Source organism: Myotis nattereri (assembly GCF_964212035.1).
Source record: "Myotis nattereri genome assembly, chromosome: 9".
Taxonomy (NCBI): Eukaryota; Metazoa; Chordata; class Mammalia; order Chiroptera; family Vespertilionidae; genus Myotis; species Myotis nattereri.
Genome location: NC_138084.1, coordinates 42,918,321 through 42,981,962, shown reverse-complemented (window position 1 = coordinate 42,981,962; position 63,642 = coordinate 42,918,321). Strand labels below are relative to the sequence as shown.

At 52.7% G+C, this 63,642-nt stretch overlaps 1 protein-coding gene across 1 annotated transcript; it reads left to right on the top strand.

The window, feature by feature from the left end:
- Positions 1 to 23,970: 23,970 nt before the first annotated feature.
- Positions 23,971 to 63,183, top strand: ARAP1 (ArfGAP with RhoGAP domain, ankyrin repeat and PH domain 1). Its single transcript, XM_081098642.1, has 33 exons — positions 23,971 to 24,515; positions 35,897 to 36,060; positions 36,655 to 36,722; positions 37,332 to 37,459; positions 37,573 to 37,728; positions 38,106 to 38,175; positions 38,463 to 38,583; positions 38,988 to 39,190; positions 39,679 to 39,785; positions 41,825 to 42,024; positions 43,741 to 43,826; positions 45,084 to 45,266; positions 46,380 to 46,554; positions 47,755 to 47,889; positions 50,026 to 50,161; positions 50,413 to 50,515; positions 51,325 to 51,520; positions 51,735 to 51,786; positions 51,881 to 52,044; positions 52,178 to 52,390; positions 52,725 to 52,830; positions 53,215 to 53,362; positions 53,451 to 53,537; positions 53,620 to 53,688; positions 53,996 to 54,113; positions 55,481 to 55,594; positions 55,827 to 55,972; positions 56,459 to 56,491; positions 59,950 to 60,032; positions 60,770 to 60,820; positions 61,006 to 61,069; positions 62,187 to 62,336; positions 62,576 to 63,183. Exons 1-33 carry the CDS (start codon positions 23,995 to 23,997, stop codon positions 62,591 to 62,593), a joined length of 4,368 nt encoding a protein of 1,455 aa, XP_080954768.1. The 5' UTR covers positions 23,971 to 23,994; the 3' UTR covers positions 62,594 to 63,183.
- The last annotated feature ends 459 nt before the right edge of the window (positions 63,184 to 63,642 follow it).

The window sequence follows — 63,642 nt, the reverse complement described above, 5'->3', positions numbered from 1 at the left end:
TAAGAATTAATTTTGTTTTGCCCTTCCTCAGAGGCCAAAACCTTCATAACATATAAAATATAGGTATGTAAGTAAAATATATTTATTAATTTTTATTTGATAAAGCTTTCCACGTAATTTCAAGTATACTAAATTGGCTTAATTTAAAAATATTTCTTTTAAGAGAGAACAAACCTTTGAAAACATTTCAGGGCCCATGAAATGTCCGAAAGTTATTCTTGGTTAAAGTCTTAAAATTTAACTTGGAAAGATCATCAAATATATATATATATATATATATATATATATATATATATGTGTGTGTGTGCATATATATGTATATATATGTGTGTGTGTGTAATTTAAAGATTATATATTTTTATAATTATCTTAAAAGATATCAATTATATTTAAGCTGGTTTTTGTATTAAAAATTTGGTTCACGCCGAAACCGGTTTGTCTCAGTGGATGGAGCGTCGGCCTGCAGACTGAAGGGTCCCGGGTTCGATTCCGGTCAAGGGCATGTACCTGGGTTGCGGGCACGTCCCCAGTGGGAGAGATGTGCAGGAGGCAGCTGATCGATGTTTCTAACTCTCTATCCCTCTACCTTCCTCTCTGTAAAAAATCAATAAAATATATTAAAAAAAAAATTTGGTTCAGATCACAGAATTAATCCTCTTTTTTTTTAAACTAGATTAGGTTGAAATTTTACCACAACTATATGATTTCTCCCAATTTAAGTTGAATTTTAAATTTTTAGAAGTCTTAAATTTTATGGTGGCAAGTTAAATGTTCAGATTAATAATAACTTCATGTATTTTTTAAAAATACAAGACATACTTAATTAACAAATTCAATTCTATCCTCTACATTTTTTATGAGTCAAATTTAGATTAACATTTTAGTATTTTGTCATTTGAAAATACCTAAATATTAAAAAATTTTATTATTTAATTAATTTAGTAAACTCCCAAAGTTTTTTTTTTTTTAATTAAATCTTTATTGTTCAGATTATTACAGTTGTTCCTCTTTTTTCCCCCCATATCTCCCCTCCACCTGGTTCCCACCCCACCCTCCGCACTCACCACCCCACCACTGTCCTCATCCATAGGTGCACGATTTTTGTTCAGTCTCTTCCCGCATCCCCCTCACCCCTTTCCCCCCCAAGAATAGTCAGTCCATTCCCTTTCTATGCCCCTGATTCTATTATAATCACCAGTTCATTCTGTTCATCAGATTATTTATTCACTTGATTTTTAGATTCACTTGTTGATAGATGTGTATTTGTTGTTCATAATTTGTATCTTTACCTTTTTCTTCTTCTTCCTCTTCTTAAAAGATACCTTTCAGCATTTCATATAATACTGGTTTGGTGGTGATGAACTCCTTTAGCTTTTTCTTATCTGTGAAGCTCTTTACCTGACCTTCAATTCTGAATGATAGCTTTGCTGGGTAAAGTAATCTTGGTTGTAGGTTCTTGGTATTCATCACTTTGAATATTTCTTGCCACTCCCTTCTGGCCTGCAAAGTTTCTGTTGAGAAATCAGCTGACAGTTGTATGGGTACTCCCTTCTAGGTAGTTGACTGTCTTTCTCTTGCTGCTTTTAGGATTCTCTCTTTGCCTTTTGCTCTTGGCATTTTATTTTATTTTATTTTTATTTTTTATTTTTTTAAAAATATATTTTATTGATTTTTTACAGAGAGGAAGGGAGAGAGATAGAGAGTTAGAAACATCGATGAGAGAGAAACATCAATCAGCTGCCTCCTGCACATCTCCTACTGGGGATATGCCCGCAAACCAGGTACATGCCCTTTACCGGAATCAAACCTGGGACCTTTCAGTCCGCAGGCCGACGCTCTATCCACTGAGCCAAACCGGTTTTGGCGCTCTTGGCATTTTAATTATGATGTGTCTTGATGTGGTCCTCTTTGGATTGCTTTTGTTTGGGGTTCTTTGCGCTTCCTGGACTTGTAAGTCTATTTCTTTCACCAGGTAGGGGAAGTTTTCTGTCATTATTTCTTCAAATAGGTTTTCAGTATCTTGTCCTCTCTCTTCTTCTGGCACCCCTATAATTCGGATGTTGGTACGCTTGAAGCTGTCCCAGAGGCTCCTTACACTATCTTCGTATTTTTGGATTCTTTTTTCATTTTGCTTTTCTGGTTGGGTGTTTTTTGCTTCTTCGTATTTCAAATCTTTGACTTGATTCTTGCGATACTCTAGTCTGCTGTTGGAACTCTGCATAATATCCTTTATTTCAGTCAGTGTATGCTTAATTTCTAGTTGGTCCTTTTTCGTAACCTCGAGGGTCTCACTAGATTTCTTGAGGGTCTCACTACATTTATCGGCGGTCTCACCAGACTTTTTGAGGGTCTTACTAAATTTATTGGCGGTTTCTAGAAAGTTCTTGAAAAACCTTAAAAGTGTGGTTTTGAACTCTATATCCAGTCGTTTGCTTTCCTCCATTTCTGTCATTTGTGACCTGTTTCTTTGTCTCCGGATTTTTTATGCTTCTCTGTGTTGGTAGAGTGGCTTTGTGTGCTAGGTGTCCTATAGGGCCCAGTGTCTCAGCCTCCCCAATTACCTGAGGTGGACACTCTTGGTGCACCCCTTTGTGGGCTTTGTGCACAGTCTTGTTGTAGTTAAGCCTTGATTGTTGTAGGTATCACTAAGAGGAATTGACCTCCAGTCCAATTGGCTTGAGAATCAGCTGTGTCTATTGTGGGAGAACTTCTGTGCTGGAGACACCCTTATGAGCCAAGACTTCCTTCAGTGGAGCTTTGGTGCTCACTGACTCTGCCCCCTGAGTGTGTCCCTTGTGGATCTGAGGAGTTGTAATTGGATGGTCCCACTCTGACCACTGTGTACACTGGCTCTTGGATCTAAGGAGGTGCTAATTTAGCCTCTGCCTGAGGCTACCCAGCAGGAGCTACGAGGAGATCTGCAGATTCCTCTTCCTTGTTTTGGGTTTGGAGGTGCCCAAATGAGGCCCAGCTGTGAAGCAGTGCAAGCTGCTGTGGGGCCTTGGGCCTTCTGTTGGAAGTTCTGGGTCTGTCTGGCCCAGCTGCAGTTTGTTAGGTAATTTTCAGATTGCAAAAAGCCAGGGCATTCATATGCAAAAGCCTCTGCAGCAGCTTGGGTGGGGCGGGGACTCAGGGAATCAGGAGGGCGGAGCAAGCAGCTATGGCTGATTCACAGCCCTGCCCTAAGGGGCCCCACGTCTCAGTGTCCTGGTAATCGCTGCATGCACCTTTGAGAGAAAGCCGCCCGCAATTTCCGAGTTCTGCCCGCTGCCAGACAGTCCAGTTTCTCCCCTTATGAGTCTGGGTCCCCAGAGACTCACCCGGAACTGGAGTTCAGAGCAGTCAGGGGCTTGAGACTCCCTCCCGATTCAAACAGACAACTGTGTCCTCAGTTGTCACCCCTTGCCGTGTGCGCCTCCGTACCTCTGCACTTCGGCATCTCCTCTGAGTCTCAGTGTGCTTTTCTCTTTCCTTCTAGTTGTAGAATTTCCACTCATCCAGCCTTCCTGTGGTGCTGGATGATGTCCGTTTTGTCTTTTAGTTGTATTTTTGAATTTGTTGTGGGAGGCAGCAATTTCCGGTGTTTACCTATGCCGCCATCTTGGTTTCTCCCAACTCCCAAAGTTTTAAGCTGCCAAACAAGTTTGGAGGAAGTCTATAGTCATTCAAATGCAAATTAGCTATATTCTTTCTGCTGGTTACTGCTGTGGGGAAACTAGTGCAATTTAAAATGACCACATTTTTTCTTTAAGAGGTTTCCACGGGGTGGGGGGTGGGGGGGCGGGCAGAAAGCTTTGTCCTTGGCTGGAGAAACAGGTTTGACCTAGCCTGGTCTATTTATTTATTTATTTATTTTTTAAAATATATTTTATTGATTTTTTTACAGAGAGGAAGGGAGAGGGATAGAGAGTTAGAAACATCTATGAGAGAGAAACATTGATCAGCTGCCTTTTGCACGCCCCCTACTGGGGATGTGCCCGCAATCAAGGTATATGCCCTTGACCAGAATTGAACCTGGGACCCTTCAGTCCACAGGCCGACACTCTATCCACTGAGCCAACTGGTTAGGGCTAGCCTGGTCTATTTAAATGTCAAAGAGCGAAGCTAGTTTCCCCTGGGCTATTGGACCTTCATATTTATCTGTGTTTTAACAATTTTGAGTTCTAGAGCCAATTATAATTATTTAAGGCATTTTCTTTAGCAAGTTTTATAACAGATGATTTATTGATTTTTAGCAGTTTTAATGTTAACTTTTGAATGCGGTCCATTATTATTTAAATAAACTACTTTTTATTATGGAAATACCAATCTTGTTGCTAGAACCAGTTGGTATCTTTCTTTTGTGTCCTTTCCGCCATCTTTCTCTTGAGAAAAAACATTTTGGGTTTGATTCTGTACTATTGCAAAGAGAGTTAAGTTTACCTCAAAAATCTATCCAATATCTGAAATTGGACGGTTGTGCACATTTGTTTTTAAGCTAACCTCTCTCCTTACGAGCACAGAAATCCCAGACGCATTTCTAAATTTTGTAAAACTTTTCATGGCGAGAAGGAGACTTTTCCTAGCACACTCAGGAGTTTATGTTACAGGATCACCACGTGTTTCCCTTTCCCCACCTCTTGCTTGCTTTGGGGGAAAATTCAATAAGTGGTTCTGCCCCGTTTCTCTTTCCAGTTAAACTAAAGGCATGTTTAATCAATAAGCACATTAAAACAAATAAAATGACAGACTCTGAAATTTTTTTCTATTTTGCTTTCCAAAGTAATGACTAGCTCTTAGAATGATTTTTGCCAACATTTGCTTATCCCAACGCATTCTTCAGTAATTTTTAAACAAAGCATTAGAGAATTTTTTTGTGGGGAGAGCTGATAGCTCTGCCCTCTCCAGCCGCCTTTTAAATCAGAAGTGGAGGATCCAGCGGCTTTTTAGAAATTATAGATTTTCGATTCTCAAAACAAATTAGGTATTTTATGATTTGAACAAGAAACCACATTTTTAAATATGATAATGGTACTTTTTCCTGAGCCTGATTTTGCACATCAATATACTGTCCCAGTCCTGCCAGCATTTCATAAGTTATTTGAGCATTCAGCCTGCAGTTTGCATGGGCTTGCTCCTGACATTTCTCCAAAAATTCTCCCTTCCATAGTAAATAATCTTCTCCATCCAGAGTTGCACGAGCCAGAGAATACCAATCATAAGGAGCTAATAATGCTTCAGAAATGTTATTCATAATTTGTCCTGTAAAAGGAGCTGTCGGACCGTTCTGAAGTATGCTTTCCCGTAAGGCCTTTATCATTTTAAAGTCAAGTTTTTCATGGTGTTTTATTATCTGATTTGGAAGCTGTGGGTCAACTACCTGTATAATAGGAAAAGCAAGTCTTTCTTCCACTGACATGTCCTTCAATCCTTCTCTGATGGCTCTTTGCATAGGTGATTCTATTAACGGCGAATTAAATGTTTCAGGATTAGGACAATGGAGGAGGAGGGGGCCATGAAGGCCATTCCTCCAATTTTTCTTTTTGCTCTTCTTTAGGAGCAGAGTGTGCAAGGGGAGGAGGTTTATCCTCCTTAGCCTCTTTAAAAGGCTCTAGCAAATGCAATACCATGTTTCACAAGGAGAAACAGTTTGGAGGCAAATTTTTCCCTTGCTGCTGAGCTTTTTTCAAATTTTGACCCAGTCTTTGCCAACATTCAAGATCTAATGTACCTTCTTCAGAAAACGAAGGGTTATGTTCTATAACATCAAGCAAAAACTGTAAGAGAATACCTTCTGAAACTTTAATTCCTTAAGCATGCAAACCAAAAGTCTACAATAAAGTTTCTTACTTTTTAACCAAATTCTGCCCCATTAACCTGGCTCAAAAAAAGACATTCCAAAAAAAAAAAAAAAAAAAAAGACGTTCCCACCCTACTTACAGATCGCGACTTCTGCAGCTGACTGTGGGCTTTACATGCGGCAAATTTCCCCACCTATACGGTGAATTCTTCCCCACTTGTCTGGTGAAATCTTCCCCACCTTGCCGGTGAAACTTCATTCTTTGCTCTAGGCAAAAATCTTCTTCTCCAGAGGCCCCATGTTTGGTGCCAGATGTGATGACCATGTCCCGCATGGTTCAGGGTTTGGGCTCTGGAGAAGGGCTGCATGCAAATGACAGAGACAAGACAAGAAATAATAATTTGGAAATTGGGGGGCCAGGCAGGAGCCCAGTGTAAGAAGAAGGACTCCACTAGTGCTCAGGTCTTGCCATCCTTTTATTCAGTTTGGGATACACCTATACCCCTTAAGCAGGCAATTCCAATAAGGATTTACATGACTATCTGGTCGGGAAATTGCTTCAGCTACCATTGTCTCAATTAAACAGTTGGTGCATAGCTCTGACCTTTGCCAGGGCTCAAGGTTCACCAGCATTCTGGGCTCCTTGTCCACACCTCTCTGCTAGTGAAGACAACGGGCAGCTTCCAACAAAGCTTACTTTGTGCCTAAATGTTTAGGCACTGTGCTAAACATTTTATATAATTATTTCATTTAACCCTCAACAATAGTCTTATGGGGTAGACTATTTTACAGATGAAGAAATTGAGGCCCAGAGAGGTTAACTGATTTGCCCAAGATTATCCATTCTGTAGTAGAGCTACGGTCTGAATTTCTATTTGTTCACAGTAAGAACCCTGAACACTCCTCCGCCAGAGGAGATCCAAACCCTGTCCTACCTCGGGAACTCCCAGTTGGGGTGACAGGCAGGGACGGGAGGGCCACCTGGTCAGGTGTCATTGCTGGGGCCAACTGTGGGGATGGGATGCCTGCAAGGGCATCCTGCTTGCAGACTGGACTGGTTGCTGTCAAGAAATGAACTCGCAAGGGCTCAGCTCTGGGATGAGCACCTCCTGAGGTCTACTCCCTGTTCTCATCCTGTCTGCTCGGCTTTGCTGAATACAGTAGTTCTCCCAGACCCCCTTTTGCTGATGAGGAAACTATCGTCAGTAGAAGTGACTTGCCTGTAGTCTTTTAGCCAAGGAAAGGGAGAGCTGGGACTGCACCTAGTCAAGGCCTCTGAGGTCTGCGTTCCACCTCCATGCCTCCTGGGACTTTGATACCCTAAGGTTCCTTCACACACTGCCCACCTACCTTGTCATAGGGCCCAAGTCTTTCTCCCGGATTCCTTGCAAGGTGACTGAGATCAGCTATAGCTGGGTGTCAGTGACTAATTGAACAAACCTGGAAACAATGGTTCCAGAGCTAAGAGGGCAAGAAGCATAGACCAGCTCTGATCAAGAGTGTGGTGCTCAAGGTGAGAGGGATCCAGGGGAGGATTCAGGGTCAGAGAGCCCAACCCAGGCGGGAGGGATGTGGCCAAATCTTCCACCTTCTCATTATCTTCACTGTTGTGAGGGTAAAGATTGTGAGCCAAAGGTGGGGAGGGAGAGGAGGATTGGGACCCCTCAGCCACTTCTTGTTTCCATTCTCAGGGGCAGGGAGCCGGAGGACACCTGGAATCTCACCTGCCCAAGCCCCTGGGGGAGCCTGACCTACCCACTTCTGGCCATGCAGTGCTGGGGTGAATCAGTCCCCAGGACAGGGAGCTATAGCATATTTTCCGCACAGGTGCCAGGGTCTCCTCTGGCACCTTCCCTACCACTCCAGAGGACATTGCCCTGCGCCTGGGTGTCCCCCCCACCCCCTTCCTTCCTACCATAATTTGGAGCCAGGGCTCAGTCAGGCCTGGAGTCAGGAGCCCCTGGTATGTCAGTGAGAGGCCTTGGGCTGTCACTTACTTTCAGTGGACTCAGCTTCCCCAGAGCTTCAGGGAGGGAGCAGGAAGCAGCAGCTCCTGGGACCTCCCAGGTTTGGGTTTACCAGCCCCAGGTGTGAACAGCAACCAACCAACAGGGCAGGTGAGAGGTGAGGCAGGCTGAGGTGGGGGGCTTCTCTATCCCTCTCCACTTCTGCCCTCCCTCTCCCCACGCTGAGCAGCTGCAGTTTTAGGATTCTGAATCTGAGGTCCTAGGCATTAAGGATTCAACCAATTCCCAGCTTCCAAATTTCCAAAAGTGAATCCTGAGTTCAGAGAAACAGAGACTCTGTGCCACATCTTGGCTGCTGGTGCCAGACAGTGACTGGAGAGTTCCTCAGGGCTGCTTGGGGGTGAGTGGCCCAGGTGCTGCCAGGCTCCGTGGGCTCTCTGCACCCACCACCCCAGCATGCACACCCAACTGCCCCTTTCAAGAATTCTGAGAACCAGGCCCCGCAACGGACTAGGAAGTAGCAGAAGAGACAGCCCCCTTGGTGGGGAGTGGGGAGAGGACAGACAGGGGCCAGGCCTCCTTTTCATTTGATGGTGGTGGGGCTGCCCTGGTTCCCAGGACAGGGTTGATGGGAGGCCCCAGGAGGGCTGGTGGTTGGCTGGGTCACAGAGCAAGGTCTGGGCCACATTGCTGGGCAAAACAGGTACTCCAGGGACAGGATGTGGTTCAGCAGGCCCAGGGCCAGCCTTGGAGGGTTAGTGTAGATAACAGACCTGAGCCCGGGAGCCTGAAGGGGAAACATTGCCCCTCCTCGAGGGGCAGGGAAGCTGGGCCTTGGCTGGAGCCTTGGAGTGTTTCACAATGCCTCCCCCCACCTCCTTCTGGTACCCACCTGGGCCTGTGGGCACAACAGCTGCCCTGAAAGAGCCCTGGGCATAGAGCAGGACCTGCCCATGGGAATTTCCTTCCCATGAAGGAATCTGCCCCCTCCTGGAAGACTTCCTGGCTGGGTGAGCCCCTTCCAGCTCCGCATTCCTCTGGGGTGCTATGAGTGTGCTTGCGTGTGTGCCTGTGTGCACTTGGACCCAGATGCATCCTTGAAGGTCCTGTGCTTTTGCCTGTGTGTGGTGTGATCAGCATTCCATGTCGCACTGAGTTGGGGTAGGAGGTGCTTGGCTCTGCACCCCTTGATATGTAAGCTGGGTGAGGCTTTCCCCCACTTGAGTGGGTCCTTCTTCCAGATAGGCCGCTTTGTGGGTCTGCAGCTGAAATTTGACAGTTTGTTCCCAAAAGCTTCCCTAGCCTGGTGGGGGAAAGGGGGCCTCCGTGAGGGCAAGGTTGGGGACTGAGCTTTACCAGATGACAACAGAACAGCTCTGGAGTAGGGTCTCTTGCTTGGTGAAGGGGTGCCAGAGCCCCAGCTAAAGGCCTACCTCTCCCCTCAAATAGGCCTGTTCCTGCTCCTTCTGTCTTCTTAGAAGGCAGGCCTGCTAAGCCTAGGGAGGCTGAAGATCCAGGGAGTGTCTAGTGGTTCTGTTCCAGGACATGAACTAGGACACTCATCTGCCTCTACCGCTTGTGGCCTGAAAACCCACATTTCTCAGTGCAGGGCTGCCCTAGCCGGCTCACCTGGAGGAGGGGAGTTGCTCCAGCACCTCTGAGGTCACCTGAGAGGAACTCCTCCTCCCCGGGGTGGGGGCTCAGGCTGAGGGTTCCTGGGCCCTGGTCTTGACTTGTTGTGTGACCCTGCTTAGGTTCTTGAATCTCTCTGGGGCTCACTTTCCCCTTCTGGAAGTAGGAATGGTTGGTTGAGGTGATTCCTATATGCCTAAGGAGCAAGAGGTTGGGGGGTTCCAGGCAGAGGGCACAGAATAATAAGTGAAGTCCTGGAGGTAAAGTGTCAGACAGTGGGGTTGGGGGGAATGAGACTGGAGAGGAGGAGTAAGCTTCAGGAACCAGAGGGTGGAGGCCTTTGAACCCCATTGGATAATGGGGAGCCATGGAAGGGGCAGACAAGCAGGGGAGAGGCATCTGCCTCGAATCAGGGTGGGGGTGTTGGTCTCAGAGACTCCTGAAAGTCTGGGTGGTTCTGAACTCTGGGGAACAGTTGAGGGGTGGGCAGCTGGAGGGGGCCTGAGGGTCAGCACTTTCCTGTGTGGGTGAGGCCCCCCCTCACCCCCCCAGCAGTGTTTATCGGCCAGCACAGCAGGAAGTGGCTGGGGCGGCCACAGAGGTGAAAAGAACTGTCAGGCCCAGCCGTGGAGGGTGCCAAGGAGTCTCCGAGTTGAATCTTTGAGTCCTATTGCCTCAGCCAACCGTTTCTCTCCCTACCCATGTCACAGGCCCCTGTCCCAAGCTCCTGACGTGGGTGAGCCAGGCCTTTGTAGATGTCCATCCATCCATTCCACCAGTGGCCGGACACGTCTAGTCACTGGGGATAGAGCCGTGAATGAGACAATATCCCGGTCCTCCCGTTGAGACGGACAGTGAACAGTGTTCAGGAGTGATACATGGGATGCTGGAAAATGATACAGGGTCAGGAGACTGATGGGGGTACTTTTTAGGTAGAATGGTCATGGAAGGAAGGCCTTGTATTTGAGCAGGTGCTGGGAAAGTATGGCAGTGAGTCCTGTAGATGTCTGGAAGAGCTTCCAGGCAGAGGGAGCTCCAGTGCGCAGCCCTGAGGCGGAGCACAAGGAGAGGGTGGAGGAACAGCAGGGAGCTGGGAGGTGGCAGGGAGAGAGCTAGTGGGCTGTGCATGCACTGTCTTTGACTTTCTGTCTGAGGGAGGTGGGAAGTCACCGGGGAGTGAGAACTGGTCAGACTTGGAATCTGTGTTGAAGGCATACATCTATTCCTCCCAAGCTTGCAAGGTGGAGCTGTTGTAACACCCATTGTACAGATGATGAAACTGAGACTCAGAAAAGTTGTATGAATTTCCAATCTCACAGCAGTAGGAACCCCTGCCTGCCTACCTGTCTGCCTGTCTGCTGCCCTATACTTGGTCCCCAGAGGACCCTGCTGCCCTTCATGCCTTCCTGTTGTCTGAACAGTAAGGGCGAGTGTCTTAGCATGGCCTTCAAGGCCCTTCTCAGCCGGCACTCATCCTCCCTCTCTTGCTCCCTGCCTGTTTCTACACTGTCCGCTCTGAGGACATAGAGTGGAAGGAGGGGCCCAGGCAGCTCCTGGTTCAGATTCTGGCTCCTGTGTCATTTTGGGCAAGTTACTTCACCTCTCTGAGGCTCTGTTTCTTCCTCAACTGTAAAGTGGGCCAAAGCTATCCACTTTCTAGATTGTCTAGAGAATTATATGAAATAGTCCATGTGACATGTTTAGCACAATGGCTGGTGAGCCCTCCATATTCATGACCTTTAAGCAGGGATGGCTGGATCCGATAAGTGGGTTAGAATGTTCCCTGTGAGCTGGAGAGGAGAGGCCAGGAAGGAACCTGTCCTATCTGTCATCTGATAATACAGTGGAGGACGCAGAGGTCACACAATTGCAGGCCTGACTGTGGGGCTGGCCTCTCATCTCCTTCTCCCTTCTGGCCCCTGCCCCGCCCATCTGGTCACCTTCACCCCAGCAGCAAAGGCAGCTTCCCCTTTCAGATGCCAGCAGCATTGGGCCGCTTATCTTCTGGTTTCTCCATTTCAGGGGGCACTAGTGAGGGGGCAGGTTTGGGTCCCTGTTCTCTTAGGCTGCTAGTTCTGGGGTGCAGAGGAACCCTCCAAATCTCTCCTCCTGGGTGAGCACATGTCAGGTTCCTGGTTAACTCAGAAAGGATGGAGTCCAGCAGCCTTCTCTTCCCCTCCTCTGTCAGGGCTCAGGGCCAGGAGTGGCCCTCAACTCCTCTGGTGTGTGGTGAGGGTCCCAGCATGTGACTGGTTCTGTCCATTCCTGCTGCCTGGGAGTCTGTTGTCAGCCCTGTGTACTCCCACCCCCCTTGTGGTTAGCCTGTTTCTTCCTGTTTTTGCCTCATTTACAGTGTTAAGAGCCCCCCACCCATCTTCCCAAGGCGGTCAGTGGTCATAGAAGATCTTCCTGCAGTTACCTCTAGCATCTCAGGCCCCCCCTTGGCCAACACCTTACAATTTTTATTTTATTTTATTTTATTGATTTTTAGAAAGAGAGGAAGGGAGGGGGTCAGAGAGACAGAAACATTGATGAGAGAGAAACATCATCGATTGGCTGCTTCCTGCTTGCCCCTTATTGGGGATCGAGCCTGAAACCTGGGCATGTGCCCTGACCAGGAATCAAACTGTGACCTCCTGGTTCCTGGGTTGATGTTCAACCACTGAGCCGCGCCAGCTGGGCTTGGCCAGCACTTTCAATGGGGGAGACACTCGCTGCTCTGCCTGGGAAGTCCCCGGCCCGGTAGGATGTGTCTGTGACTGACGGGCAGGGGACCAGTCCTGAGACCCAGCGGGAATGCCCCAGGTCTCCACGGGTGCTGTGGGGCTGGTGGGTCACACATTAAAATGGGAGGGCCTGCATGAGGCCTGAAGAGTGGATGGGGGAGTAGGGAAGGTGGATGTGGGTCAGGGCTGTGGGTTTACGGTTCCGGCTAGGAGCTCTGCCTTGTGGCAGGTTAGAGGTATAGGCAAGAGGGTGCCCTGGCCACAGGTGAGGGAGGGGCAGGAGGCAGGGAGGAAAGCCCAGGGGTTCAGGCAGGCTGGGGAGGCCTGGGGTGGATGGGGGTAATGAGGTTGGAGAGGAGGGTGATGTGTCAAAAACATGATAATGAGGAGGCAGTTCGGGGGAAGGGGAGGGCGCGGTCCAGTGTGATCCATTTGGAGGTGGGGATGCGTAATAGAGCGGAGGGGGATTCTTATGTCATGTTTGCTAATGGATCTCAGTCTATTTCCCATTTGAAAACCCATGGGCTGCTCTCTGTGGCTGCCCTCTGGGTCCCTGGTGAGGGGACCTCATTTGATAAGCTGTGTCTTAGATCTGTGGGAGGATAAGCCAGAGGGGGGAGGGAGCGAGCTTTGGGTCTCGGTTTCTCATTCTCTAGTCCAGATGGCCCAGGAAACGAGCAGTTTTGTACAGTCGTTCTCTTAGTAGTCTATCCGTGTTATATTTTAAATCATAAAGCTACCTTATAATTGACAGTTTGAGGAACAAGCTGGAACAAACTCAATTCTAATAGACTTAAATACTTTTATATATTTTTTTCCCTTCTAATTATACAAGTGATACACAACTGTAAAAACTTTAAAAAGTATAGACATGAAGGTTGTAGAAAGTGACAGTCTTTCAGGATTGGGGTGGGAGTTAAGGCTAGGCTGAAATTGAGGTCAGGGAGGTCCAGGGCCACTTAGTCTTTAAGGTCCCTTGGTCATTAATAAAACGGATTTACTGCTCCAAGGAGGTTGTTAAAATATTCCACCTGTCACCAGTCCGCTGTGTGTGGGTGTGCACACTGAGTACTGCCTAAGGGCCCCTGGAGGGTGGGGACCAGTGGAGAGCTGGGAGAGGACTGAAACCCAGCTGTCCTCTTTGCTTAGCTGCAAGCCCTGACGTGGGGCTCCTGAGGGAGGAGGCATTTAAGTGTCATTTAAATTAGCCAGGGTGGGAAGAGGCATTTTTTATTTGCTCACAGTCCCCGTGTAAGTTGGAGGCAGCCTTACTTTATCCAAGAGAGGAGGTGGTGGGTTCATTGTGGGATGGGGAACGTGTGGTGCCCAGGGCCACCCCAGAGAAGTCCAGGGGCTAGTGGGGTGTCTAGTCTAGAGCCCTGCAGAGGGACATGGCTGGGGGCTGGGGGTGGTAGTCATTGGTATCAGAACTCCAAGGTGCAGGTTAGAGCCTGGCTACAAGACCATCACCAAGGGCCCCTTTTATCAGGAGCAGCAAGGCCTTGGTGCTAAGGACTGGAAGTGTCTCTCTTCATAGCCCAGGAGTGAGCAGATGACCCATGTGGCCTCTAGTATGCACATGGTGACATGTCACAGTCTGGATGACAGCCATGCTTTGTGGAGGGAGAAACTGAGGCTCAGAATGTGGCATGACTTGTCCAGGGCTTTAGGCAAGAAGTGGTGGAGCCAGGAACCTGGACTTGCCTTGTGTCCTGTAGGGAGGGGCTCTGGCCTGTGGCACCAGCTCCCCACCAGGTGGCTGAAGTGACTCTTTAGGCACCTAGGCCCTGGACCCCCCTACTCAGTCCTCACTGGCCTGAGGGCTGCTCCTTGGCAGCCCCCACCACTCCTGGGACACCAGAGCACAGACCACACCGCAGATGGGATGGGGCAGAAAATTGGTGGTAGGGTGAGTGACAGGGCAGAGATTCAGGGCTGGAGACTCCAGGGTGCCTCCTTGGTACCAGTATGCAGTGGCCACCAGTCCCTGAGAGACAGAAAATAGGCCCCTGGGCCCAGGGCGAGTGAGCTGTGCACCTGCTGCCTTGTCTGAGCTGGAGGGAGCTGGCTTCTGCAGAGGGGCGGGGGCCACTTCTGCACCCTCTGAGCTGGGAACCCAACCACCGCCCAGTTCCTCATATCTAAGGGAAGTGTCTCCAAGGCCTCTTGCCTCCATTAGTGGAGTCCTGAGAACGCCCTGCAGACCGAGGGTGGCCCTGCCCATAGGTATCCCCTGGTGACTGGGCTGGGGGGTGGAGGTGGGCTTAGAGGGTGAGGGGTATTGGGCATTGGGGGGCTCTGAGGCACTTGTACATAGCCGAGTTATTGGTGGGGAGTGTGGAGACTGAAGGCTGTGTGTGTGGTGGGGCAGATCTGTGTGTGGCTGCTAGGTCCAGAGGGAGGTATGTGTCCCTGGAGGTAGTGTGAGGTGTGCCTTTGTGGTATGGGTGGGGTGGTTTGTAGACCGGGCCTGTCCAAAGCTGGATGGGTGGGGTTCTTGGTTCCTGTGTCGGGAACTCTGAGGTGTTTCCTGGGGTCTGGACACAGGGGTCCCTGCCCAACCTGCCTTGTGTGGGGGGCTGTGCAGGGGAAGAGGAGGTAGGGTGGGTAAGCTCAGACCTGAGGTCTGGACACTGGGGTCCCTGCCCAACCTGCCTGGTGTGTGTGTGTGGTGGGGGGGAGGGCTATGCAGGAGGTGGGGAGGGGTAGGTAAGCTCAGGCCTCGAGTCTGGACCCCTGGGCCTGCCTTTTCCCTCTTCTGCTCCCCCACACCATTGGGCCTCCCTCTGCAGCTCTGTGTAGAGGGGGATCTGAAGATGCAATCGAGGAAGGGTCTTGGCTGAGGGGTAGGACCTTCAAAGGCTGCCCTGCCCTACGCCTGACTAACTCATGCAAATGAGAGTGCAGTGGATGCTGACATCCGCATGGTCAGCATCTCTGTGGCCACCCAAGGGAGGGTCCCCAAACCTCTCTGGGTGTCACTACTATCTTTTCACATTTCCTGTTCCTGCTCCACTGAAATCTCCCGTCTCTGCATCTGTCAGGTCCAGTCCCATCCCTTGGCCTTGCACACTCAGTTTCCTTTGCTTGGAAGGGCAACCTCCTATGTATCCTGCAAGGCCCAGTTCAGGAGTGCCCTCTGGAAGCCTTGCCGAATCCACCAGATAGAAGTGGTCCCATCTCCTGAAGGCCCTGTTGGCCCTAGCAAGTGACCTGGGCAAGTTTCCACCTCACACAGCCTCCATGAAATGGGGTAAAAATACCAGGCTTTGAGATTGTTTGAGGAGACTGAGATGAAGGTGGGAAACTGGCAGGGGCTGGGCATGAAGTGGGCACTTAGAAAATGAAGGAGGCAGGAGTGTACCTGTCCTTGAGCTCTGGGCCACTTTCCTGCTAGATTGTCGGAATTGGTGCCCCTCGTCAGTAGTGCCCAGGGATGGCGCGGGGGAGATGTTGGGCTGGGTCAGAGAAGGAGCAGTGAGATTTTAACTCTGCCCTCGGGGGTTGAAATGGTAGAGGACAGAAGGGTCACAGACCTAAAAAAGGACTGGCCGCCAAGAATTAGAGATTCCAGATGACCCTTACTTACCTCTGGACTGAGTGCCCTGTGAACCCAGTCAGGTTGTGAGCTCTATAGGGGAGGGCAAGGGGCACAAGAAGGGGTGTAGACTTACAAGGGCACCCCAGGTCAGGTTGTAGGTTGGGTGGAGATGGACCCCCACCAATGGAACAACCAAAGATAGAGCAGAAGCAGTTCTGAGCTGCATGGCCCAGTTTCCAAGGCCTAAGAGCCTGAGGGTGGTCTAGGAGCTTGGAGTGCAGAAGGCATAGGACCTTCAAGGCTGTCCTGCCCTAGGCCTGACTAACTCGGAGGAGGCAGTCTGGAATCAGTGCCTGAAAGTGGGGAAAATTTGGGGGGCTCCCAGTGCCAAGCTGGTGCCTGATGCAAAAAAGTGAAGTGGAGGGAGTTGTGGGCCAGCCCAGCTGGCTGGGGCTCAGGGCATGTCACGGGCAACTTGGGCAAGTCACTTCCTCCCTGTGGGTGTTTGTTTCTTCATCTGTAAACGTCAGGGCTGGAGTAGGTCCTATGTCAGGCCAAGCAGCTGAACTTGAGGGCACGGGGAACACAGAAGGGCTCTGAGCAGGGGTGGGATGGGGGTTGGCACAGCAGAGAGGTGCTGGAGGGAGACAGAAGCAGGGGCAGGGTGGAGTGGTGGGGTGTTGAAACCTGAGTTGGGTCTTTGGGTGGGAAAGGAGGGGAACCCCCCAGCTTTTAGCTATGTTGTCGCAACAGGATGACGCTCCCCTCTGCCCTGGTCCCTGTTCCCTGGGGGTGGAAACTCAATGATTTGTCATATGTCATAGCAGCTGAAGGGCTTAAACCTGGGGTGGGGGATGTTTCAGGATTAGGGTGGAGCAAGTGAGGCACTTGCCTTCAGTGCAACATGAGGGGGGTGCGTAAAAAGTTAAGAAATCAAGATAAATAATGTATTTTTAAAAAGCAATATTAGTGAAAAAGTCCAAGATAAAACAAATATCCAAATTTTATTTTATTTCTTTAAGTATATTTTTATTGATTTTAGAGAGGAAAGAAGAGGGAGAAAGAGATAGAAACATCAATGATGAGAGAGAACCATTCATTGGCTGCCTCCTGCATGCCCCACACTGGGGACTGAGTCCGCAACCTGGACATGTGCCCTGACCTGCCCTGACTGGGAATCAAATTGTGACCTCCTGGTTCATAAGTCAAGGCTCAAGCACTGAGCCATGCCAGCCAGGCAAAATATCCAAATTTTAAATAAAGAGGTTCAGTATTGGCGATTCTTTCTTTGCCTCAGGCTCTAGCATGGCTCAGCAAGGTACTGCTCTAAACTTTTTTTTTAAGGGAGCTTCCTCCTCCAGGAAGCCTTCCCTGACCCCTGGCCTGGTGAGGGACATGTAAGCTGTTTCCACTGGCTGGGTGTTATCTGACCCCCTCCAGCCTGAGGTTCCTGTAGGGCAGGTTTGAGGTCTGGCTCAAGCGTCCAGTGCCCTGAATGAAGCTCTCCTAGAAGGTTGTGAGTGTGAAGTCCTGGAGCCGGACCTTGATGTGAAGCCTTTAGTGTAGGAATAGGAACTTGAGAGAGGCCCAAGATGGGGTTGGGCCCTTTGCAGAGACAGAAGTGGGTTCCTGTTTTCGAGCCCTGGTCATTCCCTTAGGGTGGTTGGGATCATTACCAATCAATCCATGTTGAAGCCTTAGAATATGGCCCACCTATAGAGCAGGGGCTCAGTTAATGTTTATCATCACTTTGTGAGAGGCAGTGAGCAGCGAGGTTGAGAGTCTACAGCTGCACTATCCAACAGAAATATAATTTGAGCTATAAGTGCAATTTAACTTTTTCTGGTGCACATTAAAAAGAAACATGAAGTTAATAATATACTTTATTCAAATAACATGAAGTTAATAATATACTTTATTCAAATAGCCAAAATAGTATAGCAATCCTATTACGTAATAAATAGAAATTTATTGAGATATTTATATTCTTTAAAAAAAATCTTTATTGTTGAAAATATTACATAGGTTCCCCTTTCTCCCCGATGATATATTTATATTCTTGCTTTTTGTACTAAGTCTTCAAAACCCAGTGTGTATTGAATGCAGCACACTTCATTGCGCAGCCACATCTTGAGTGTTCAGTAGCCATATGTGGCTGCTACCGGCTACTGTCTTGTCTATACTATATTCAAGCTGCCCTTTTCCTAGCTGTGTGACTTTGGGCAAGTTATTTAATTTCTCTGTGCCTCGTCGGCTTCTTCATCTTAAAGTATGAAGTATATATTTCATAAGGTTGCTGTGAGGATTAAGTAAGTTAGTAAAAAGTGATTAGGGCTCTGGCTGGTGTTGCTAACTGGTTAGAGCATTGGCCTGGAGACCGAAGGATTCCGGTCAAGGGCACATACCTGGGTTGCAGGTTCGATCCCCAGCCAAGTGTGTGCAGGAGGCAACCAATTGATGTGTCTCTCTCACATCAGTGTTTCTCATCTCTCTCTCTCCTTCACTCCCTCCCTTCCACTCTCTAAAAAAGTCAATGGAAAAAATATCCTCAGGTGAGTATTAAAGATAAAAAGTGATTCCCTCCTCTCCTTTCTCTTCTTCTACCCTCTTCTATGTCTTCCCATTTGTCCAGGTGTCCCTTTGCTTCTCAGGAATGCTCAATGTTTTCCCTCCTACTGATCTTGCACATTTCTCATGAAGTTTATTGGCGTTTTATATTTTGTGATACTATTGTAAATGGGGTCTTTCATTCTGGTTTTTATCTGGTTATTGCTTATAACTGTCGATTTCTGTTATATTACTTTTGAATCCAACTCACTTTCTTCCCTCTCTTTCCTTTTCCCTGTCCCTCTCCCCCTTCTTCCTCAGCCTTCTTCCCTTCATCCTCCGTTCCCTTCTCATCTCCCCCTCCTCCTTCTGGCATCCCTCTGTTCCACGTGGCCTAGCCTCATGGACTTTCTCTTCTGTTCCTGTCCTTGCAGCTCCCACCTCAGGCCAAGATGAGCAGCTGTTCAGAGTAACTGGGAGGACCAGTGTCCTGGGCAGCCCAGCAGGTGAGCCGGGAAATGGGGAGGGGAAGGGGACTGGGTGTGGCAGGCTGAGCCCCAACATTGAGGTCGGGGAGTAGGCTTCATGGAGGCAAGACCTGAGGTCCCATTGTCCATTTTGAAAACAGGTTGAGAGGCAGAGAGAGGGTGAGGCCCAGAGACCTTGAGAAGAGCCTCCCAGGAGGGCTGTGAAAGGTGGGGGGGACAGGGACCAGCGGGTGGGGTGTGTGTGTGTGAGTGTGTGGGTGTGTGTATCTGTATATCTGCATATTGGATTCCCTTCTGTGCCTGGCGAGTTACCATCTTTCTCATTCCCAGATGATCACGTTATCTTTTAAACTGTATTCATATTTTTGAAAAATGGCACAAAATTAAAAAGATACGGAGGATTTAGTGAAAGGTAACTTTCCCTCTCTTGTCCTCCAAGCTGCCAGTACTCCTCTGCAAAGGCAGTTTCTTGCAAACACATCCAGAGGTATTTTTGTGTATATGGGTGCTATATAAATATGTGTTTCCTTTTTCTTAAACTTATTGAGGTAACATTGGTTAACTATATAATTAGTTTATAATTACTTAAATTTCAGGTGTACATTATGTTTTGATATCGATATACTCTATTGCATGCTCACCACCCATTACCGTATATTTGACCCCGCTTTACCCAATTCACCTTCCCCCCACCCTCTTCTCTGGTAACCACCATTCTGTTGTCTGTACCTCTGACTTTGCTTTGTTAGTTCATGTGTTACATTTTTTATGTTTCACATGAGTGAAATTGAGCAGTTTTTGTCCTTTTTCTTCTGACTTTCTGCACTTAGCATAATACTCTCAAGATTCATCCATGTTGTCACAAATGGCATACTTCCTGTTTTTTATGATTGAGTGCTATTCCATTGTACATATCTACCACATCTTTATCCATTCATCCATGATGGACATATAGGTTGTTTCCATGTCTTGGCGATTGTAAACAATGCTGCAGTGAGCATAGGGGTACATATGCCTTCACGAATAAGTGTTTCCATATTTTTGGGTAAATACCCAGAAGAGGAACTGCTGGGTCATGTGGTAGTCTTATTTTTAACTTTTTAAGGAACCTCCACACTTTTTTCCATAGTGGCTGCACAAATTTACATTCCTACCAGTAGTGTGCAGGGTTTCCCTTTTCTCCAGCACTTGTCATTTCTTGCCTTTTTAATAATAGCCATTCTACCAAGTGTGAGGTGATTATCTCATTATGGTTTTGATTTACATTTCCCTGATAACTAGTGATGTTGAGCATTTTTTCATATACATTTTCCTATAAAACAGTTTTACATTATAAAACACTTTTCTGCACCTTGCTTTTTCACTTAGCAATAAATTTTTGGTACCATTTTATATTAACTTTAGACTCTGGGTAATTTTAGTTGGGATTGTGCTAGCCATAGTGTAATTAATTCTGGACGAACCGATGTCTTTATAGTGTTGAGAGCTGGCTTATCTAAGACATTGAATGTGTTTCTGTTTATGTCTTTCTTTGGTCCCTCAGTAACCTTTAAAAAAATATTTGCATAGTTAACAATTTAGGTGAGAGAAAAGTTGTGGCGTGGAAAGGCTCCCCATCAGCCAGAGGTGGGTCTCAGGGAGTTGATGGAACTTGATCTTCAGGCTCCTTCCAAGACCCAGGGTGGGGCCCGGGCAGTGTGTGCCCGTGGTCATGTGTTCTTGTACATTTTTACAAAAGTAAGATATTCTTCTTTTTTTTTTTAATTAAAAGAAAATTTTAAATGGGATATAATTGACACACTACATTATATTAGGTTCAGGCATACAACAGTGTTTCAGTATTTATATATATTGTGAAATGATAAGTAAGATATTTTGTCTTCTTAAAGAAAACATCTGAATTGGATAAGCTTCAGGTCCCGAGAAGTCTGGCTTTCGATCTGCTCCCTCCTGGCCTTTCAGCCTTCAGGTTTCTTTCTCAGAGGCACCCAGGCCTAGTGGAGAGGGTCTGAGCAACCTTGTCTCCCACGTATCTTTTCAGAGATATTTTCTGCATTTACTAGTAGATGCATACTGATCTGTTCCCTCGTTTTTCTTTCACATAAAAGGCAGAACATTATATATACTGTTTTATATTGTTCTTTCGTCACTTAACAACATATCTTGGAGGTCTCATATCGATAAGAAAGAGTTTCCTCTTTTTGTACAGTTGCTCGGTATTCTACGGTATGACTACAGCATAATTTAGTTAACCATTCTCTGGCTTATGGATGCTTTGGTTATTTCTTACCTTTTGTTATTTTACACAGTGTATAGTCATAACCGTCTCTGTATGTCTTTGGATATGCGCCAGTAAGACTGCAGGATAAGTGTCTAAGAATGGCTGGATCAAGGGCAGCAGTACTTGGGGTTTCCACCCTGCTGTGGCCTTGCCCTTCCAGAGGCATTCTAGCCTGCCAGGAGAGGAATGCCTCACCTCTCACCACTGAGTGTGGGGAGGTGTCGTTCTCTTCACCTGTTTAAGAACCATTTATATTTCCCTTCCTGTGAATTTCTCTCTTCATATCCTTTGCCCCATTTTGCTTTTTTAGGTTATTGATCTGTTTCTTTATTTTTAAAAAATATTTTTATTGATTTCAGAGAGGAAGGGAGAGAAAGATAGTAACATCAATGATGAGAGAAAATCATTGATTGGCTGCTTCCTGCACACTTTCTACTGGGGATAGAGGTCACATGTGCCCTGCCAGGAATCGAACCATGATCTCGTGGTTCATAGGTTGACCTCAACCACTGAACCACGGCGCCTGGGCCTGTTTCTTAATTTTAGGCGCTTTTTAGTTTTTAGGAAAGTTAGTCCTGTGTTTGGGATGTGAATGGCAGATATTTCCTAGTTTGTCATTTCTCTTTTGGCTTTGCTTAGGGTGTTTTTTATCATGCAGGAATGTTTGATTTTTATATAGTAGAATATTTCACTTTTTTTTTTATTCTTCTAGGTCTGTATCATTTCCAAAAGGGTTTTGCTCTCTGCAATGATTTTTAAAATCCTTTTATGGTTTTATTTTTTTATAATCAAAACTTTGATCCTTCTGTAATTAGTCCTATTGTAAGTAGTGAGGTAGGAGTCCAACTTAGTTTGTTTCTAGATTGCTCCCAACAACTTAATAATCCATCTAGTTTGAATTCCTTTCATTGTATACTAAATTCTTATATGTAGTTGGGTCTATTTTTAAATGTTCTGTTCTGTTTAATTGATCTGTCAAGATTCTGGTAACATGTACAGTCATCCCTCGGTATCCATGAGGAATGGGTCCCGTGGATACCAAAATCCACGGATGCGCTAGTCTCTTATTTAAAGTGGCATAGATTAATTAATGCATGTAGTCAGCTCTCTGCAACAGTGGATTAAAAATATGGAGGGCTGACTGTACTATTTTAATAACCATGACTTTATATGTTTTAATATGTGGTGAGGCTGATTCTTACTCTTTACTCTTCCTTTCCCTCACCCTCTGCTTCCAAAATTTTTCTGGATCTTCCTGCTTGCTTGTTTTTCCACATGGACTTTCAAGTCAGCTTGTCTAGCTAAATAAAAGATCCCGTGTGTACTTATAGGGTTGTGCATATTTATAAGTGAGAGAGAGTTCTATCTTTATGCTGTCTGCTGTCTGGGAGCATACTGTATTTTTCCATTTGTCCAGGTCTTCTTTTCGCTTCTCAGTTACACTCCAAATTTTCCCTCCTACAGATCATGCCCATTTCTCATGAAGTTTGTTGGTGTTTTATATTTTGTGATGCTATTGTAAATGGGGTCTTTCATCCTGGTTTTAACCTGGTTATTGCTTCTAAGTTTCGATTTCTGTTATATCACTTTTGAACCCAATCATATTACTAAATTCGTTTATTTTTTGTAATAGTTTCTCAGTTGAGCTTCTTGGATTTTCCAACTCAGAATTCATATTATTGGTAACTAATAGGTTGTTTATATCTTCCCAGCTTTTATTTATTTATTTTAAAATTTTTATTTATTGATCTTAGGAAGGGAGAGAGAGAAACATCGATTTGTTGTTCCACTTATTTATGCATTCATTGGTTGCTTCTTGTGTGTGCCCTGACCAGGGATCTGAACCTGCAACCTTGGTATATCGGGACAACACTCTAGCTAACTGAGCTACCTGGCCAGGGCCTTCTTCCCAGTTTTTATTTATTTTTAGTCTCTAGAACTTGCAGAGCAATGTGATTAACAATAATAACAGTAGTAGTGAAATGGATATCATTGTCTCATTTCTGATTTTAAAGGAAGTTTTTCTATTGTTTTTCCATTAAGCAAGATGCTGGTGTCTGTTTTAGTTAAGTATCAATCTATTTTTATTTTAGTACGATTTTTATTTGTTTAAGTACCCTGAGTATTGAGTTTTATCATATGCCTCTTTTGTGTCTGTGGAGATAATCAGATGACTTTTCCTGTTTGATCTGTTAATCATCTCTTTGCGTCAAATATTTCTTGCTCTTACCTGGTCAGGAGCTCTTGAGTTCAGGGATGGGACCTGAGTCCCCATTGTCCAGTGCAAGACTATTTTGAATGAACAAATGAATGAATGGCCTTTCCTATATACATTACTCCTTTCCCCTTTGGTAGTGGGAGGACCCCACAGGCTGTGTGATGCTGGGTTGACTTGCCTCTTGGGCATTCTACTTCCTCCAGGGGCATGCAGGTGGGGTGAGGCTCAACCCCTAGTCTAGGCCTGCTGGGGACCAGCCCTTGGTATCCTTCAATCCTCCCATACTTGCTAAGCCCCTGGGCCCAGCCCTCATCTGGGAACTGGTGCCTCAGAAGGAATTGGGCCTTTACCTAGGTCTTGCAGAGGGAGGAAGTGTGTGTGCATGTGTGCGTGTGTGCGTGTGTGTGTGTGTGTGTGTGTGTGTGTTGTGTGCGCTGTGCGTGCATGCGCAATCATTGGCCAGCCTCGCAGTTGTGGCAGAGGCTGTGGATGGGGTGAAGGGTGGTACCATTTCTGGAGGTCCTGGAAGGCCCCCTAGAGGAGACATGAACTTGGTGTTAGGCAGCCACAGTGGTGGGGTGCCTGGTTTCAGGTAGAGGGAAAAGCCTATGTGTTCAGAGACCTGGCAGTACCTGGCCTTGCCTGGCACATGCGGCATAGGGGAGAAAGCTCAAAGATAGAGCTCAACCCCGTGGCATGGGAGAGCCACAGAAGGAGGCTGGTTGGGGAGCTACACCTGGGCAGCCATGCTGCTGCCTCTGACCTGTGCCCATCTATCTATTCCAGGTCTGGACAGAGCCCTGCTGGCAGGAACCATGACAGAGGCTGGGGATGCAGCACTGTCAGTGGCTGAGTGGCTGCAGGCACTGCACCTGGAGCAGTACACCGTGCTCTTTGAGCATCATGGACTGGTGCGGGCCACAGATTGCCAAGGCCTCAGCGATGCCCGCCTGGTGGACATGGGTGTACAACTTCCTGGCCACCGCCGCCGCATCCTGGCTGGCCTGCTCCGTGCCCATACACCTCCAGCCCCAGCACCCCGCCCTACGCCACGGCCCGTGCCCAGGAAGCGTAATGTCTTCCGCCCACTACCTTCACCCACCACTCCACCTGAGCCACTGCCCACGACCAGAGAGGATGAGGGACTACCCACTGCCCCACCTATCCCACCCCGGAGGAGCTGCCTTCCTCCTGCCTGCTTCTCTACCCCTTCCACAGCTGTCCCAGACCCTGCGCTGCCCCCTGTGCTGCCCCCGCTGCCTGCCAAGCGGCATTTGGCAGAGTTAAGTGTTCCACCTGTGCCCCCTCGCACTGGGCCCCCCCGTCCACCCGTGAGGTGAGTGGATGCTGTCCACGGAAGGAGGTACATGGGCAGAGGATCGCAGAGGATCCCAGAGGGTGGAGGGGGAGTTTGTGGCTTTTTAAAAATATATATATTTTATTGATTTTTTACAGAGAGGAAGAGAGAGGGATAGAGAGTTAGAAACATCGATGAGAAACATCGATCAGCTGCCTCCTGCACACCCCCTACTGGGGATGTGCCTGCAACCAAGGTACACACCCTTGACCGGAATCGAACCTGGGACCTTTCAGTCCGCAGGCTGATGCTCTATGCACTGAGCCAAACCGGTTAGGGCAGTTTGTGGCTTTTGGCACTGCAGTAAGAAAGGCACTTCAGTGGACGAACAGCATGTGCAAAGCCCAGGTGGGAAGCACCTTCTAGGTTGCTCTGGGCAGACACTGTACTTAACTGTTGGGTGAGTGAGGGTGAGGCTTGTGGATGGTGCTGGTGGGATGTGCTGTGAAGGCCAGGTGGACAGCCAGGAAGGTTTGAAGCAGAATGATCTGATGAAAGCCGAATGCTAAAAGGATCTGGCTGCTGATGAGGTTGATGGGGGAGGAGGCACAGGGCCAGGTGAAGCCCCTCTCCACCCCCCCCTCCCCCCCGACAATGTGAGAGAAGTAGGCAGTTTGGAGTGAGATGTTGTTTCTGGAATGGACAGGACTTAAGGACAGCCAGGGTGTGAGTGGAGAGGACATGGGGAGCCACAACAGCATCCAGGTTTCCATCTTCGGTGGACAATGGTGCCATCACTGTCTGGGGACCCAGGGACAGCAGTTAGTGTGGGAGGAAGTCTAGAGTTCGGGGTGGGGCCTGGTAAGTATGAGATACTGTGGGGGGGGGGGTCAGGCTATGTTCTGGAGTCAGGAAGTAGTGTGTGTAGGAAACGGGAGCCTCGGGTGACGAGCGTGTGGGGGAGCAGGGACGGCCCAGGGTCTGGTGCTTGTGCTCTGTCTCTCCCCTTGACACTGAGGGACGCTTCTTAGGCCTCATCCTACTTGCCCTTCCTCCTCAGAACTGTTTTCTCCCCTGGCTCCTGGTACTCCTTGTTTTCTTAAATTTCCTTCTATTTTTGTGGACGTTCCATTTAAATATTCTTCACATGTGCCCTTGCTTCCTGCCTTTGCTGGGGCGCCCAGCCGGAGGGAGCATTCCCAGCTGGGGCTGGATGTTTGTTTGTTCAGGGGTGTAATGGAGATTTACTGTAGCCCTCGGACCTAGCAGCCTAATCTGGGAAGGCTTCTTGGAGGAGGAAGAGATGCACAGAGAAAGGTCTCCTGGTCCCTATTATTGCTGGGCTCTGTGCTGGGTGTTTTGCTTACATGATCTCATTTGAGCTCTTCAGCAAGCCTTCTGGGGGATTTGTGTCCCGTTTTCAAGCAGAGAAACAGCCTCAGAGAAGGGAGGGGAAAACTGGCTGGATACATGCCAAGTACATCCTCAGGGAGCCCCTGTGAGGAGGGTCAGGGAGGTTTTCCCTATCCAGAGAGAGGCACTGAATGAGGGGCCTTGAAGGCAAGCTAGGACTGTGCTGTTCTGAAGTCTGATTGGTAGAAGCATAAAAAGGGTTTGTGCCTTTCCTGGGTTCATACAGCTGGGGACACTACTAGGGTCCCCCAGGAGCCTGGCTTGGTGTTTCCTGGTGTCATTGCACCCTCTAGTGGCCCTTGTCCTCCATGCGGGAGTAATTTCTATTTTCTTTAGTGCCATCATCAGGGTGTGTGTGTGTGTGTGTGTCTGTCTGCCTGTCTCGGGGGTGGGGGGTGTGGAGGATAGGATTGGGTAAACAAGGACAGAAGATAGGTCCCTGTTTACAAGGAGCTCACAAAGGCTGAGGAGGCAAAACCCACAGTGGGAGAGTGGAGGCCAGGATTTTTGCTTGGGAGGCAGGCCTAGTTAGCTTTGTGACTCCCATTAGGAGCTGTTCTCTGTGTGTGTTTCCCCCTCCTTGGCCTTTAATGGTCCTTCTGGTGCTGACAGCTGAGTTCAGGAGACTTGCTGGGTAGAGGTAAAGTCTGTGCACTCCCCAGGGTACCAGCCCCTGCTCTCAGAGCCTGTCTGAACTTAACCCCTTAGCCAACCTCTGCGGGAGGCCAGGCTTCCTTGGTTAGGAATCTGGCCCCTTATAGTGAGCGGATCCGAATTGTGGGCATCTGTAGTCCTGGTGCTCCCAGGATGTACAAAGTCATTGAAGCCCATTAGTAGAAAAATTCACGACAGCTGAGCCTTAAGTATGTGTGCCAGGCGAAGGCCGGGCAGGGTAGGAGCCAGGATGGGCCCTGATTGGCTACCCCATCCCCTCACAGCTCCTGTGAGAGGCATGGTGGGAGGCTTCTCAACCTGGCCTGTCCTGTCTCCCTTGCAGGAGTCCCCGCTTCCTGATCTTGCTTGCACCCTCCAGTGATGGGTATCTCACTCTTTCTATCTTAGGGCCTTTTATACCAGATCCTGTGAACATTTCTATCCTGGTTCCAGCTCATCACCAGGCTCCCTGGCAGAACTTGGGGTTTTCTGCTGGGTCTGCATGTGTGTATTCTTGAGATGGTGACTTCTTTGTTCAAGGTTTCAGGGTAGTAGTGTGTCTGTATTTACACATCTGCACAGGTTCTAAGGGGGATGATGTGTGATCTTAATATGCCACTTCAGTAGTGACTTGCAAGTTCACCAGGGCCCTGTGCACATACATGTGCCTATGTGTGTTGGTGTGGAGGGGACTCCAGCAGCACGAGTCCATTTTTGAGTGCTCATGCTGTGGGTGGCGAGTTGGCAAGTGTAGTATTAATGTACCGTTAGGTATGAGCCAGTGTGTGTACGTGTGTGCGGGTGATGTCAAGAGGAGTCCACTAGAATGTCAGCTGTAGGGCCGAGAACCTTGTGGTTTTGTTTATCGCTGAATCCCTATCATCTGGAACAGTGCCAGGCGCCTAATTGGCCCTGAGAAAGCGTCTGTTGTGTGAGTGAATAGAAGCTGACATGAGCTTCTGCTGTTGCCCTCAGTGCCCTGAGCTCACCACCCTAGATCCCTTCCCAACGCCCAACCCATGCCACCCCAGATGTCTTGGACAGGCAGAAAACCAGCAGGGATGGGGTCCCTTCTGCCTCGCCCCAGCTGGGCCAGGACTCTTAGAACCAGGCTCAGTATTCTGTTTGGCCTGGGAGGACCCCACTTTACCCCAAAGGGTCTGCACTCCTAACCTTATTTAAAACTCTAATAGGGAACCTCCTGATGAGTCCAGAGATGCTGAGAGATTTGCTCAGAGTTACATAGCCCAGCAGATGGAAGCCGATATTCAGACTCGGCTCCTGGTCTGGGGCCCAGTCTACCGGCTCCCCCCAGTCTACCGGGCTCCCCCCAGTCTACCGGGCTCCCCCCAGTCTACCGGCTCCCCCCAGTCTACCCAGCTCCAAGTCTCACAGATGGGAACCCTCTGAGCCTGCTTCCCTGGGAATGTCAGAGGGCTCATTTCTGACCCAGGGTTCCAGGGCCACGCCACCGAGTCTCTCCTGGACTGACCTGGGCCTCGGTTTCTTCCTCTGATACTCGGATGCCTGGAGATACCTTGGAAGATGGAATATTTGCCAAGAGAGGGCAGCTGCCAGCTGCAGTCACACTGCAAGGCCCCCTGCCTGTGCCCTGCAGCTCAGCCAATCCCCATCCTCCTGAAGGCTGATCACTTGTTGCCGTGGCAGAATTTGCTCCCTTCAAAGAGCCTCTTTCCCAGCCTCTCTGAGCTTCTTTGTGGGGTGGGGAGGGGCCAGCCAGGGCCAGGGCTTCCTGGGTGTCCACACAGTAAGTCCCTGCTAGATGGCACTGGGGTGGTTTGTCTCATTCCAGCTTGGGATGGGGGTGTGGCGGGGGGTGGGGGAGCACTGGGGCGGGGAGGAAGTGTCTGCCCCGGGGGATTCTGGGTGACTTTTCTTTCTTTCTTTCTCAGTTAGTGTTTTCAGGAAGTGTGTGTTTTGGCCAGGGCTGCAGGGGTGGGGGAGGCGGAGAGCAGGAAGCCAGGGCTGGATGCAGACACACACACACACACACATACACACACACAGGCACGCACTCACTCCACAGTTATACACAGAAACACACACACAGACAAGTGATCAGAGATACAAATCACAGGCGCCATACCTGGACCCAGATTTAGCTTCAGACATACCCAGGGAACAGGTGCCAAGAACTCTGCGAGACCAGCCCAGGTTGGACACGGACTGGCTGGGCAGGCACACAGCACACTTGAGCATACGCTGGTCCCGCCTGGTCAGAGCTGTGGGAGTCCTCAGGCTCGGGACCGGCAGGCATCTGAGGGTGAGCAAGGGGCAGCCTTGGGCTGGGCTGGGGGGAGAGGGGGGTGGTTAGGCTCCTCCTGAGGGCCTGGGAAGGCAGGAATCCCTGTTTGTCTGCCTGTCTCTTCTGGGCTGTTTTTTCTATTGTGTTCTCCTCCCAATTCCCTTTTTTTCCCTCTCTCTCTCTCTCTTTCAAATTATTCTTTCACTTTTCCCACATTTTCTGGTGTTTTTTTTTTTTTTTGCACTTTCCTGCTCTCCTTTTTTCTCTTCCCTCCCTCTGCCCTGAGATTTCCAGTTTTCCATCTCCCCATGGGCCTCTCTCCTGGGTCCACCGGGCGCCCATGGTACCTGTTTGCTAGGCCACACCGACTGCTTCTCTATGGGGTCTCTGCCCTTTAGGTCCCTGGTGCTGATCTCCTTAGTTCTAGCTCCTACACCCCACTGAGGATTCTCTCAGGAGGCTTAGGTGGGCTTCTCTCAAGTTCTAGTTCAAGGGTGCTGTGACTCTGGACAGCTCCTACCTGAATACCCTTCTCCCCCCCCCCCACCCCCCCACCCCCCGCACACCCCAAGTCCAGGGTGATAGGGAGACCTGCCAAAGACTGGCATTTATTTGCCTGGTTCTTATCCCTCCCTCTAGGACTGGTCGTGTGGTGGGTGCCTATGTTGTTGGGGGCAGGGCTGGCTTCCCCTCCCCCGAATTGTGTTTTTCTTATGAACTCAACAACTCTGTGCTTGGGCCACTGGGGATGTAGAGATGCTTCTAACCAGGTCTTGCCCGTGCACCCAGCCCTGCCCTTTGTCCTCGACTCATCTTCCGTAGGGCTCAGCAGACATCTGCATTTTCTCCTGCCAGGCCAGCCCTGGGCTGGGCAGTTGGGGTTGGGGGAAAGGCTCAGTACAGTGTGAGCTCCCTGAGGGCTAAATTTCCTCCCCCTGCTCCCCTCTAGAGCCAGCACAGGGCCAGGCCTGGGAAGCGTGTACAGCTGCCATGGGACCCAGGCCTGTGTCTCCTCCTGCCCATACAGCAGGACTGGCCTATGAGGAAGCTCAGTGTTGACCTGGTGGTAGGTGAGCCATGAAGGCACAATAGGCTGTGTGAGCTTAGAGAGGGGGGCAATTGGGTGGACTTCCTGGAGGAGGAGGTGTATCCCGAGCACAGTGGAGTTGATGATCTGGGTCATTGTGGGGATTAAATGAAAAAAGGCCCCCAGCAGAATGCCTGGCACATTGTGGGTACTTAGCAAGTGGTAGCTCTTGTTCCAGAAAGAAGTGTTAAGGGCTCGGTGAAGCCTTAGTTTTGAGGGTGGATGCCAGGTTAATTGGGCACTGCTCTGTGGAGGAGTGGGAAGCTGCCGACCTTCTCCAGTGACCTGGAAGTGAGAGGTGGTGGTTATTCAGTCACCCAGCACACTCACTGAAGTGCCCCTCTATGTTGGGTGATGCCGTGGCACGGAGAGGGATGGGCCTGAGGAGACTCACAGCATGTGCAAAAGCTAAAGATATTACATCTAAGCAAGTGAAATGCCAGGAAGGGCTTTCTGTGCTGTGGCCTGAGCAGAAGTAACCAGAACAAACACATGCTGGAGGGGGTGACCTTTGTGTCTCAATGGAGAAGGAAGGACAGGAGCAGCTGTGGAGGAAGCAAGAAGCATAGGACTGAAGCCTTGGCCTTGCGTAGCCAACGAATGAGGAAGCGGGCAGCTGGGAAGGCCTTCTTGTGGGAAGGGGGTCAGGATAGGAGACAAATGTGTTCAGGTTGCTGGGCCTGACCCTACTTCTTGGCCCTGCTGGTGAGAGTCCAGGAGCTGGGATTGGCCTGGATCCCTCCAAGGCCTGTGTGACACTCTAGGGGGAAGGTCCTGACTGTAGGACTGGGTGTAGGCCTGGGTCCTTGGTTCTCTGTCATTCAGTGAAGCAGACATTGACAACTGCACTGAATGGTTAGAAGCGTGGAGGCTGGAGGAGCCCCAAGGGGCCCCATCCCAGCTTGGGGCATAAGAAGAGTCACAAAATGGAGGAGGAGGATGTCTGATTTGGGTTTCTTGAAGGAGGAGTAGGAGGTGGCTGGATAGGAAAGGTATTCCAGGTGGAAGGAACAGCATATGTAGAGACCTGGAAGTATGCATTTATGGAATGCAGCTCAGTCAAGGGTGGCTGGAATGTGAGTGGGGGATGAATTCAAGGCCAGCCTGAGATATTCAGACTGCCCTGCTCTGCGGCCCACCTGCCCCTATGGTGAGACTTAGTTCCTTTTGCCAGAGATTGATGTAGACAGGAAGGTACAGATTGATGTAGACAGAAAGATACAGATTGATGTAGACAGAAAGATACAGATTGATGTAGACAGAAAGGTACAGATTGATGTAGACAGAAAGGTACAGATTGATGTAGACAGGAAGGTACAGATTGATGTAGACAGAAAGATATGAAGGGAGAGTCAAGGGCCACCCTGAGGGAGAAGGAGACTGTGAAGCAGGTAGGTTTCTGGCCCAGACTGTAGGGCCTGAGCCTCCTTCAGCCATAGCCAGGGTGAGAGAGTTGTGCTGATGACATGTGGGGTGGCTCTCCTTACTGAATGATCAGTAACCTCAGAAGCAGATCAGAGAGGAAACTGAAGCTCAGAGGTGAAGTGACCTGCTTTGTGAGGTCACAGACTGCTGAGTGGTCAAGCTGGCATTCCAGCCCAGGTCTGCTGGCTCCAAAGCTCTGTTGGCTAGAGCGACCACACACACATCTCATTTTCTGCTACAGGCCCTGTTTACATCTGTTGGCATGACATAGTTAATAGTGCCTCTCAGAAATGTTCTGGTGTATGCAACTAATTATATGGTCCTCCTACTCTTACCCATTCTGGCTTGGGACCCTCACGTGTGTCCCAACCCCTACGTGTGAAGTAGGCTGTGTGTATTTGCCCTAATCCAGTAAGACAAACCTTAAACATAGACTGAGGGCCCAGGCTGGGGTGGATCAGCCCCTGCCCATGAGTGCCCAGTCTTGCTATGGGCATAGTGGGGAGAGCAGAGGGGTCCACATGTCACTTGGATAGAGGAGAAAGGGGCTGACAGAGCAGGGGAGCCACGGGTGGGGGCCGGGGGAAAGCAGCTCTGCATCGGTATCTTGGAAGCTGCCTAGAGGCCAGGCCTGTTGAGCTGTGTTTGCGTTTTGTGTACAGATGGGCTTTCCATGGACAGAGATGGTAGGGAGAGGGCAGTGAGGAAGACAGAGCCATTTGAGCAAAGGCGTACCAGTCGGACACTGAGCAAGCACATGCTTAGGGTTGGGGCTGATCTTCTGGTCTGTGGGTCAGCGGTCAGTGGGAAACATTCCAGCTGGGCCTCAGCTGCAGATTGGAGCTGGGGCTGTTCTTGGGCCTGCAGGCACGGAGTGGCCAGGATTCCAGCTGGGGCTGGAGCACTCTATGGACTCTGTCCCTTCCCCTGGGGTTTTCCCACATGCTGTGCTTTCCTGACACCACTTCTCCTTTTCTGGGCCCTGACTCAGCACAGCCTGGTTCCTGTGGTAGGCAGGCAGGGATGAGCCAGGAGCTTCCTGGAGGAGGTGGCTAGAATGAAGTCTGGAGGTTCATGAGGGGCCCCCTTGCTTCTGCCTTCTTGGCACATAGTCCTTTTCCTGTGAAGGCTCTGCTGGAATAAGAGCCCTTTGCACCTGTTACCTCTCCCTTCTTGCCGTGGTCACAACAAGTATCAGAGCTGTGATCACATTCTCTCTTCGACCAAACATCAGCTCCAGAGCTGCTAGATTCTGAGTTGGGATGGGGCGTGAGGAGGTCAGCCTCAGAGAAGCCCTCAGATCCTGGCTGTGGCCTCATTTGCTGCACGCTCGTGATGGAACTTGCAGGCTGTGATGCTAGACTACCTGGGTGTAAATCCCAGCTGTGGGATGGAGGTCAAATTACTTTGTGTCTATGTGCCTCAGTTTCCTCAGCTGTAAAGTGGAGAGAACAGAAAGCCATACCTTGTAGAGCCCTTGTGATGAGTAGCTGAATTAATTCATATGAAGTACTTTGAAGACTGTTGGGAATACATATACACACACAATAAGAATTAATTCAGGTGTTCACTTACTTCCTAATCCCTGCTGAGTGCTGGGCTCACCATAGTGCATAAGGTAGTGTGGCATTTGCCTCAGGGAGCCCACATGCTGGGGAGGCCTCAGATGTGCAGATGGGCAGGATGGTGATGGGGGAGAACTGGGGGCCAGAGGTGGTAGGACCGAGGCTGCTTGGGCTCTGAGGATGCTGTATTGCCACCACCTTCCCCTCAGTGCTGGCTCTCAGTCCTGGGGGAGGCTGGGAAACCAGGCCCACTCAGCCCTGCTTGGCTGGAAGGGGTGGAACCTGTCCCCACCTCCTCTGGGCCAGTCTGACTGGACCTGGCCTGACAACTTGGATTTCTGCTCTCAGCTGATCAGGCCAGGCCCTCAAGGGCCTCTTCTTAGAGTCTGGGAGGCTGTGTGTGACTTGCCTGTCGAGAGGTCAAGGGCATTGCACCCTTGGGCCTTTAAGGACTCACTCAGTCTCTTGGTCATCATTCGCCTTTTCATTTGCTTTCCTCCCAACCCTCACCCATCCATCCTACGTATTCACCCATCCATCCATTCACCCACTTACTCTGTTGTCCATTCATCTTCTGTCTGCTCACCCACCCACCCATTCAACATGCTCTTGTTGCTGACTCAGCCACGCCCTGGACTGGGCTGTGAGGATAAAGAAGTCCAATGCTGCCCCTGCCCTAAAGAGACTCAGGGTCAAGTTGGAGAGATGCCTGGTGCAGTACCCACAGGGCATCTTCTCAGGTCCAGCTGAACATTCATGCCCATAAGACTAACATAAGCCCCTGTGGCATCAGATTCCCTGAGAAGCATATAGGAAGGGGACAGCTGGCCACCAGGGCAGTGGCAGGTTTTCCTTTGCTGTGGGGTCCTCATGGCAGTCAGTGCCACTGTTCACACAGCTGGATAGGAGCCATTCTCTGTGACCTTCTAAGGGACAGCTCAGGGGGCACTGAGACTCACAGTGGACAGGTGTGAGAGCCACTCTGGCTTAGAAAGTCTTGCCCCAAGGGGCTAATATGTCTTGTAAAAACCCCACTGGTGCGGGTTTAGGTCTCTGCGTGGGATGTGCCCAGTACAAGCCACCACATTCAGAGGAGCCCAAAGCTCCTGCTTCACCGTGGCGACCACTTACAGTTTCTCCCCATCCAGTGCGGCTCCTCACTCAGGCCACCTTCGCCAACGGCAGCGTCACCTCAGAACAGGGCTGACATGCCACCTTTGGCAGGTTTCTAGGGGAGCAGAGTAAGGAAGGAAGCCAGCTGAAGGTCAGGTTCTCACACAGAAAGGAAGAGTTTCATTCATTCTTTGCTCACACATGGAGAAGAGTTGGTTAGTGGTGATGCGGCAGTAGCCATGTGTCCTAAGAAGCACATAGACTGTCGATTCAGGGGTCAGTTCCTGGCTGAGATGCCAGCATGATGGTCTAAAGCTCATACAGAAGGAAACATGGGCAGGGACGGCGGGGGAGCATGAAGGAGGCGTCAGGAAAACTTTCAGAATTTGGAGTTAAAGGATAAGTAGCTGTTCCCCAGGCAGAGACCAGGGAGAAGGATATTCTTGGAAGAGGCAACAGCAGGAGCAAAGGCTGACATCATGGTCACACCCCAGCCCTTCCTTGCTTTTGTAGTCAGTCACTGCCAGGAATGTTGGGCAATAGACCAGGCTGAAAATAACCCGTGGGGAAGGTTGCCCACACTCTGGTGCTCCTCCTCGGCCCCTGCTGGACACTAGCAGAGGCAGTGGGTGGGGCCAGGGCTGTAAGGCTCAGGCATCTCGTTCCAACTGGTGGCCCCTGTACATCCTGTGTGTTGGCATCCGACTCTCCTTGTCTTGGTTAATCCTCCAACCACCCTGGCAGGTTGGATATAGAGTCCCCACTCTACAGAAGAGGAAACAGGTTCACAGAGGCTAGTTGCTTACCCTGGGACACAGGACCTAGGGCCGAGGCAAGGTTCTAACCCACATCTCTGGTGCTAGAGCCCTTTGGGAGACTTTCAGCCTGCAGGGAGCAGTCTGATCTGTGCTGAGACAGGCAGACAGGAGCACTGTGGCTGTGGGAGCCCAGGGGTCTGCGAAGGAGAGTCGGGGAAGGGTTCCTGGGGGAGTGATAGCAGAGGTGGGGAACTGGTGTGCTCTAAGAGGAGTGGGGTGGGATCAGGTGAGTTTGCGAGGTCTGGGGCATCTGGGGTTGGTGAATATCTGTGTCTGGGACAAGAGGGAAGGTCAGAGACCCACGACTTGGGGCCTCTGGACTTGGTTTCTGAAGCTCTGATCTGCTCCCTTGGCCTCAACGCCCATTTCATTTCTCCCTCAACCATTTGCCAGCATACGACTTCTTATCCTTAGAAGCTCAGCTCAAGCCTCACCTCGTCCAGCCTTCCCTGACTCCCCAGGCTAGGATGTAAACCACCCACATGCCATTCTGGTCTTTTTTTTTTTTTTTAAATCCTCACCCAAGGTTATTTTTCCATTGACTTTTAGAGAGAGAGAAAGACAGAGAGAAATATTGATGTGAGAGAAACACATCGATTGGTTGCCTCCTGCACGAGGCCTGACCAGGGCCCAGGCCAGGTAGGAGCTTGCAACAGAACTGTGTGCCCTTGACCGGGATCGAACCCAGGACTCTTCGGTCCACAGGCCTATACTCTATCCACTGAGCCAAACCGGCTAGGGCACGCCATTCTGGTCTTCATTCCTCTCTTAGAGGGGTGCATGTGGCTAAAAGCTAGAGCTCTGGGACAGGTGACCGTGTCACAGCGTTGCAGCCAGGGGAGGTGCCTGCTTCCTTTAGGCTTTGGGGAGCTTGCAGGGTGTGGGGCGGGGGAGTGTGGCAAGGAGGTCTGTGTGGAGGAGGGCTCCTGTCTGAGTTTTTGGAATGAATGAGTTTTGCTGAGCTCAGGTGAGCTGGGGCCCATGGGTTGAGTCCTGGCTCTGTCGCATGGTGATGCTGGCCCAGTGACTCAGCGGCACTGAGCTAACCCCTTACTGTCCAACTTTTGGTCTGTTTATAGTCCTCCCTACAAAGAAGAGGAGTTACTGTCATCACCACTGTCAGCCTCTCCTCAGCCAGAACCTGAGGAGCCCCCGGCCACCTTCCCCCGGGAGCCTCCCCAGCCCCCGTCTCCCAGCCTCCCAGATATCCCCCCAAAGCCTCTTCACCGGTTCCCAGAGTTCGGTGAGTGCCATAGCCAGGCCTGGGGCTCTGAGTGGGTGCCCTGGGCTCTGGCCCTCAAGGAGCTGAAAGGATGCAAGGTTTGCATCCCCTGTTCTGTTGGGCCCTGCCACTGACCCCCAGTGTGGCCCTGGACAGGTGAGCATCATTTCCTTCATTCTCAAAATGGGGGCAGCACCCACTTATCTGACCTACTTATCTGACCAGGTGCAGGCACATGGCAAACTTTCTGAGTTGCCCATGGTTCGGGGAGGGAGGTTGTTTTCCATGGTCATGGTTGGTTTGCCCCTGAGGATTGTCCACTTCTCTTGATTCTCAATTCATGTTGCTTTTTTGAATAGTTCCCGCCCCTGATCCCCAAGCTTGCCACCTCTTCAGACCTCCCTGTGGTGGCCAGGCACCCCCTAGTGACGTCCTGTGAGGTCCCAAGAGTATAAATAGCACTTCCTGTCCCCTGTGCCTTCTTTTGAAAGCCAGGCCAGTTGGGGGTGGGGGTCTTCGGCTGAGGATGGCCTTTGTGAAGCCAGGCCCAGGGGCCCAGAAGGGGAGGCCAGGCTCCTTGCATCTAAGTCTCCCCCCACCCATTTCTCTCCCCAGATGACCCTGACTACGATGAGACCCCAGAGGAGGGGCCAGGAGCCCCAGCTGGCGTGATGACCAAGAAGGTGGGGCAGGTGGTGGTTAGGGCTGTCTGCTGTCAGTGTGAGGCCAGGCTGCTCAGCTGCCTGCAGGCCCTGGGGACCACCAGATAGAGAATGGGCAGCTGTTCCAGGAGAGTTCCCTTCCCCCTTCATTGTCTTGCCATGCAAGGTCAGGAGTCAGGCACAGGGTCCCAAATCCCAATGCGGGGCCAGAAATCTGGGGGGTCTGGTTTGTGGCTCCAGCTCCAGTCGTCAGCTGCATGTGGATGGCTGTGGGTGGCCTCTTCTCTCCTTGGTGCTTTAAGCATAGCTGTTGTAGAGATCTGTGCCTCTGTCTTTGTTTCACTTTCTGTGTTTCAGTGTCACCCTCCCTCTGAGTGTCTTAACTCTCCACCCCTGAGCCTTTCTATTTTTGTTTTGTTTTGTCTTTGGTCTGCCTGGTGTGGCCCTGTCTCCCCCGGCCCCTGTGCAGTCTGCCAGTGGGAAGAGGGGGAGTGTGAGGGAATGAGGAAGAGTGCTAAGTTGTGTGGGTCCAGAATGGAGTGGACAGAAGGGAGTGTGGCAGCCCCTGAGTAGGTGTTATCTGGGGCTTGAAGGGAGACATGACACTGAGTGGGTCTGGGCCGGGGACAGGAGGAGCCTCCAGTGAGCCGAGTCCCACGTGCCGTGCGTGTGGCCAGTCTGCTGAGCGAGGGGGAGGAACTGTCGGACGACCAAGGGGATGAAGAAGAGGATGACCAGGCCTACGAGGGCATCCCCAAGTGAGTGTCCACTTTGTTCGGGTGGCTCGCCCATCCAGCTCCCCCATCTCTGAGCCCCTACCCCACTGGAGCCCCCACCTCTGCCCGCCTCATTCCCTTTCCTCTTCCTCCAGTGGTGGATGGCACACCAGCCACCTGAGCTCATCCTTGCCCAGCAGCCTCCTGAGCCCCCAGCTCCCACCCCATCCCATGGATCAACTGCCCGGGGGCCCCACCCCCATCGCACAGGTCATCAAGTCTGGCTGGTTGGACAAGAACCCACCGCAGGGGTGAGTGAGGCCTGTTGGGTCCTGCTGGTGCTTTGCACGGGGTGCATATTGTTCTATGCTGGTGTCATGGATCTGAAAATCAGAGGGATCAAGGTTATTAGAGTAGGACTCCCTCCATGCAGACTAACCACTGATGATCCCCCCAGACCTATGTTTTATTACCCTTAATATTGGGAAGTCCTACTTTGAGTCCAACTTCGGTCACTCCAGCTGTAGGTAAAGTCCATGTTCTCAGTGACCATTTGGGATTTTTCCTCTTTTGGACCTGGCTGTACCTAACTTTGTACATGGCTGGTTGAGGGGGCTAGGATAATCCTAGAGCCCCTCTCCTAATCCCCAATCCTTTGCTCTGTTGCCCTCTGCCTCTGCCTCTCCAGATCTTATATATACCAGAAGCGATGGGTGAGACTGGATGTCGATTACCTGCGATACTTTGATAGTAACAAGGTAAGGCCCGTGTTGATCCTGATGCAACCTCCTGTTCCAGCCTGACCCGACATGGGACCCAGGCAGAGTCCCTCCCCAGATGATTCCTCCCCAGAGCTCTAGTCTGACTCCTTAAACCATGTTCTTCTGGCCCATCAGCCAGCTGTGGGCTGTGGTCAGGGTCAAGGTAGGGGTTGTCCCTGACCACCTGTGGGAAACGGAGCTATAGCCTTCATTTCAACTGTGGTTGAGGGAGTCGGGTGCTGGGCCTCAGGACCCTCCACAGTACAGCTCCTCTCTCTTCCCAGGACGCCTACTCTAAGCGCTTTATCTCTGTGGCCTGCATCTCCCGCGTGGCTGCCATTGGGGACCAGAAGTTTGAAGTGATCACGAACAACCGGACCTTTGCCTTCCGGGCAGAGAGTGATGGTGGGGAGTGGGACCGGCAGAAGACTAGCAGTTTGGCTTGATAAGGGCGGGGAGGACCAGGGCACATCTGCTTCTCCCACATAAAACCCAGAGAGGAGTCAACCCTCTGTGAGATGGGGGACGAACGGGGGTACCCTCTGAGGCTCTGTGCGTGAGATACCCACCGAGTCCTCAGCATCAGATTCCATTTACGGGGGGAAATGGGCTCAGATAGGCAAAGCGGGTTTGCCCAGTTTAAGCCATCACAGCTGGGAGCGTGGCCTGAGGTTGGCTCCATGGGATTGGTCCAAGTCAGAGAACTCAGTATAATCAGAGATAGGTGGCCAGTCTGGGCAGGCTTTCTTGTTCTTAGAGGGCCCCCTGCCAAGCTGAGCTCTGGCTTACTTCTTCCCGTTTGCCCACAGCGGAGCGGAAGGAGTGGATGCAGGCCCTGCAGCAGGCAGTGGCCGAGCAGCGTGCCCGAACCCGGCTATCCAGTGCTTCTCTGTTGGGTGTTCAAGGCTCAGAGCTGCCTGACCGTGCTGGCAGCCTGGAGCTGCGTGGCATCAAGAATAAACTGTATGTGGCTGTGGTTGGGGACAGAGTACAGCTTTACAAGAATCTGGAGGTACGAAGGGGTGGGCCAGGCTGCTAAATCTCTCCCCTGCTCCATGCCCGCTCTGGTCCTTTAACTCCACCCCGTGCCCACCTGGTCCCTCAGCCTCTCCCTTGTCTACCTGGTCCGTTAGCCTTGTCCCAAGTCCACCTGGTCCTTCAGCCTCTTTCTTACCCATCTGGCCATTTAGTCCTGTTTTTTTTGTGTTTTTTTTTTCCTTTTTCTCTTTCCTTGTCCAAGCCAGCCCTGTCTTCCTTTTTGCCTTTAGTTCTGATTCCGTCCCCTGCCTGGTCCCTGAGTATTACCCTCCCATCCTATTGCTATATGGCCTCCGAGCCTGAGTACCTTTACCCAGGCCCAGATCCCTGATCCCCCCGCTTATCTCCTTTCTAGCCACTTTCTGATTCCTAAGGTACCACCTCCCCCTCCTCTCTACCCCTTCCTGGGCCTTGAGCTCCACCTCCAGGCCTTGCCCTCATTCCTTCTCACTTGCCTGCCAGGAGTACCACCTGGGCATCGGCATCACCTTCATCGACATGAGCGTGGGCAATGTGAAGGAAGTGGACCGGCGTAGCTTCGATCTCACTACCCCGTACCGCATCTTCAGGTGAGCCTCCATTGCTCACCCGCGTCCTCACTCCCTCTCACTGTTTTCATCTTGTGAGAAGCTGCCCCTTCTTGTGGGGTGGATTTCTCCTCCCTTCCCTGCCCTGCCCACCCCTGCTGGACCTTGACCTTCACTTGCTAACCTGCTCTGACCTCTCCCTTTTAAGAAATCTCACTCTTGCCCTACCCACCTCTGGCTATCATTGTCCCCCTTCCCTGCCAACTGCTCCCAGAGTTGCCCATACTGACTTTCTGCACCACCCACTCACCCTGTTGTCCCTCTAGTCTGCCCTGCTCCCTCGAAAGTGTTCATCTGACATCGGTACTTGCTTGAGATAAAAGGCTGCTTTTCCCTCCTGTCTCCTGGGACCTGTCCTGGGGACTACTTCCTGAACCTCTAAGACTCTACCATCTTGATTTCCGGGACCTCAGCTGTCTCTTTGTGGTCTGTGTCTGTCCTTTGTCCCCTCCTTGATCGGGCCTAAACTGGCAGTCAGGCATCCCTCTCACAATCCTGGACCGCTGGCTCTTACTTGCTCACCTGCCTGCCTGCCCACCCCTACCTGCCTGGTCACCCTAACTGCTTCCCGCTGCTGGCCAGGTCACCTCCAACTGCCCCCTCCCTGCCGGACTGGTCTCTCCTAACTGCCCACCCCACTGGCCTAGTCACCCCTCACTCCCACCCCTGCCAGCCTAATTTCCCCCAACTACCCCCCCCCTGCTGCCCTGGTTGCCCCCAACTGCCCCCCCGCTAGCCTGGTCACCTCTCATGGCCCTCCCCCCCTCACCCCCCCGCCGGCCTGGTCACCCCATGCAGCCTGCTGTTCAGTCATTTGGTTGTCCCTCACTAACCCCCCCCTGCTGGCCTGGTCGCCCCACGTAGCCTGCTTCTTCAGTTGTTCAGGCGTCCCTCACTAACCCCCGTGCCAGCCTGGTCGCCCCACACAGCCTGCTTATTCAGTCGTTTGGTCATCCCTCCCTAACCCCCCTGCCAGCCTGGTAGTAGGCAACCATCTTGTGAGGGTGTGAGGGTTAATTTGCATATTACCTCTTTATTATATAGGATTTCTTGCCTTTGAGGTAATTTTTGATGACATCCTTAGCCTGAGATTCTTACCATCATCCTTAATTACCACACAACCGCAACCACCCACTTTCTGGAGTTTTCCTTCTCTGTCGGTGTTATAGGGCCTGCCCATTCACCTAGTTCCTTGTCATTAGCCTTAATTCAGTTGATTTGGTGTTCAGCACCAAGGGTGTCCACCAACCTGGCACATGTAGGCTCATGCAGTTGGATGTGCGTACATGAAGACAGGCTTAGCACCTGGCTAAGGCCTTGGCGGCTTCGCAGATTCCACTGCTAGGCCTTCATGGATGAGGGTGGCTGGTCTTCAGCGCCTCTCATAAAGCAGCATTAGCAATCCATTACATCTGCAGCAGCAACACCTTCTTGGGCCATGGCGGTGGATTACGGGTGGAGCCAATCATGAATGTACACACTCAACTTGAGGACGAAAGGGAAAGAAAGAGCCAGAGGGGAAGACATCTCCCCCACCCCCCACTATAACCCCTCCACTGCTTCTCCATTGTCCTCTGGGTGCATTCTGCCTGGCACAGGCCTGTCCCTAACTGTCTCCCAGCCTCCTCTCTGCCAGTCTGCCCATCCTGCCCACAGGTCCTAGAATCTCCCATGTGCCATCCTGCCCCTTTGCACATGGTGTTCCCTCTTCCACCGCTTTACCTGGCTACGCCCTATCATCTGTCAAGCCTTAGCCAGGTATCATTTCTTCCCAGCAGCCTTCTCTACTCCCTGGGTGGGACAGAGCCCCTCGGGACTCCGCCAGCCCTCACACATCTCAGGTTCACTGTCCTTGCCTTTGCCACACCCACCTTCCTCACCGACCCAGGATGACTCCCTCTTCTAACTATGAGCTCTCAACACCTTGCTCCTCCAACTTCATGCTGTGCCCCTTTATGCTGCCCCCAAATCCTTCTGAGCCCTTTCCACCAGCCTCCCTCCTCCCATTCCTATGTCTCCAGCTTCTCAGCCGAAACAGAACTAGAGAAGGAGCAGTGGCTGGAGGCCATGCAGGGAGCCATTGCCGAGGCCCTGTCTACCTCAGAGGTGGCCGAGCGCATCTGGGCCGTGGCCCCCAACAGATTCTGTGCTGACTGCGGGGCTGCCCAGCCTGACTGGGCCTCCATCAACCTCTGTGTCGTCATCTGCAAGCGCTGTGCAGGTGTGTCTGGGGTGGAGCACTGGGCCAAGGCATGACAGGGCTGATGTGTCTGGTGGCAGGAGGTCTGTTTGGCTGGAGGGACGAGTGAAGATAGCAGTCAGATTGTGTAAGGTGCACCTGTGTGCCAAGCCTCTCCCACTGGGATTGCAAGGCAGGCATTTAACTTCTCACATCATGGGTGGGGCACTGAGGCATAGACAGGGAAAATAGCTCGTTGGGGGTCCTCGGGCAAGTAAGTGAGTGCATTTGAGCCCAGGCCTCTTGGGGTCCAGCACCCCTGCCCCCTCAGAAGAGTGGAAGGAGGCCATGTAGGAGCAGCTGGCAGGGGCCAGGTGGAGGGAGGAGCTGATGCTTCATCCAGAGGGGGATGGCAGGCAGCAGAGGGGAGGACTTGGTCAGATTTGTGCAACAGACTCTGGCAGGTTGGAAGCTGAGTTAGAGGGAGTGACACTGGAGACTAGTAAGGAGGCAGCTGCTGGAGCTGAGAGAGGAGGAGGAGGCCTGGTCTGGGGAAGCGATGGAGAGCATTCCAGAGATGGTTAGGATCTATGGTGTAAAATTTCTAGCGGCAGATTAGATGAGGAGGATGGGAAAGAAAGAGGTTGGAACTCAAGATTCATTCATCTACTCAGTCAGCATTTATTGAGGGTCTGTGATGTGCCAGGCACTGTGTCAGGTGCTGGGGACTTGGCCCCCTTAGGAGCTGACCATGTCCAGGTGGGGATCCGGGGGAGGAACAGTTTGGGAAAGTTTCCGAGCTCAGTGAAAAGCCCGAAGCCTGTGGAACATCTAGGGCAGACGTCCAGGAGGCCTTGAGCTATGAGATCTGGGTGCAGGAAAGGAACGACTGGGTTGGAGACCAGCTTAGGAAAGCATCAGCTCATGGAGGTTGAGGGTGCCTGGGGTGCAGAAGCAGGTCTGAGCCAGGCAGTTCCAGGCACTCCTAGTGCCCCCAGCCCCCTCTCTTCTACACGGGTCCTTTGTGGGTCCTGTGGGGAGCAAGGTTGTATCCCCGACCCCCCCTCGCCTTTCACCCACAGAGATTTATGAAGTGCTCACTCTGTGCCCCTTTGTCCTGGGCTCTGAGGTTAGACCCTAAAGCAGACAATCAAGGTTCCTGCTCGCAGGCAGCTTACGTTCTAGAGGGGAGAGACCGAAAATACATACACAAACGAACAGAAGTGCTAGGCAGAAAATATGTGGTAAGCCCTCTCCCCACGTCAACTGAGATTTAAATGTCAGGAACAGGCCCTGGGGAGTTGGGGGAAGAGAATCCAGGCAAAAAGAACAGTGAGTGCAATGCCCTGGGGCAGGAAGGGGCTGGAAGATTAGAAGAGGGAAGAAAATGTGGCTGAGTGGGATAGAGGGAAACATGAGATGAAGTTGGAGGAGAAGGAGGTAAGGAATTTAGAACTAATTCTGGGAACCATTGGAGGGGTTTGCAGGGAGTCAGGACTGGCCAGAGGAAGCCAGCTGGGGGCTGCTGCAGGAGCCCAGGTGATGACTGCGGACTCAGTCCTGTGGTGCAGGGAGCAGTGGTCTGTAGCTGGATTCTGGAGCTGTGTGGGGTGGAGCTGCAGGCCTAGCCCCTGGGTCCTGCCTGTGGCCTCTCCCAGTCTGCCCCTGTATGAGCACTGGGGGTTGGAATGGGGAAGGAGGTGAGTGCTTTATGCAGGAAACAGCCCAGAGGACCCAAGTCTGGCCCTCTGTCTGCAGGGGAGCACCGTGGCATGGGTGCTGGCGTCTCCAAGGTACGGAGCCTGAAGATGGACAGGAAGGTGTGGACAGAAACACTCATCGAGGTGGGAGGCCCCTGCTTTTCACCTGTATTGGGGATCTAGCTGCTGCCTGGGTCTCCCAATTCCATCTCCTCCATCTCCCAGACCCCAGCACTCTAGAGCTAGAAGAGACCTTTGGGATCATCTAGTGGGTGTGGATTTTGGAAAAGCTGATTTTTGGCAGGCAGCAAACTGAGCTAAGAATGTTTTTACAGTTTTAAAGGGTTGTTAAAAAAAAAAAAAAGACTATACAACCGACACTTTGTGTCCTGCAAAACCTAAACTATTTACTTCATTTCACCTCTCCTCACATGTGCCAGTGGATATGAGGTTAATGCTTAGGGGCACACACTCGCATGTACATTTGTGCCTGTGTACTTGGGGTTCCCAGGTACTGATGGTGGTAGTTATAGGGGAGAACCTGCAGCAGAAGGCTGGACTGACAGCCCAGCTCAGCTGCAGGCTCCAGAGCAATTTGGGTGTCACGTCCCTTGTGAGCTAGGGTTAGAGTCTGTAGCTCATAGATGCAGAGATAGAAGCCCAGGGAGAGAAAACAACTTGCCTAAAGTCACAGAGTGAGTCAGCAGCAGCAGGGACTGTTTCTGCATTCTAGCACCCCACACAAGACCTGACAAAGAGGCAAGGGGAGGTGGGCAGGAAATGGCAGTGGAACAGAGAATCAGCAGAGTGAAAGAATGAAAAACTAGTATCCTGAATGCTAGACCCCTGCAATCCTCCAGAATCTGCCCTTGCCCCTCTTCCCCTGGAGGAGCCCAGGTGGTGATTGTAGGGCTCTGTCCCAGGAACAGGGGTGTGTCTGGATTCTGGAGCTATGTGGGGTGGAGCTGCAGACCTAGCCCCTGGGGAATGTCTAAGGATATTGGACAGGATATGGTCCCAGAATCCCTGTTCACCCCATTGGCTGTCAGCTTAGCCAGCCCTCCCCCAGCTGTGATAGCCTCAGGAATGCAGAGTTCCAGATGTGGGACTGGGTGGGGAAGTAGCAAGGCCCCCAACCAGAAGCCAGGCCTGGGATGTTTACCTTCAGACTGTCTGCCTCTTGTCCTTTCACTGAGCTGAGGAGTTGGGCTCAGGCCCAGGGTTGGTGAGGGAGCACCCCAGGCCACCAACAAGCAGCCTGCCCCTCAGCTTCCCTGATGGGAGAGTGGATGGGTGGCCTGGCTCTCCCAGCCATAAGCCTGACAACCTCAAAACCAAGATTTTGCAGGTTACGGGGCCCCTGGTCATAGGCTGTCTCTAACCTCTTGTCCACATCTGTAGCTCTTCTTACAGCTGGGCAATGGCGCGGGGAACTGCTTCTGGGCAGCCAGTGTGCCTCCCAGTGAGGCCCTGCAGCCCCACAGCAGCTCCAGTGCCCGGCGGCGCCACCTGGAGGCCAAATACCTCGAGGGCAAGTACCGCCGTTACCATCCACTCTTTGGCAACCAGGAGGAGCTGGACAAGGTCAGGTCACTGGGCTTCTGGGGCCCCTTAAGAGCAACCCCTTTTCCCTACACTGTCAGGGCCCCTTTAGACCACCCCCTTTCTTCTTGTCCACACATTTCTCACCATCATAGCCCATCTTTCCCACCAGCTCTCAGTGATGAGCTGGCCTATGGAGAAACGAAGGCCCAGAGGGCAGATGGGCTGTACCTAAGCTACAGGGAGAGTTGAGGCAAAGAAAGGAGGAGCCAGGCCTGACCCTTGGACTAAGACCACATCCCAGCATCTGTCTGCCTCCCTCCCCTGCCGATTCCTCTGTCTCCCGCACCCTGTCCTGCTCCTTCTGTATCCTGCCAAAAGGAGTGAACTTGATGGGGATGCTATTTCCTGTCAGGCTCATGAAAAACAGCTGGTCGCTCTGACCACCCCCATCCACACCCCACTCAAGATGAGGCCCCCGAATGGGCCCCAGGCCCTGACAGGCTAGGAGCCAAGCCCTGGGTCCTGCTGGCTCTGCCTGAGCGGGAGGTAGTCTGCTTCAAGGCAGGGGGATGCCACTTGTGACCTCTTGTGGGCCTGCAGCCCCTCCCCCAAGAAGCCCCACCCGGAGGCTCAGTCCAGCTAGAAGCCCAGTGGGAGCCAGGCCTTTACCTCCCAGGCACCCAGGCGTCCAGCCCCCAGTCCAGCCCAGTCTGACTTGCCAGCTAGGAGGGGCGGCAACTCCCATTGGTCCGGAGGGATGGGCAGGCGGTGAGGAATTCAAATGTGGGAGGAATTAGCTACAAAGCAACCCCCTCTGCCCTTCCACAAGGCAGAGGGAGCTTGAGCTCCTCCTGAGAGCAGGCCTGGCAGCTGACAGGGTCCTGGGGCTGCAGCAGGGGTGAGCCCTGGGTGCTGGGATCCTGGTCTCTGCTGGGAAGCCCCTGTCCACCCTCTCTCCCTGGGCTTTTCTCTTCCTCCTCCTCTCTTCTGTTTTTCTTCCTCAGTCTTCTCTCTTCCAACTTGCGGATGGGTCCCCCTAGACCTGGGTGCCTCCTTCCTCATCCTTCCTATCTCTTCCCCCCATACTCTCTTTGCCCACTGGCCCACACTCCTGCTGGGACTGACCCTTTCCTCCCTCCTCGCCCCTCCCAGGCCCTGTGTGCCGCAGTCACTACCACAGACCTGGCCGAGACCCAGGCGCTCCTGGGCTGTGGAGCTGGGGTCAATTGCTTCTCAGGGGACCCAGAGGCTCCCACACCCCTAGCTCTTGCCGAGCAGGCGGGGCAGACACTGCAGATGGAATTCCTTCGGAACAACCGGACCACAGGTGAGCAACTGGTGGGGCAGTCCTTGAGGGGTGGAGCCTCCCTGCTGCTGGGGTCTGGGCCTTTGGAAGGGATGCCATGGGGTCTGGGGGCTGTGTGTCTCCTTGTGAGGTTTGATTACATACCACTCCAGCTGTAATTGCAGCTCCTTAAGGGTCCTGATATAACAGTGTGTGTGGTTTTGGGGTGTGTTTGGGTTTGCATGTCAGTGTCTGTGCATCTGGCTTCTTTATACATGTGTCCCTTTGTGTCTCTGTCTCTGCGTCTTTGTGTCTTTGTGGGTCTCTCCCTGACCTGCAGTGTGGGCCTTCAGCACTGCATCTGTGTGCCCGCATCTGTGCGTCTCTGAGTTGCTGTGGATCTGTTTCTGTGCACCTGGGAGTGTTGAGGGCTTTGGGGTTTGTGCAGACTATATCTATTTTGCTATGTTGGTTTTGCTGTGTGTGTGGGGGGGGGCGGCGGGGGGGACGGGGGAGGGGGATATTGCATTTCTCCATGTGCAGGTGACCTACAATAGCAGCCCTGTCCACTGCTCTGTCTGGGTCTCTGTCACAGACAGGTTGGGTTCCATTTGGCTTCTGCTCTTGGGGTGGATGAGGAGGAGACAGTGGGGTTGAGGGCTGCTGGTCATGGCCCAGCGCTGGCCTCTGGGGCCACATCCTAGGACTGAGGGTGGAGCTCCTCGGCCAAGGCTCCGGGCTCAGGGCCACGGGTGGGTGGGGTGTGCTGGGCTGGAGAGAGCCCAGGTGTCCAGGGAGACACAGGAGACCACCCAGCTGGCTCGGGCTTTGGGACTGAAGCAGCCAGGCTGCTTCCTTAGGCTTTGCATCATCAGGGATAAACCTCCCTTTGGGAATTGTTATCGAGTTTGCCCAAGGCCCCCCTCATTCTAGTGTGCTGGCCCTTTGCCTCAACAGGCAACAGGGAGGGTGGGGTGGGCCAGGCTGGGGAGTCAGGGAGACTTCCTGGTACTGGAGCTGGGCCTTGGGAGCAGGGTGGAATTTGCACATGACGGGGAGAATTGGAGAACGGCTGGGGCAAAACCCTGGATGTGGCAGTGAGATCCTGAGTGTGCTAGTCAGGGATCCGGGTCTGGTGACTTAAAGGCGAGCTTGGATGCCCAACCCAGGTGTGGGTGATGGACTGCCCCTTGGATGGCAAGTATGACCAGCCTTTCTACACCCCCACCCCCTTCCCCAAAGAGGTACCTCGGCTGGATTTGATGAAGCCCCTGGAAAAGCACTACTCTGTTGTCCTGCCAACTGTGAGCCACAGTGGCTTCCTCTACAAGACTGCTTCTGCTGCCAAGCTGCTGCAGGACCGCCGTGCCCGGGAAGGTGGGTGCCTGGGAAGGTGCCATTCTGGTATGGCAGCAAGGCCAGAAAAGCCAGTGCTGGACAGGTTGGTGGGCCCATGAGGGTGCCATGTGCACCCTGGCAGAGTCAACCTGGAGGGCTTCCCAGATGTGGTCTCTGGTACACAGTAGGTGCTTAATAAATGGCACGATCAGGATGTAAGTAGGGCACAGCTCTGTAGAGCCCAGCACTGCCTGTTTCCTTTGGACTAAAGAAGCCTTTATTGAACACCTACTGGTATGGGCCCTGTGCTGGGCATCTGGCATTTGGAGTCGGTGGATATTAGGACGTTTGAGGACTAAGCTTAAAGCACTGTCCCTCTTTTATCTCAGTCTTCCATTTGCTCACCAACTCTGAGTATATACACGGTCCTTACACTCCCTACAAGCACCTCCATGTCATGCTCCATTACCTCCCTGACCTCACTCCTCTCCTCACTCTGCTCCAGCCTTACTGGCCTTGCTGGTTCTCAGACATGCACACTCACACCCACCAGGGCCTTTGCACTCACTAGCCCTCGGCTCAAAATGCTTTTCTCCAAGTATCTGCATGGTCAGTCCCTCACTTTGTTCGGGTCTCTGTTTAAATGTCACTCCTTAGAGACTTCATCCTGAACCATTTTATCCAAAATAGCCCTCCCTATTGACCCTGCTTTCATCCTACTTTCCTACCATTTATCTGACATTAATCTGTTTATAGGTCTGTTTATTGATTCTCTGTGCCCCACTGAAACATAAGCTCCTCTTGGTCATCACTGTAGCCCCGAGCCTAGAACAGTGCCTTGTACCCAGTGGGCACTTACTTGGCAAATGTCTGCAGGCTGAAGGGTGACTGAGACAAGGCTGGTCCTTAGAGGGAGCTCAGCCTTGGGGGGCAGGTTCTGGGACACATCACCCTCAGAGGGCATGCCATGCTCTTGTAGATAAGATGAGAGACAGAGTCCGTGGTGGGAACACTGTCAAGACCATTGCTCACCGCGTCCCTCAGCATCCCCTGTTGAGGCCCTCCGACTCCAGAGAGATTTCTTTGGAGTCTGTGCTGCGCATCACCTCACTCTCCCTGAGGCACTGTCCAGTCTACCTCTCTCTGCCTGAGGGTGTCATTTCTTTAGCTGCCTGAGTCATCCTTTTTTGTCCTGGGTTCCAGGAAGCCCTGAGCCAGTGTAAAGTTCAATGCTTCATGAGTCTGAATGACCTTGACATTCTGTTCTTTCTCCTGCCTTTCCTGGCCCAGATTCCTATTTCTGTTCCTTTATGGAATCTTGTCAGAGTCCTTGGAGCAATTATAAGGGGAGGCAGAGTATAGAGTAATGGGTGCTGCTGGCAAAGGAAGGTGGGTGCAGGAGAGGGAGGGGCACATGGAAGGCTTCTTATGGCGATTGAACTGGCTTTGAAGGATGATGGGTGCAGGGAGGGAACAGGATGAGAAAAGAAGGGAGGTGGGGTATGTGCCCAGAAAGGGGGCTGGAGAGGTGGGAACAGGCAGACCCAGCAGGGCCTTGAATACCAGGCCGAGGGCCACAGACTTTGTTCTGAGGACAAGGGGGTGGGATGGGTAATGGAAGAGTTTTGAGCTGAGGAAGGACAGAATCTGGTTTTGTTAGAGCACTTTTTAAAAAATTAATCTTCACCCAAGGATATTTTTTCCATTGATTTTTAGACAGTGGAAGAAGGAGGTTGGGGAGAGAGAAAGGGAGTCAATGATGTGAGAGACACATCAATTGGTTGCCTCCCACATGCGCCTCACCTAGGGCTGGGGATTGAACCTGCAACCCAGGTACATGCCCTTGACTAGGAATTGAACCCAAGACCCTTTGGTGTGCAGGGCAGCACTCTAACCACTGCGCCCACTGGCCAGGGCTAGATCACTTTTGACTCTTGGAAGAAGCGAGGCTGGAAGAGCAGTGAAGAGGCCACTGCAGTGGTCCGGGGAGAGGCGGGGCTGGGCTGGGCTGGGTCACAGGGCTGCAGAGAGGAGGGTGGGATTGGGGGAAGCTTGTGAGATAGAATGAAGAGGACATGGACCAGGTAGGTGTGGGAGCCCAGGGAGGATGCAGAGGTGGGTTTTAGGTGAGGGTGGGTGGCTCTCTCATGGTTCCCCTGACCAATTTCTCCCCAGAGTTCAGCCGACGCTGGTGTGTCCTTAGTGACGGGGTCCTGAGCTACTATGAGAATGAGCGGGCAGTGACCCCCAACGGGGAGATTCGGGCCAGCGAGATTGTGTGCCTGGCAGTGCCCCCTCCTGACACCCACGGGTGAGCACCCCTGGTCAGAATCACAGGCTATTATTCCTATAAGATCTAACCCCCCACCATTACCCCCTTGGGAAGAAGCCCAGGGAGGGGCAGGACCTCCTCAGAGTCACACAGCCTCCTGAGGCCCCACCTTGGGCTTTCCCACCAACTCTTAGGGGGCCAGGTGAAGGGCACTCACAAGGGCAGAGAGTAGCAGTGATGGGGGGCTGGGCTGGGGGGTGGGGGCTGAATCCTGGCCTGTGTATCTACAGCTTTGAGCACACCTTTGAGGTGTACACGGAGGGAGAGCGACTATATCTGTTTGGACTGGAGAGTGCGGACCTGGCTCGTGAGTGGGTCAAGTGCATTGCTAAGGTGGGCCTGGGTAGCAGGAGGTGGGAGGGAGTCCTACAGGGCGTATGGTGGGACCTCCTGGTGGATCCCATATATGCCAGCTCCCCCAGGATGGAGGGCAGCTGACACAGGGAAGGCTCTCAGGCCCAGGGCCTAGCATAATCTGCAGCACTCTGGGGGTGGTCAAGAAACCTGTCTCAACTATGTGGGCCTTGTACTCCATAGGTGCTCAATATATGTGTAATAATGAATGGCAGGCAGAGCCGTCTTAGGATGGACAGTGCTGACTCCCGTGGTCTCCTTGTCCTGGAGGAAGGAGGCAGGGAGCCTGCAGAGGAGAGCTCTGCCCTGGGGACTCCAGCCAGGCTCCTCTGGGGTCCCCGTGCTATGAGGGCCGGTGACTTTTATCATTCCCTTGGTCATTGCTCAGTCATCTGTGGGGCTCCTGATGGTCATTCCTCAGAGCCCTGGGGACCCAGATGAATGTCTTGGTCCTGGCTCTTCAGCTGCTCCATGCTGATGGGGAAGACAGATAGGGTCCGGATAGCAATGTAGTATAATCAGTGCCACAGCAGAGGGTAAGGAAGCTTTGGCGCCCTGGGGCACAGAAAAGGACATCCTTCTCTCGTGTCGGGATGTTTTCCAGAGGAGGGCACATCTGAGTGGGTCTGATATGGGGCATAATACACCTGAGTCCATCCACTCTGCTGGGTTCTGCCCTGGGGAAGACAGAGGAGGCAGCTGGGTGGGCAGTGGGCATGCACCCACAAGCCAGGGTGTCTGGGCAGGTAGTGCTGATGGCGGAAGCAGTTTCTGGTCTTCCCCAACAGGCGTTCGTGCCTCCCCTGGCTGAGGATCTGCTGGCCCGGGATTTTGAGCGGCTTGGGCGCCTACCCTACAAAGCTGGCCTGAGCCTGCAGCGGGCCCAGGAGGGCTGGTTCTCTCTCACCGGCTCCGAGCTCCATGCCATCTTCCCAGAGGGGCCTTGCGAGGAGCCATTGCAACTGCGGAAACTGCAGGAGCTTTGTGCGTGGATCCAGCCCTGGGGCCCCAACCTGCAGGGCACCGGATCCTGGGCTCCCAGGCTCCCAGCCCCTCCCTGGAAGTCTGAATGCTACCCTGTGACCCCATATGCTGGCGGGTGGGTCCTGGGGGTGTGTGTGTTCAGAGAGCCTCAGGAGGGAGCAAGTTGGGGACCGTGAACAAGGCCCAGGCCTCACTTCTCCTGGCTCCTCCACAGCCGTCCAAGGGGACAGCGAGAACCAGGTGTTGGTGCTGGTGGAGAGAAGGAGGTGAGCCCTGGCCTCCCTGAGGGGCGCTGAGAAGCCTGGGAGGGCGGGGCAGGCTTAGACCCCAAGTGACTGACTGTCCCTGTGAAATACACAGGACACTGTATATCCAGGGAGAACGGCGCCTGGACTTTGCGGGCTGGCTGGGGTCCATCCAGAAAGCAGCGGCCAGCTCGGGGGATACGCTGTCGGAGCAGCAGCTGGGAGACTCGGACATTCCCGTGATAGTGTTCCGCTGCGTGGACTACATCACGCAGTGTGGTGAGCCCTGTCCCAGAGGCCAAGCCGCCCCTTCCCAGAGTCCCCGTGAAAGTAGCGGGGAGGCCCCACCCCAGGACCAATGCCTTAGGCCCTCAGTTTTGTCCACTCCCAGCTCAGCCCCACCCCTCTCCAGGCCTGACCTCCGAGGGAATCTACCGCAAGAGTGGACAGACTTCGAAGACGCAGCAGCTGCTGGAGAGCCTGCGGCAGGATGCTCGCTCTGTGCGCCTCAAGGAGGGCGAGCAGCATGTGGACAACGTCTCCTCGGCGCTCAAACGCTTCCTGCGAGACCTGCCTGATGGGCTCTTCACTCGAGCCCAGCGCCTCTTCTGGCTGGAGGCTTCAGGTGGGCTCTACATCCGTGCCTAGTGAGATCCAGGCCAGTGCTGCTGACTTGCCCATTCCTGTCTCAGGATTCCAGCCCCTCCCCAGTATGCACTTGGGCTTAACGAGCCCCAGCAGGCAGCCTCCAGTCCCCCTCCCTCCTGTTTATCATTCCTATTGTCACTCTATACGTTGCTGGCAACTCCTGAGTGCCTGGTAGGATTTGCCCTGGAGGGGGCAGGGAGTACTGTTTCCTGGGGTAAGAGGCAGAGCAGCCAGAGGGTTGGGATGGGGGGGGTGGTTACGGTTGGAGGGGGCAGGGAGGGTCCTGACCTCATCTATCTTCCCCAACCCAGAGATTGAGGATGAGGAGGAGAAGATCTCCAGGTACCGAGGGCTCCTGGCACGTCTGCCACCCGTCAACCGGGCCACAGTGAAGGCCCTTATCAGCCATCTGTACTGGTGAGGAGCACTACTACTGCAAGGCTCGGGGGGAATGAGGTAGAGAAGATTCTTCTATCCCAGCCCTGTTGACTGCCCTCCCCTGGGAACCAGGTAGGCCTGGGAACTGAGTGTTGACTTATGAGGTTCCCTAATCTTGGACACTTTGTCTCCCAACTTCCTGCAGTTGGGAGAATAGAGACCTTGGCCAGGTCTCCAGCTTCCCAGCCCTACTCTTCCCAAGGACCCAAGACATGGCCAAAAAGATTGTCCCCACTTCCCCTTAATTAGCTCTGCTCCGACCAGGATCTTTCCTGGGCTCTCTCCAGTCATAGTCCTGTCAGGAATTGGGAAGATGAGGTGGGCCGGACTCCTCATTCAAAGCCTCCGTCCTTCCCTGTGCAGCGTCCAGTGCTTCTCCGACACGAACCAGATGAACACACACAACCTGGCCATCGTGTTTGGGCCCACGCTCTTCCAGACGGATGGGCAGGACTACAAGGCTGGCCACGTGGTGGAAGACCTCATCAACCACTATGTGGTGGTGTTCAGTGTGCGTCCCTAGCCTGTGGGGGTGGAGGGCAGGGCTGAGCCTCCCGTGCAGCAGTGACCATCTGTTTCTGCCCCTGCCCCCTTCCCAGGTGGACGAGGAGGAGCTGAGGAAGCAGCGGGAAGAGATCACCGCCATTGTAAAGATGCGTGTGGCTGGCACTGCCAGTGGGACACAGGTGACGGACAGGACCTGGGGTGGGGGGCCCAGGCCATCCACCTGCACCCACACCCCAGGCATCCAGCCCTTTCTCCTTACAGCACGCTGGTGATTTCATCTGCACTGTGTACCTGGAGGAGAAGAAGGCAGAGGCTGAGCAGCATATCAAGGTGGGGGCCCGGGACCTAGAAGCCAAGCAACCAGAAGAGTCAGGCTGGGCCAGGCACAGGCTCAGATGGCTGGGGGAGCAGGGCTTCTATCCCAAAGGGAGCCCCGGTTTGGGACCTGCATCTGGGTGGTGCTCGGCCTGTCTCTTCCCTACCTCCCCACCCAGCTCATCAGGATGACTCAGAGACACCCCCCCGCCCCCCGCATCCCCAGCCTTCAGAGGGCCCTGAGAGGGGAGGGCTGGATCGTACAGCAAGGTTGTGGTGGGGCGGGGGATAGGGTAGGCTGATCTCCTCCCGGTCTCTACAGATCCCAGCATCCATGACAGCTGAGGAGCTGACTCTGGAGATCCTGGATCGCAGGAATGTGAGCATCAGGGAGAAGGACTATTGGACCTGCTTTGAGGTCAATGAGAGGGAGGAGACAGGTGGGTGACCACCAGGATATGGTGCCAGCGTGTCCTTGTCCGGGCTGCAGCCCCAGTGTGTCTTCCCTTACTCTGAAGTGTGGGGACAGTGGTGGTGAAGGGGGTTTGGGATGATAGATTGTTGTCACCTATGATCTCAGTCATGGTGGTAACGGTGCTGGTGGGGCTTGAGGTCATGGTTATAGTGCTGCTGATGGGAGGGACAGTAAAGGGGTATATGGTGTTAGCTAAGACGATGTTTTCTCAGGTCTCAATGAGAATAGTGTTGCTTGCAAAGGTAATGGAGCTGAATTTGATCATGGGATTGATCATGTGACCTTGTTGGTGGTGAAGGGGACAGTGGGTGGTGATGACCATGGGGTGGGTGGGGTGGTGGTGTAGGTAAGGATACTTGTGTTGGTGTTATGAAGAGGCTATGGTAGTGAAGGGGGGGTGATAAAGGCATTTTAGGGTGAAGGGTGATCTTGATGGCTGTGGACGGTGAGGGTATCTCTGTTCATTTTTACTGTTATTTGTGGAGTTCTAGGCTGACATACAGTCTCTACCTCCTACGGGTTAGTCTGGTATGGAACAGATATTAATCCTGTGAGCATAACAGTAAATGTACAACTACAGCTGTGTCGCTGCTGTTCAGGAAAGGGCCACCACACCACCAGAACTTATAACAGGGCCTCTGGCTTTGGGGTCCCTGAACTAGGATGTGAAGAAAAGGGGTTACTTGGTGAAGAGGGGGAACAGCATGGGCAAAGGCCCTGTGATGGCCAGAGGCAGCGCCCTTTCAGTGAGCTTGAGATAAGGGCCGTGAGCGGTGGTGGCACTGGTGGGCTGTGATACAGGTGGAGAGGTGGCCACTTGGGGCCTGACGACAGTGCGAGGCCAGCGAAGGGTAGTGACTGGGAGTTTGAAAAGCTGTCTCCTTGCTGCTGGGTGGAGAGAGCTGGGGGAGATGGGAGTGAGAGCCCATGCAGGGGACCAGTTCGGAGGCCACAGTAGGAGTCTGAGGAGAAGATGGTAACATGGCCAGGAGACAGCAATGGAGCCGGACAAAAGCAGGGAGACTTGTCTGGAGGGAGGCTGAGAGGGAGGAGGGGTGGCTTTGGCTGGGCTGCCTGGCGGGTGGGGCAGTTTCCTCACGAGGACAATAGGAAAGCTCACCGCTTGGGTTTGGACTTGTTGGGTCGAGCAGCTGTGGTGCCAGCAGGATGTGTCATGCCTGAAGCTCGGGTGTGGGAGGAGGTCATGGTGGTTGTGGTGGTGCTAGGCGGCGGTGAGGGAACAGCATGGGCAAAGGTGATGTGTGTCCATGTGCCTGCCCTCAGTGCTGTCACGCCACGTGACTGGTGACAATGGGTGTGCCCTCTCCCCAGAGCGCCCCCTGCACTTTTCGGAGAAGGTGCTGCCAATCCTGCACGGGCTGGGCATAGACAGCTACCTGGTGGTGAAGAAGTACCAGTCCATGGAGGCCATGTTGCTGTACCTGGGTAGGTGGTGTACCTGGATGGGTGTAGCTGGGTGGGTGGTATCTACAGGGCCGGGCAGGACCTGGCAATGTGATGTGTGGTGTTGCTCAGGCAGTGGGCACCAGACGGGCAGGCCTCTTCAGAGGCTGGGGTAGGATGGGGCACTTTCCTTTATCTTGGGACCCTACCCTGGGTGTCTGGACCCACGGGTAGGAGGTTTGTGTAGTCCATGCCCACTCCAGTCCTTCCCCAGCCAGCCATGTGGGTGACACCAAGCATGGCATGATGAAGTTCCGCGAGGACCGCAGCCTCCTGGGCCTGGGCCTGCCCTCAGGTGGCTTCCACGATCGCTACTTCATCCTCAACAGCAGCTGCCTGCGGCTCTACAAGGAGATCCGGGTGAGTGGCCCTGCTGGGCCCTGCCTTGCGAAGGGCCCTGCACCAGAGTGTGCACAGACACCCATGCACAGGTGTTCCCTTGGGTTTGCCAGTGGGAGCGTCTCTATTGAGGCGTCTTGGGCCAATATAGCAGTGGCCCTGGGTGGCTACTCTGCTCTGTTCTATAGCCCCACTAGGCCCTGGAACCTGGATGCCATTATATCAGACCTGTGCCTGTGCCTTGTTATGATATACACAGGCACATGCTATATGGTGACAGCCCAACTTGTGACCTAGGCATGTCTTGTTGCTGCACAGGTCATGTCCCCTGTGGGCCCACCCTGTCCATATGCTGGGTGTCTTCCCAGACCAGACCCTATCCTGACAACCTTTCCCCCAACGTCTTTTGCAAATACATGCTACACCCCACCACGCACCACAACACACACCGTCCTGGCTCTGGACCTGGGCCTCCTTCTTCTGTAACCCTGATCCTCTATCAAACAGAGCCAGAGGCCGTGGAGCGGGGCCCCTGAGACCGTGAGTAGCTGTGGGCCAGCTGCCAGCTGCCTTACAACACCTGGGGGCCGAGTGAGCCTGGGGGGAGCATGAGGACAAGCCAGAGTTCCTGGCCGTCTCCAGGCATGGTTCCCTGCCCCCTCGCCTGTCAGCACTGGCCCCACCCTGGGCTTGTGGCCTAGGTTCCTGCCCTTCATCCCCAAACCTCTCCCAGAGTCCTCTTCCTAAAGTAGGAGTCCCCCATTAATGTGATGCTCTAGAATTTTCCAGACAACTCAGTGTAGAGGCGGAGGAGCCAATAACAGAGGCCCCTAGATTTGAATTAGAGTACTGGTCCTCATCTCCTGTCACCTCTGGAGCCACCCTCTTTTTAACCCTAGACAGGGTTCTGGGGCTATCAGAAGGGCCTTGCTACTGTCCTGATCCTAAAACACGAGGGAGGGGCTACAGAGGCTTGTGACCTATGGTAGGAGTTTCCACCTCCTGGCCCAGTTGCCAGCCCTTGTTTGCACACCCCTGGGAGAGGAGAGCTCATCTAGTCCTCCCACAGGGCTGCCCTAGACCTAAAGGGGTACTTCTGCCTGGCAGAAGGCTCTTGCCAAGATTCAGCGAGAATATGTCTTGTGACACCTCTGTGGGTCCCAGCTGTGCCTCGGGGGCCACAGAACATAGATGCCCTGCAGAGACAGGCAGCAGAAATGTGTTCCCAGCCGAGGGGACTAACCTGAGCTCCCACACCACCCCCACCAGTGTCTCCAGCCCTTCCTGCCACTTCATCTCCTGAGAACATCCGGACAGGCCTAGCTGCCATGGAGGAAGCAGAGTAGATGGAGCAGGACCCTCACCTCCCTTTCTTTGCACATTATATCTCTATTAATGCAGCCTGGGCTCCTGCCAAGCCTTGTGGGGACTGCCTCCTCTTCTTTACCTCCCTCTATGATTGCATCCTTAACTTCTGGGCCTGTCTACCTCTTCAGTCAGTCCCCCTTGGTTCTGGGATGTTATTTCCCTGGCCCTCTCCCTCTAAGGATAGTAGCCCCTTGGAGCAGACCAAGCCCAAGTGGACAGTGTGGCTGAGGCACCTGGAAAAGCAATGGCTGATCCCTTGGCATCGAGGGGAGAAGACAGGAGAGCTAGGAAGAGGGAACAGATGCAACGTTTGTCAAACCCTTCACATTCTGGGACATGTGATCTCATGCTGCCCTGGGAGGAAGGGCCCTGTCCCCATTCCACAGGTGGGAGACAGGTTTTGAGTGACTTGCCTCAGGCCATCTCAAGGTCGTAGATAGATTCACCCCCAGATTTGTTAGCATCAAAGCTTGAGCTTCTTATTCCTTGAAGCATAGGAGTCAAGGACTCTGCAGGCAGGGGCTGACGAGTGCACGGGTGAGTGGTGCTCTCCCCAGTGGCTGCCAGCGCCTCGGCCTGACAGAAGCCCCAGGGAGGTGTGTTTTGGCTACTGAGGTGCTTCTAATTTTGGTATTTGCTGGTTTATGGGGCAACAGGACAGAATATTTGGGACAATCCCTGGCATTTGATATGTGAACCCTTTCCTTGTCCTAGGAAACCTTTGTTAAAGACCCCAAGGCACCTGAGAAAGGCACATTCTAGAAAGATCTTGGTTCCAGAGATGTCTGTGAGCATCCAGGGGTGAACTTCCTTCTCTGCTAGTGACCTGAGACCTCAGAGATGCTGGAAACATGAGCTGGTTGATTAGAAATGAACTCCGTGGGGACCAATGATTACACTGACTGCGACTCCCCTTGCCTGCCCCCAGCCCTCCTCACCCCTCCTGTGTCAGCCATGCACATGCCACCCATGCACCATGCACACCGAGCTCGAGGCGGCTGAGGCCTGAGGCGGTTTTTCAGATTCTCATGGAGCCACAGCCTGGGTCGAATTCCTCAATTCCCATAATTCTCTCCACGCCCTGACCGGACTCATCATGCCTGTCATACCCACAGCCCTGTCCCTTTCCCTCTTTTCTTCCACTTCACTTCCTCTCATGCCCTCAGCCTGACTTCTGAGCCTGCTTTCTATTCCCTCAACCTGCCGCCTTCCATACCTGCAGCCCAGTTTCTCCACATCCTTTCCTCTGAGGCCCAGCGCCCACGGCGCAGCTACGGCTGCCGCCCAGTTTCTTTTACAGCCTGTCCCAGTCTCCAGACCTGCCACCTGCTTTCTTTCAACCTGCAGTCTGATGTTTTCAGCTCTCTCAGCTCCTGCACGTAGGTTTCCTCCTTGTATCCTTCCCACACCTTGTTTCTCCCATATCCGCAGTCTAATTTCCCTTCCCCTGCCCGGCTTCCTCCATGCCTGCAGCGCGGATCGTCTTGTGCCCACGGCCCAGTTTGTCCCAGGCTGTCTTGGGCCGGTGCTGTGTGTAGGAGACATGGGGCTTCTCCATCAAGGCCTCGGTCATCAGGGGGAGTGGGTGAAAGCTGGGTAAAGGGTCCTGGTGAGCTGCTCTTAAGCCACGACTTATGACAGTACTGAAACTTCCACTAATCCCTAGGCAGCCTATCCTTTAGTGACCTCACAAGGAACCCGCCAGTTCCTGAAATTTTCTCTCTCCCTGGCCATTCCTTAGTTCCCTCTTTTCTTGCACAGGAGCCATGCCTGGGGGTGCCTGGGAGCAATGGTGGGAAACATGGTGGGGTTGGCTCAATCTCTGACCCCCAGTTTTGGTTGTAAGTGAGTCCATCCCCCCTGCCATTCACCCTGGTGCCACTGCTGACTCCAGGGGTGCCTGGTGGGGACGGAGCTTCAAGTAAGTGGCTCCCAGAGCAGGAGAAAGTCTCATTAGCTTGACCTCCAACCAACAACCTCTTCCTTGGGGGGGTTATTGCTCCCATCCCCCTGCCTCCGAGCCAGCCTGCTCCTTCCACGTCCAGACCCATATGCAGAGGTGGGGGCCAGAGGTGAGCCTGTCGATGTCCTGGTGCCCCTCCCCAGTACATCGGTCTCTCGCTTCCTGACATAGACCATTGGGAAGTTCTTCCTTTGGTCTACTGAACAGGTGTTCTGCTTCAGCTTGAGTCATCAGCCTTCCCCTCGTGGAGCCAGCGAGCGATAGCTGTTGGCCCCACGGCCTTCTGTTCATACCGTCAACCCTGGAGCCTCCATGGGGCAGCGAGGCGTGAGAGATAAATAACCTGAGACAAACAGGAGCAGCCAAGCAGCTGACGCTCCCAGAGCACACACGCTTGTTCAGTTTGGTGCCGGAGGGCGGTGTGCAGATGTCTCTCTCTGGGACTGGGACTCACTGCTCTGGACCCCACTGGAACGGCTGCCTAGGGGACTGAGGGTTGACTGTCTGATGCCGCTGTAGGGAGAGAGGCCTGGGGGCTTCATTGTGCTGATTGTGAACAGGGAGGGGCTGGGTGAGGGAGGAGGGAGGTACCTAGTGGGGAGAAGTCCCCCAATGTCCACCCCGACAGACTGAAGTACCCTCTGCCTCTGCCCTCCCCCTTTCTCAGAGTCACAGACCTGAGAAGGAGTGGCCCGTGAAGAGCCTCAGAGTCTACTTGGGAGTGAAGAAGAAACTCCGGCCACCCACCTGGTGAGCTGGACCTGGGGAGATGGGTCTGTAGCTGGGGTCTGTGGGGGCTCAGAACAGATGGGGAGAGGTACACCTGGGGGCTTTACAGGTGGCTTCGGTGGTTTTGAAGGTGTCCAGCAGTATCAGCGTCACCTGGAAACACATTAGTAACTCCACTTCTGGGGTCCCACCCAGACCTGCTGGCGGGTGGATCCCGGGGGTGGGGCCAGCAGTCTGTGCTGTAATCAGTGTTCAGGGAACTCTGATCCTTGCTCATATTTGAGAACTACTGGCCTGGATTGAAACCCTTTTACTGACTATCTCTGGGACCTTTCTGTGCCTCACTTTGTACATCTGTAGAATGGGGAAAATAATACGACAGTTGGTTCAGAGGGTGGCTGTATGTTTTCAACAATTGAAAAGTGATGCATAGCCATAAGTATTGTTATTAATTTAAGAAGCCACCAGGCTTGGTGTTCTGACTTTCTTGACTCTTCTGCTGACTGTGCCTGGCTTTATCTGAGGGACTAGGGCAGGACTAGGGTGGGGTAGGGCTGAGGATGGGGGAGCCAAGCGCCTGGGAGGCGGTGAGGAAGGTAGGGGCTGTGAGAGGAGAGGCGGTAGCTAGGATATGCTACCCTTGCAAGAAGGCCCTGAACTCTGCTCCCAGCTCTGGCCCATGCTTCTGGGCTCTTGCTGGGAGCCTGGGCTGTGAGGCCGCTGGGGGCTGTCAACTGACCCCACTCACCCCTCTGCAGCTGGGGCTTCACTGTGGTGCACGAGACAGAGAAACACGAGAAGCAGCAGTGGTGAGCGAGGGCCCTGTCTTGAGACCCCAGGCCGAGGAGAGATGGTAGCCTGTCCCCCTTGAGTGGGTCCCCCTCACTGTCCAGATCTGTGCCCGACCCTGAGACCCTGGGCTGGGGAGATGGGCAGGGTGTTCCCTGCTCAGCCCAGCCCTTGGCAGCATCCAAACCTGTGCCCCGCCCTGCAGGTACCTCTGCTGTGAGACACAGATGGAGCTCCGGGAGTGGTTCGCCACCTTTCTCTTTGTGCAGGTACCAGGTGCAGAGGGTAGGACTGGGTGTTGGGGGAAGGGGGTCCCGAGGAGGCATTCATTGTGGTGAATGGGATGTTTGCTTCTTCACTATTCAGGCTACCAATTGTTCAAGGAGATTTCGAGTTGTTTTTAATTCATTTTGTTTGTTCCTTTACTCATTAAAGCCTTCCCAGTGCCTGCTCTGGTCCGTCCTGGAGCCAGGCATGCTAGAGACAAAGGGTGCAGACCCCTGTCCTTGGGTGGGTGTGTGGGGAAGGCAGCAGGGAGAGGGGGTCACGGGAGCTGAGTCTTCGTGGATGAGGGAACATTCAAGCAAAGGTAGGGGGTTGGGGGTGGCTTCTAGGCAAAGGGAACAGTTTACGCAAAGGCATGGCAAGAGAGCTACAGGCTGTCCAGCGAGGTGTAGAGGGAGAAGCTAGGAGTGCCAGACGCTGGCACTAGAAAGGGAATCGAGCAAAGCCTCAAAGACCCTTGAAGGCCACAGAAGCTGAAGTTGACCTAGTCGGCAGTTTTAAGGGAGAGTGTTAAGCAAGAAAGAGTGGTGTGGGTTTGAGTTTCAGAGGACTCATTCTGGATGTGGCATACAGGGGAGGATGGACTACAGGGCGGCCTGGAGGTGAGGTGGCCAGGGAGGTGGCTGCTGCAGCGGGCCAGGTGGGAGCAGGCTGGGGACTTGGAGCAGGGCCAGAGGGGTTGGGCCAGAGGTTTTAGCTGAGAGCTCAGAATTGTTTAGGAAGAAGACAGACAAAACTGTACCAGGACCTGGGCTGAGTTCTTTTAGCAGTCAAGGTCTAAAGGGAAACGGTAGACGCTGTAGTTTTCTTGGTTCCTGGTGAGAGGAGGCAAACTGTTTTATTGGTGCTGCGTTTTCAGAGCAGCTTGTTTGTGGACCGGGAGATGAGAGTTGTTGGGTAACATAATTGGCTGGACTTTGCCAGGAATACAGTCATGTTCTCCTAACAGCTGCTTCTCATATCGGCTGGGATCAAAGCTGAGGGTGTCACCTCAGATCACAGCTGGAGTCATTTCTGGGAAGGGTGGGCGGATCTGAAGCTGAGTGTCTGGGCCAAAGCTGATCCCGGGTCTCAGCATCCCCCTCCTCCCCTGCTCTCCAGCACGACGGCCTGGTGTGGCCCTCAGAGCCCTCACGCGTGTCCCGGGTGGTCCCCGAGGTCCGGATGGGCAGCGTATCGCTGATCCCCCTGCGTGGCAATGAGAACGAAATGCGCCGGAGCGTGGCTGCCTTTGCCGCGGACCCCCTTTCTGTGAGTGGCTCTCCATCCCTGTGGGCAGGGCTGGGGTCTTGGCTGGATGCTACCTTCCACCTGACTTACCTCTTTGCTTCTCCTTTCTGAGTGCCCTGGGGCTCTGTTCCTCTGTCCTCAGTAGGAGTCCTGACAGGCCCCTTTGGTTCACTTGGTTCGTGGGAGCCCTCTCTCCACCTCGGCCCCTGTGAGCCTTCACAAGGTGCTTATGAAATCTGGGCTTCTGTGTCTTTCCGCAGCTCCTGAGAAACATGTGAGTGCAGGAGCCAGTCCCTGGCTCTGGGATTCTTGCTGCCTGGAAGCCTTCCGGTTCAGACACCCTCATGCCCTGCGTGCCTGCCGTGAGCCAGCAGAGGGCGCATGAGGAAGCTGCACCCCCACATTCCACATCCAGACTGCAGCATGGGGATCCCTGGCTGGGGTGGGGACAGCAGGGCCTATCTGAAGAGGAACCCCGCACCTGCTCTGTCCAGGTGCTCAGCCTTCCTGGCCTGGTCTGCTCTCCCCCAGGGTCACCCACCCTGAGTTTGAGAGGTTGGAGAGATAGGCATCAATCAGGAACTCTGGAGGGACACCATCCTTCCAAAGGCTCGAGGCTTTGGGGCCCCCGCTGGAAGGGAGCCTGCCACCTTGCACCAACAACAGAAAGCTGATACTCTAAGGAACACTCAACTGGGGGGAGGCGGGGGGAGCTCTTGGGTAAGTTTCTATGGGGCCGAGAGGTGGACTTGGGGGTCTTCAGCCCCTCTTCTGGTCTGGGCTGCCTGGGAGGGCCCAGGTTGCCTGGTGCCTCTTCCCCACTTTGGGGACCTTTTGATACTATAAATATATATATCTGTGTATTTTATTCTGTGTGGTGCTGAGGCCTGTGATTCGTTCGGGGTTTCTGGTGTTCCAGTGTAGGAGGAGACAGGAGCCCAGGAGCCCAGAGGTGAGTGCTGGAGCCCTGAGGCCGGGCCTGGGCTCTGCTCTCTTGGCCCTGCAGCCACTCTCCCCTGCCCCAGGCAGAGCCACAGCCTGGCACCATGCCATCCCCACTGTACTTCTGTGCAGCCAGGGTGGGCAGCACTGGTGCCGATTCTGGCCAGGACAGACCCCCATCCAGACTGGCCCCTATTCCTGAGCAGGAGCCTGTGTGTGGCATGTGTGTGACTCGGAAGTCTCCCACCAGCTCCTCTGAGACAAAGTCACAGGGTCACAGGAGTTTTATTAAATTAGGAAGACGGGCCTCAGGGTACTCTTGGCCCCTGTGCATAGCCCTCCAGAGGTAGGCCTTGTCTGGCACAGGGAAGCTGCCCTCACTAGG

Bases quoted from the DNA above. Each gene is read 5' to 3' on its own strand.
- ARAP1 (XM_081098642.1), top strand. From the start codon at position 23,995: ATGACAGAGGCTGGGGATGCAGCACTGTCAGTGGCTGAGTGGCTGCAG. The intron at 24,516-35,896 runs GTGAGTGGATGC...GTCTGTTTATAG, and splicing joins CCCCCCCGTCCACCCGTGAG to TCCTCCCTACAAAGAAGAGG. The intron at 56,492-59,949 runs GTGAGTAGCTGT...CCCCTTTCTCAG, and splicing joins GGAGCGGGGCCCCTGAGACC to AGTCACAGACCTGAGAAGGA.